The sequence below is a fragment of the Fringilla coelebs genome, assembly GCF_963513975.1.
Source record: "Fringilla coelebs genome assembly, chromosome: 16".
Classification (NCBI taxonomy): domain Eukaryota; kingdom Metazoa; phylum Chordata; class Aves; order Passeriformes; family Fringillidae; genus Fringilla; species Fringilla coelebs.
Window position 1 is genome coordinate 15,911,243 of NC_140042.1, and position 71,095 is coordinate 15,982,337.

The following is a 71,095-nucleotide window of genomic DNA, read 5'->3' on the forward strand; positions in this document are numbered from 1 at the left end:
GCAGGCAGCCCTGCCCACCTGCTTGAGTGGGCAGTGGGCAGGGTCAGAACACTCACCATTGCTGTTCCTGATCCAGCACCCAGCTCCCACACCAGAAAAGAAGAGAAACTCCAAGGCCCTGGCTTGTCACCTGTTTAATAGGCACAGCAAAAGGAATAAAGTCTATAAATCGAGTTCGCTTATCTAAATGGATTTGCATTTGGCATCCCTTCCAACAAGGGCAACAAAAACAGATTTTTAATATCATATGCTATAATTTTATTAATTTTTAAAAATCATAGTTGCCAAATACATCTGAGCATCTTAAAAGTGAATTAAAGTGACGTTACCAACTTTGAAGGACAAATTCTTAGTTTAGAAGCTAGTCTGCATCAGTTAGACACAGGACAGCAGCAGAGATGAGGGACACAGGCCAAGTACCCCAGTGTGCTCCTGCACACAGTTCTACGTGCACACAGCTGCTTGCACACATGTCTGGCCTCTGCACTGCTTCTCCAGCAGCAGCATCATCCCTGGCTGCCGAGGGTATGTGCTGGGCCCGCCCCTCAGCACACCTGCCCGGGAGAGCCGGGCTCGCAGCACAGCGGGCAGAGCTGCAGAAGCCGCAGCACATGGTCCTGCACACGGCCGGCTGCAGCTGCCATGGGGCAGCAGCCAGCACCAAAGCTGCGCTCTCCCAAACCTGCACAGCCTCCCGGGGCGATCACACCTGCGGAAAAACCTGCTAGGTGAGGTCGGAGATCAGCCGGATGCTGAGGTGAGTTCACAGCACAGAGCTGGGAGCCCTCAGGTTGAATCACAGTGTCCTGCAGTCAGGTGGGAGCCAGCAGCTCTCAGCTCCGAGCATCTCATCCCACGTGAGTGCCTGCAGTGAGACACCCGCAAAGGAAAGCAGCCCTCAAGCTGCTCCTGCCACCACCAGCTGCTCCAGAGCTGGGCCCACAGGGGTGTGGATCAGGGTATCAGGGCCCTGCTTTTGGGAAAGAATGAGGACCCAGCAGCTGGGACAGTTACAAATCCTGTCCCTGCACATTTCCATCTCTGAGTCACTGGCTGATGCTGGCTAACAATTGCAGGCAGTTATCAAAAAAGCAGTTGTCGAAAGGGATAAGTCTGATTGTTCATGTCACTGTCTGCCTCAACCTGTCTGCATACCTTCACGCCATGTCAACAACAGTCCCCAAGGCTTGGAAAGGCTCCCACTTCCCAAAAGTCAGCAGTTTGGAGGGCTGCTTTGAGGAGTCCCAGCCTCCACTCAGCATGCAGGAATATGCAGGAGACCAAGCCACCACTCCTGCTGGCCTTAGTCCTCTGGGGAGTGGGGACCTCTGTGCTGGCTAGAGATGCTGAACTCTCTGAGATCCAAGGCTCCATGTCTCAGCTCCTCACAAAGATGTCTAAAACTGGGAGAGGTGAATCACCCCCTTCTTTGCCCTTAGGGCAAAGCTGCTCAGGAATTTTCTGTCATTGCAATTTTCCTAAAGGAAAATCCACTTGTGCCCAGCCACATTTCTCAGTTCTGTGACCTTTAAGACTGACTGCTGGGAAAGCAGGAAACAAACAGATTTGTTTGGATCAGTTTGATCCAACTCGAAATATTTTTGGTTGTGGTCTTAATCCAAAGTATTTCATCTCCGATCAGTTCTACAATCATCTGTAATTCCCTGGCAGGCTCCACTGCCAGCACTGTGGCTGAGATGCTGCTCCCTCCTGAGGCCCTGCTCCTATGCCAGGGTGGATCTCTGTGGCTGTCCTGACCAGCTCTGCCCAGGTGCGCTGTGAGGGTCTCATAGAGCTCAGCAGGAACATTTTTCAGGAGATGCAGGTCCCCAGCTGTGGGTGCCAGTCTGTGACAGCCACCTCACTATGTCCTTGTGCAGTTCAGTGCCTGCATCTGTGCACTGGCTGAGGACTTGGCCTATGGAGCATCAGGCCTCAGAGCTCAGCAGAAGGCTCTTCTGAAGCAGCTCCTCACTGTCTTCTCTGTAACTTTTTTTGCTTCTCTCTGCTCTGGGACGATGCCATTTCTTCACAGTATCTGCCCTATCCCTAGATCTTTATCATTTGACACTGTGCCCCTGCCCTGCTTATAATGCTGTGTGTAAGCACAGGGGAATCTGAGCCCTGTGTGACCAGACAAAAAACCTTTGCTGTCTCTTGCTGCCTGGCTGTCTCACTGGTGTAAGGCAGTCAATGTTTCACAACACAGAGCCATAGTGGGGGAAGAAAAGTGAGGGCACCGTGTCAGGATTGACAGCAAGCAGGGGCTGCACACAACCCCTGGCTGTGTGTGCTTGTCCCTGCCAGCTCCCCTGGGCAGGCCCGGCTCCAGGCAGACGCACCCCCGGTGCCAGAGGTGTTGATGGAAGCACGGCCTGGGTGGAGCCTGCTCACAGTCAGCTGCATCTGAGACAGAGCAGAGGTGCTGTGGCCAAGGGAAACCTCTGCCTGCAGGTAGAGACTCCAGGCAGGGTCAGGTCGTGATGTAGCGTGAACGTCAGGTGCTACATGGCACAATTATGTTGTCCTTCTATTTCAATCCTGGGCGTCCGCAGCCACAAGCAGAAAGGGTTTGCAAAGCATAAGGATCCTGTCCTTACCATTGCTGGGATGCACCTTCAGGTGAATACTCAGAGAGCGAGCCTACAGCAGGCTCAGCCCCAAGGGTGCCTCTGCTGGATGGGCACACGCTGCTCTGCCCTGAAATCACAGAGGAGGCCTCCAGCATCATTCACCTCACTGCCACTTGCTGCAGAAGTTTGTTCATGTACCAAAACATCCCAGGCAGTCTCAGTGGCATCATCTGGAGGGTGGGAAGGAGCAGTCCAGTGAACCTCTATGCCACTATTACAGTCCTCCCCTACCTATTTCAGAGCACCTGCAGGGGATGTACAAGCCAGCTCACGCACATCCTCAGGGAAGGGAAGCAGAAGGCATGCTGAAGCTGAGGTCAGGTTACAACAGTGGCCTTGTGTGGAGACAAGGTGTGAAGGATCCTGATAAACATCATGAAACTCTGTGGTCCAGCACAGCATAGAATCCACAGCCAGGACAGTGCTTTCAGAGGGGGAACCTGCAACTTACCTCAGGACCTTTGTTTCCCACTCTCCTGGAAAATTATTTCATACATGGATAGTTTTTGCCATGGCAGACTGGTGTACATACCACCTCCAAAAAAGATTTTCAGGTTGGTTCTGCAGAAAAAACCTTATAATGTCTGGGTGTTTCAGCCTGCCCGATTGAAATAACAAACACACACTATCATCTCAGGTAGCCAAGGCTCCGAGGAGCAGCATTAGGAAAGCAAACATTTGGTTGCTTGAGATCATGCTCCATGGACCCTAGGCAAATCTTTGCTGTCTTGTTTCTATAGTGCTCCTGGTCTCCAGGCCAGGTCCCACAGAGGGCTACAGGACACACATCTACACACTCCAGCAATCTATCACTTGAGTACCCAGCTCCCTGAGCTCATTTCCTGGTAAAAACTCACTGCACTTCTCCTCTTTGAGTCTGAACACAAGACTACCTGCCTCAGCAGGGGAGCATCACCCCACACCTACAGACCTCAGGTGCCATGCCACCCCATACTGGACATCCTCCCCTGCAGGGGGGAATTCTTACTGCACAGAATGTTTGAGGATGGAAGGGACCTCCAGAGGTCGCCTTGTACAACCCACTCAGAGAGGAGAGGGAGCCACATGGAAAACACATGGCTCCAGGGCCAGGCTATTCTGAAGCATCCAGGGGCAACCACCACAAGACAGAGTTGACATGCTCATGTGTTGCTTCTGCTTGGCACATTGCTGCCAGCTGCCATCCATGACTGCATGGGTGCTGCAATCAGTGGGAAATGCATGGAATACTGCAGCCATGAGCTTCACAAAGAGCTCATGACCGCAATGCACAGAGCTAACACGCAGAGACTCAGCCAGGATCTGCACAAGGAGCCCACAGACAGCGCTGGGGCGGCATGAACCATCTCCATCCACCACAGGCAGCAGATCTGCTTTCATGGCATCACAGCACCAGGGAGGCTGCAGGGGGGACATGAAGGGTGGGGCAGAAGGGCAATGGATGGTTACAGAGGGGTGGAAAAATCAGAACCATAGAATATCATAAGTTGGAAAGGGAGCCACAAGGGTCATCAAGTCCAACTCTTGGCCCTGCACAGGACAGCCTCAAGAATCTCACTAGGTGTCATGTGAAGAACTGGGAAAGGGAGACTGGCAGTGTGATTGACCATGATAGAAGACAAGAAGCCAGAAAGAGTATTTTTTGTAATGTAAACATAAGTCTTTCAGCTCTTCAGCTTTGCTACCTCCAAGGGTATTATGTTAGGGAGTCAGCTGCAATGTGACATGAGGACTTCTGTAATGAAGATTGAGAAGTGAGACAGTCCAAAGAAACAGCAGCTGTACCCAAACTGCAGGACCCAGAAACATATTTCAGCACCAGTATTTTGTGGGAATCAAATCATATCACAGCTCCACAGCAGGATAACAGTCATCCCTCCCACTCAATGCCAAAGTCAGCTCAGGCAGCAGGAGCTGAGCTGTCAGGCACTGGACTGGACTTACAGTGCTACACCACTGCCTTTAGGAAGACCTCAAGGTGCTGGGCAGATGTTTGCAGAGCATCAGACATGTGGAGATGATGTGCCTGGGAGCTCTGCCAGGCTCCTCCTTCAGGTTCAGAGGAGGTCACAGCCTGCCCAGTTGTTCATGGTCTCTTTATTCTGACTCTCTTTTAAAATGTTTGCAGTTCTTTGTCTAGAAACACCTTTGTTGCTCTCAGCAATTGTTCTTCCTCACTCAACAATAACAGTAACTTTGTATTGTTCTGTTTATCTTTCCAAGGATAGTTTGCCTCGTTCTCCTTATCTCTTCTGTTCTTCTTAAAGAGCCTTGAATCACATCAGAGCAGCAACTCCACTCCTCATTTTTGTGGTTCAGAATATGTTGTCTGTGCTAAACCATCACTCACACAAGCTGCAAACTCTTTGACCTGCCCTCTCCCTTGCTGAGTTTTGTGGGAAGGAAAGCTGTACATAAAGCCTGGAAAGAAACTCTAACATGCTCTAATCCTGCTGATCAGACATAATTTGTTGACACATGGTGAAGAACCAAAGCACGAAGCTTTGTCAGAGGAGGTTTAGATCAAATATTAAGAAAAGGTTCTTCACCCACTAGATGACTGGGCACTGGAACAGGCTCTCCAGGAAGTGGTCATGTCCCCAGGCTTCTCAGAGTTCAAGAAACATTTGGACAAGGCTTTCAGGCACATGGTGAGATTCTTGAGGTTGTCCTGTGCAGCGCCAAGAGTTGGACTCAATGATCCTTGTAAGACCCTTCCAACTCAGGAGTTTCTAAGATTCTATTATTCTGCTGTGCTGCAGAGGGAGACGGGGCCCCAACTTTTACATTTGTACCACAGACAAAAGTCCCAAATTGTGAGTGAAATCAGACCAAAAACTACCCGGGTCACCTCTCCCAGCATCTTTATCCTCCTGCTTGTTGAAGTCCCGTGGGAAGGACCTTATTGGCGCAATCCCACTCTAGCAGGGCCAGCATACTCACTTTGAAAGGCCCCAGCACCTGAGAACATGGCTGGTCTTACTCCTGTGTCCCCGCTGTGTCAGTGGGTCTTGCTTTATGTTGGCAGAAGTCCAAAATCAGGCATTTCTTCACCCAGTTTTCTCCTCTGGTTGCCTGTTCCTTGAAATCCCAGTGCAGCAGGATCTGCCATTTCAGGCCAATTGTTGCATATCAAGATCTATCAGGTGGTTCCAAAGGCACAGAATGAGTTTACCCCAACAAAAGATCCCATGCAGGTACCAGGAAGTATGACCTCTGCAATGTTTTTGGTCACGAGCAGCCCCACAGGGAGTAGTGGAGCTGGCTCCTTCAGCCTGGTTTCCAATGGAAATAAAACTTAAGCAATCATGCTGTTTGTGTTTGTTCATCCATCCCCAACAGCTCCGAACCCATCAGCAAATTTCACCCAATCAGACTGAGCCATCAAGAAGCCAATGGTCTGACTCAACCTGTGACATGGGATTCCTCTCTTTACCAGTCGCATAGGAGGAGCCCATACAGAAAGCTGCTGTGAGACCTCAACTTCTATCAGACACTAGAAAAGAGTACACAGAGTTTCCCCAAACAACTACTCATGCAGACTCTTTAGGCAGGACTCACACTTTCCAGAACACTAGAAGATCCACCAGAGAAAAGAGAGTCCTGGGAGGTGAGGTTTCCTTGAATAGGCTGCCCAGGCTTTCTGCCTCTGGTTTTGCACAGAGGATGTCACCACCATAAAACAGGAAATTTAACACTGATAAACAGAATGACCGAGAACACCTGTACCTGATGGGCAGAAGCAGCCCTCCACCTTGTGAGACCAACACCCCACAATGTCAGGCAGTATCAACCATGGCTAGGCCCCAGAACAGTATAAGGGTCATGATTTTCCCACCCTTCCAGATGAGTTTCAAAGAAAATGGTGGTTTTTCTCCAAGCTTCACCAAACACTCAGAACAAAATCCAGGGGAAACAATTGATGTCAGTGACTGATGTGCCCACTACAGTCCTTAAGCTGGTCATAGGAAGAAGCACAAAAATAATACAATTTCACTGTTTATCTAACACCAGCTAAAGGCAAAATCAACAAACAGTCTTGGTTTGTCTCAGGAGACACAAAGCTGACAGCCCCAGCCTATCCTCCACAGACACAGGACACATTGACTTTGGCAGCGCTGACTGCTGCATGCTGTCATGTCAATAAACTTACCCATACAGATATCCAGGGGAGGTAAAGAGTTGTGGAACATGGAAAGGAGCAGTGTTTGCTAAAAAAAGACAAGGGAGAGAGAAAAATCAGTCTTATTAATAATAGCACCTCACTTTATGATATGCCCATGAATAAGGAAATGATGGAGGAGGCTGTCCCAGATACACTCCAGAAGACACAGTATTGCCTATACTGGTGTACAGCTGGGACCAGCTAAGGAGATAGTGATGCTGCTGCTTTCCTGTGTGCTTCCAGAAACACCTTCACCTCACCAACAGGGTGAACCACGCAGGTTGCTTCTCTCTGAGAACACAGTCCCCATGTGCCAGTTTGCATGGAGAGGGAAGAAGCTCTGTGCCAGGCTGTGGCTGAAGAACTAACGTGGAGCAGGGCTCCTTCAAGCCCACACCTCCTCTCACATCCAGGTCCTTTCCCACCTCACTGCACAGAGGCAAGCCCTTGGCAGAAGTGCATTAGGCTGATGCAGTAGCTTACATGTGACAATGCTGTGATTACATCCTGGTCCTACTGTAACTGTGGGAAAACCACAAACATAAAACTACGCTCATGGTGCAAATTTAACTCACTGGGGTGTGGCTAGTCTAAAACAGTCCCTTCAGCCGCTTACTTAGAGAAGGAATGTTTTTCCACCATCTTCAAAGAAAGAGGGCTACCTGAAATGGAAACAAGAAGCAAACAAGCAGTGCAGGCAGCAGAAAATGCCAGGCCATCAGCACTGAAATGCATATCACAGCACAGGACAGAGGACAGCTTGCAAAGTGCCCTTTGATTACCAGCTGTGCCCTCAGGGATATCAACTGGTTGTCCCTAATCTCACTGAGAGTGCACTCTAAGCCATTAAAAAGGGCATTAAACATTATGGGTACCAGTATCAAAAAGGTGTTGAATATCTGCCTTTTTCACGCCCTTTGTCTCTAGGTCCTCTGCCCCAGTGTACAGCATGCTGTACCTTTCCATAGTACTTTCCATATTTTACATCTGGCATAGTTGAAAGACGCCCCTCTTGGTGTCTTTCATGTCTGCTGGCCCCAGAACTTTGGCTTTGCTAATTTCATTCCTGAAAGTTCAGGCAATGCCTCAATGCCCACTGCAGGTAACCTGTCCCTGTGTACACTCTTGGATTACTCACCAAATATTACTCAAACATCAAAGAAGCTGGTCCTTGTACAAGATGCTGCTATTTCAGTGGATCCAGGGTGAAAAGGAAGGTAAAGTTTCAGTCCAGTCTATCCATGGGGAATCAAAAGTGAAATTCCACTCTTTCCAAAACATCTAAACTGTGCATACAGTATAGGACTATTTTAAGAGCAACAATGCCCCCTGCCTGTCTCCACTCCTGTGCTCTCCTATCTCCACTCCTGCTCCCATTCCTTTGAATTTTCTACTTACAAATCAGTTAATTTAGATCTGTCCCTTTTGTCATAACACAGCTACAACTGTGGTACAACTCCAGGTATAGGGGAAATGGATCTTTCTGGATTGAATTCTGTTTCAACATGGTGTAGAGTAAGTGTAGCTTCACACAAGTCTCTGCTCTTCAGCCTGAACCAGTGCTTGGTCAAGGATGAGACATCCTCAGGAGCACCCAGAAACTCAGCTCCTTCTATTTTCAGCTTCATATTCCACACTAGTAACTTCATCCTTCCCTCTCCTTTCAACTCCATCAACTTTTCCAAATTCTCACTGTGCCATAGAGAAGATACTGCCAAGATCTCACCACTGACCTCACTAGAGTGCTCCACATCTTCTTGCTCTCTAAGGGTAGAGCCATGTCTGGACTCTCTGCTTTCTCCAAGTGCGGAACAAAAGTAAAGATGGAGAAGAGGGAGGTCCTGGTGCCCAAGAAGGCCTGCTGGGCTGGAAAGGGTTTGTGGAGTGAGGGGAGCCATGACCTGAGGTCCCACAGGGACCTGGCTGGCTTAGTACCCTCAGAAGAGGACTAGGAGAGTCTGAACATGGAGCAAATCGTTGAGACTCCATGGAACAGAGCGGGAGAGTTGCCAAAACTACTCCCTGGACAGACACGGGGCTGTGGTAGGATCACAGACATCCCTGACGCAGAGGAAACCAGGCACTGGGAACCTGGAACAAGGGACTGAGAAGCACAGCAAGGGAAGAGTTTGGGGTGATGAGTCAGAGGCTGAGCGCAAACACAGGAACCGGCTATCACGCGGCAAGCGGTTACTGCGTGTCAGCGTCACAGTCCATGTGCATTTGCTTAGTCCGTGCAAATAAGGTCACTTCAGCCAGCTTAGTGCGGTTCTGTCGCATTGGCTAAGTTGAACTGACTTGCATGTGCCATGGATTAGGCGTGTGCACACTCAGCTGCCCCCCTCTGCCAGCTGAGGTACAGCAGTGTATTCTCTAACAACTCGTCCAGTCTGTTCACACTTCCAGCTTCAGAACAGCTTCATTGGTGGGACAGGGGAAGCTCAAGAAAAAGCACCTAGAATACAGTAAGATAGCTAAGAAGGTCACACAAACAAGGCAGCGGGTGGGGTTATGCTGAAGCACAGTGAGGACACATCCCATGCCATTTCAGCTTTCCATCTTGGGTATGCCTTCTCCAGGACCACAGCCTCCCATGTTCCTCTCCTAGGCCAGAGCCTACTGGGCTTGGATGGCTGCTTGACAGAACTGCCTTGTTAGGAGGTTTCGCAATCAGCTCCCTGTGACTGTATTAAGCAGCCTGCATCATCTGTTTTGACTTTGCTGGATTTGTCTGTGTTCAATATATTTCTCGCAAGGGTCCCAGTTCAGCCCTCATTGACGTCAATGGGAGTCGGTCCATTCCCTTCAGTGAGAGCGAGAGCTGTCCCTTGGTGCTTGTATCTCAGCTGCTCCATTTCAGTGCCCAGCTCCACATACCCTCCTACCTTTCCCATCCCTTCCACATGGCTGGCGGCTCTACCCTCTCCCTGCTGGCTGAACAGCAGGTCCTGTCCCTAACTCTCTCCTGTTCCCTGAAACGGTTTTCCACCACAAATCTTGATTTTCTGAGCACCTTCAGAATTGTATTTTCCTCAGCTGGACCCTCAGCAATGTTTCCATTTCCTAATCCTTGACAAAGCAGGTTTTGTTCGTTGGCCTCTCCACCTGGCAATGTTCTTCTACAGTAGTCATCCAGCTGGACAGTAAGGAAGGCTTTCCCTTCAGTTAGGTTTATTTCTGCATTAACTCGATGGTAAGTTCCAATCCTAACTTAGATCTCTGTGTGGGTGATTATCAAAGAGGAAAGCTAAACAGTCACAGGAGTCTGAGAATCTGGTTTCAACACCACACTCTGTTAAGGATTCCCACTGATATTTTGGATAAGCCATTTAAATTCTTCACACCCTCCTGTAAAATTGGGAATCATGCTCCCCTCTCTACAGTGTTTTTTGATGTTGAGATGTCCTCACAGTACTTTTGTAGACCACTACTAAAGCTCATGCAGAGAACTTTACATCCCTAAGCCTTTCTGAGTTAGCACCATCTAAGCACTTCAAAAATGGACAAACAAAGATACTAAATATTTGCTGATCACCCACTAGATAAACCTTTCACCACCTCCATGGACCATCAGAGAAGAGGCAAGACAGCACATGCCATACATGCATTGTTTCCAGCCTTTTCCTACAACAGTTACTCCAGTGATGTAGTCACCAGCTCCATGGCGTGACCCACTCCAGCCTTGCTTACGTTTGCATGTTCATCCTGGAGCCAAACTGTCTGTCTGATTTATGTTATCCTAAGGAAGATCTTGAGTTAATGGCAATAAATTTCTTCTTTAGAGAAGACCCATCTCATGGCAGAGGGAAAAAGACAAGGAAAGAGGGAACCACCGGAATTCTTCTCCTTTCACATCCCAGCTGGGCTTTGCTGGAGCTGGCTCCAATTATGCTGGTGGAGCCCAGCACAGCATGCACTTCTGAGGCTGCCACAAAGACTCCCAGTGCCAGAGATGTGCTCTCAGGCAAAGTGGGAAGCAGATGGGCCAAACGCAGCACCCCCAGCTTGTGCGGCAGGCACGGTTTGAGAGAAGGGGATTGTTTTTATCAATCAAGAGATTCTGCTGGAAGGGGAAGGCTTCCTGTGGGCTTCAGCAGCAAGAAGGGAATGGCAAAGCCCTCAAAGAGCAGTCAGCCACAATTCCAGGGAAACACTTTCAAGATGTGGTCTGTCACACTGATATGCAATCCCAGAGAATTCAGCCTCAGGAGCAACCCTAATTCCCACCAGATATAGAGATGAGAAGGAGGAGAGACAACTCTTCAAGGCTGATGGTGTCAGGGTACTCCTGAACATAATCTTCCTGAAGATCTGCTGAGGTCTGTCAAGTCTGTCATAGGGAAAGCCACTCAGACTGAGGTGGTCACTCCCAGCTTCCATCTCACAGGCAAATCCTGTGGAATGAACAAGGCCATCTAGCTCTGCATTCCCTCAGAACTTCACCTACACAGCATCTGTACCAGAAAACAGGCAGGGATGGGGACATCCAGAGACATTGCTGTCAGACTAGGAAGGAACCAAGGATGTGAGAAAGGTAAAGGAGGAGAGATGGAAAAGGTGAACATGAGCTGCCAGAGCCTCACTCAGGTGGGAGCTGGGCAGAAATGGCAGTGAATCCATTATTTACGAGGAGTAAAGTGCTACAGAGCACAGTTAGGCCTGGACTACCTTCACCAACACCACAGCCTGCCAAGCTCCTAATAAAACCCAACACAGGTTGACTTGGGTTCTCATGCTGCTCCAGAGCAGCAGCTTCCCCCTCCCCACCTGGGGCCCACATGCACTGTGAAGCATCTCACCACATCAGGGTCTCCAGGGCTTACTTTTACCTCTCAAGCCAAGCAGAGCAGTCCAGAAACAGTGGATCCATCCCCTCACTGCTTAACTTGCCCTCTGCAGCCCCACCTTACCACACAAGCCTCCCCACTCCAAGCAGGGATGAAGTACGCCCACAGTCTGTTGTTGTTGGTTTTGGCTCAGCAGTAGCAGGCTGCTTCCAGCAAGAATGGTATGAATAATTGCCCAATTAACTGGAGGAACTTCCAGATGTGTGTTTGCTTTCATACCCATCCAGCCCCCCTCAATCCCACGTGCCTAACGCCGTGAAAAGTGGTGGGGGTGGGAGAGCCATGGCTCTGCTAACTCATGCAGCAGTGTGGGCAGGGCTTGCCCACTGCCTGGCTCAGCTCCCCTTTCCATCCTCACCTCCCTCTCACTCTTTAAATGGGGAAATGGTCTTTTTTAATTACCCTAGGGAGAAGGAAATTTGGCCTGCCTGCCAGAGCTTGCCTACATATGCCAAAAGGGAAGAAAGCAGAGAAGAAAGCCGATCCCATGTTATGATTTTTATCAGGTGCACTACAGTGAACTCTCTTAAGACAGGTTGCCTTTTTTTGCCATTTCCCCCACCTTTTCCCATTGAATAATCTTGCACCCAGCAGAGGTTTATTGTCAGCTAAACTGCTTTCACCCTGAAGGACACTGAGAAACATTTCAAGTGTGGTTCTTCCCTGTTTTCAGCAAGATCCATCACCATCCATCTGCTTCTCACCATCTGAGAAAGGGGGGCTCTTTCTGGGCTCCAGATAGAGATTTGACCTGGGTATGGGGTGTCTGGGACTCAGTCAACAGAACAAGGCTTAAAGGTGGCTCAGACCCCACAGGAATGTGAGCTTCTCACCAGCCCTCTCTCACACAAAAAGTGAAAGTAGGGGTTTTCATCTCTGATTTTAGCACCCAGTTTGGCACCTAAATATCTAAGCTCCAGTGAGAAAAAGCAGAATCAGCTCCAAAGCAACCTGCTCCACCCAATAGGGCTTAAGACAAAATGAGCTGATTCACTCACAGAAGGCTTCAGTCTCTCCCCACTGCACAGGACAGATGGAGCTCAGAGGACAAAATTACACCAGATGGCAAACTTCTACATAGCTGCTGTTTGGGGAAATAAATGCCATCCAAAACACACATTCTGTCCAACCACAGCAGGAATGAAGCAACTCCAGCTCAAGGCATTGTCCCAGACCAAACCCTCAGCCTTGAGACCCTCTGGACAAGATATCCAGAAATAACAGCAGCTAGAGATGATGACTCTGGAAGCAGCATTAGCTTGGCATTGTGGGCTTCACACATCTCTTATGTCACCCAGCTCCCAAGGCTTTATCTTGCAAACCTTCAGACAGCAAGCAGCAGAGAGCATCCAGGACTCAAGCCCAGCCAGAACGTCTCCTTTACGTGAATGCACACATGGCACTGTTGAAGTAGAGGGCTGCAGAGACCTACTTCTCACCCAGCAGCTGGCAAAGCCTGAACCAAAGAAAGAGGACAAACTGCCATGTGATCCTTCCCCACAGTGTACAGAGAGCCTGCCTCACTGCAGGCCGAGAAAATGCTCCCTCTAACTGAGCAACTTCAGGGAAAGTGTGCTCCTGAAACTGGGAAATTGTTTGGATGATCTCTGCTCCCATCCTTTGAAACACAACAAGTGGACAGAGCAGACAGCCAAGCTCCAAATACCTCTGAAAGATGAACAATGGTGTTTTCCTGAGAGGAGCTCAACAGTCAGCATTAACTTTTCAGTTATCAGCAAACAGCCCAGTGTAAAAACCTCTTTCCCATGCCAAATTTCCATACCACTCATCTCAAGACTAGGATATAAAGTCTCATTTCTCATAAGTCTCTCTTCAGTCACTGAAAAAGTCACTGCTGCCAGGACTTTCCCTTGCCCTTTATACGGCTGTTCAATCTAGCCCACCTACAGCAATGACAATTCATTTGCCCCCTTCTCTCCATACCACAATTTCAGCTGAAATCCAGACATGGAGAACTAAACTATCAGGTTGTTTCCTTCAGACAGAGCATGAATCTGGTTGCTGGAGGGCAGCTGTCCTGATGCAATGCCTGCCTTTCACAGCTCCTGTGCTTGATCTGCTGCACATAGGGCAGCCGCTGCAGACCCTCCCATGAGAGAACAGGGACTTGTAGCCAGGGGAGGAACAAGGAGGTGACACTTGTATGAGGAACACGAGGAAGTCAGGTTCTGAGATCCTGCCTGAGGGGTAAGATTGTACAGGACTGAAAGCAATAAAGATAGAGAATTCAATAAATTTCCCAAGGGAGAAACTGTGTGTTTCCTAAGGACAGAAAAACCTTGCATCTGTTCTGGGCACTGGTGTCTCAACCCACTGACATCAGCAAAGCAGGGCGCTGAGCCTACAGCCCACAGTGCTGCTGTCAGAAGGCAGAGGAAGCCTTTGGACTGTGCTGTATTTTGCAAGGGTGGAACAACTGGCTTCCCCTCCACAGCCATTGCTCTCCCCACCACCCCGCAGGACTCAAAGAGGGCCATAAATGTTTTCAGCATGGCACTCTACCAAGCATATGTCATAAATTACAGTCCCGTGCTGATAATAAGTCAGGTAATAGCGACACTTTTTTGTCCTGCCAACTGCAGAAAAGGTGGTAAAGGGGAGGGAGGAAGGTGGGGGGAGACGCCTATTAGCACCAAGCTGGATTTTACACGCGATGGAAAGTGTTTGTTCAGCTGGAAGTGAGAAGGGTCCTTAACCAAAGAGCACACACTAATGAAAACAGAGTTGCGGAGGGGTGAGGGGCACCAGCACAGAGTAGCAATTCATGCTCCAGCACAGGTACGAAAGCTGCAAGGACCAGGCCTGGGCCAGAGCACCACCAAGCCTGCTTTTCCTCCAGCTTTATTTCACACCTTCTGGAAACACTAATTGAAGGTTCTGCTTTGCCTTACAGGAGAACACAGGCCTGAGAGCACCCAGTGCCATGGATTTTCGTGTAAAGCCCCCTTGAGAGCTAAGCCTGCCCTGGCTGTATGGCTGGGACAGACAGGATCCCTCCCCAGGCAGAGGCTGTCTGGGAACCATACTCTCTTATCCTTTACCCAAGGAGGTTCATCCTATTCTCAGGTCTCTAAAAAGCAGATCCATGGGATCACAGACTGGTTTTGAACTTACTTGTCCAGCCACCTTTGCTGTGAACTCTGCAGGTCCCTCACTGCTGCCGCTCAATCACACTATGAGGTAAACGCACCAGAGACCAGAGCCAACAGCCCAGACAGAGACATAATAACATGAGGGATGCCAATTCCAAAAGAAAGTTTCTGCTTTGCCTGATGAAAGCCAATGAGCCACCTGCGAAAAGGCAGTGCTGTGTTTGAGCTGGTGCAATGGAGTGCAGGGAAAAGAAAGGGATCAAGCCAACATCAAAGACAGTGCAGGGCAAAGCAATATTTAGTTATCTATCCATGTCTGTAGCATGTGACTGACCAACAGGCCCCGGTGCTTATAAGGTACACATGCACTTGGAATAAACCAAACTCCTTCATAATCACTTTCCCAGGAAAAGCCCTTGGATTATGAGTCATTCCCTAAGATACCACAGGTCATCAGGCAGGCACCACACGGTGGGGGGGAAACTGCAAGATCCTTCTGCAATGAACTCTCCTCCTCCAGAGTCAAGAGTTGGTAAGAGTGCTCCAAAGATGCCCAATAGCCAGAGGAATCTCTGTGGACTGGATCCTACCAGGTATGGAACACCAGAGCAGCACCTGCGTCCGAAGCTGCATCCTAACAAGCAACATCCCACTCTGGAATACCTGGTGCATTATGATGGGAATGTAGTACACATCACTGCAGTCTCCTCACAGAGGAGGGGGATTAAAGTCATCCTAAAGGGAAACTGCTAATTCCTTTCTCACAAATCCCCTCTCCACACCAAGAGGATCACCCAGTACCAGAAGACAACCCTTTCACATTCATGGTACAATATGACTAATGTGACTAATGTCACCCCTAAAAGGCAGGAGCTGCCATAGTTGGGGAAGGGACAAAGAAACAGGGAAAGCTGGATGCAACCCATCCAACCAAACAGAAAACACAGTGTCCATGGAGTACTTGTTGCAGTGACAGAGAAATGCTTGGCTGCCTTCATGACTACATTCCTTTCGTGTCATTAAAAAATCCACCAGCACTCTCCCAGTTTTGGGACCATCAGTCTCACCTTCATTGCCAGGAGTAACATCAGCAGCTCACCTAGAGGGGCAGAACCACGTCTGGCTGTTGGAAGTGGAAGAGAAGTGATCCACACCACTGAGCAAATCTCTCATTAAGATACTGCCACGAGATAGGAAAACGATTTGCTTAATTATTCCATAGTAATTCCCAGTTTTACCCACAGGAGGTCAGACTTTGCCGAGGCTTATCAGCTTCCCATACAAGCAACCCAGGGCAAATCCCATTGCTGCAGGACCAGCAAAGCCACTGTTTTACTAGCCCAGCTTAGGTTTTGGCCCAAGACCCTTCTGTGCTTCCTGGCATTCTCTGATGATTCCCTGCCCACCTTACCAGTGCAAATCTCCTCTCCGAGGCTGTTGGACACACATGAGGATCAGTCTCATGTGATGGATAATTCCATCCATTTAGCCATTCCTCACTTGCTTTTCTTTTCTGGCTTTCATGTTTCCCAATCCAGCTTTCCAGTCTCTCCACTGCCTCTGTCAAAAAGCCTTCATTACATCCAGTGCCTAGTCCATAACTCCAGCCTGGTTTAATAAGAAAATGTGAGATACACAACTGTACACAGCAGAGAAATTTCTGTTCCTGCAAGTTCTGGAAAATGTATGTTCAGGGGGAATAGCATTCCCACATAAAGGAATGGTTCAATATGAACTCACTTGTTCTTCAGAGAACAGAGAGAGAAGCCACCATCAAGGCACAAGCCCAAAGGTCACAGGCTTCACTCGACACTGCACTTGTGGAACTACTTTATTTCATGCTACGTGAAAGTGTTTCAAAACTCTGGGAACTAGTTAGATATAAACAAAGATCCTTCTTTCATCCCTCAAAAGCCTCCATAGGCTCACTGCCCTCCATGCCCAGGGGCTAACTGGGTCTTTCTCTTTATTTGAACCACTGCAGGGTTTAGGACTTAAGAGAGCCTTGGCATTCCTTGGCTTCTGTAAAGCTGCCAGCAATTAATATCTTCCTCCAGGAAGAAGAGTAGATGCATCCAAACATGTTTTCCACCAGCCATCAGCCACTCAAGCAAGGTCTTCATTCTCTCTCTCACAGCCACCGACAGTCCAACAGCCTGAACACAGGTTGGTGGAGATTACTATATAGCCACGCAGGCTACAAAGTTTTACATCCATTCCACCTATATCATCTGCCATTTTCACCACAAATCCACAGACTGCTGTCTCCTTTTATCATGCATTCACACAGGCCCCTCTTCTGAAAGATTTCCCCAGACTGATCTTATCTCTGTGCCCTTTATCTTATCTCTGCCTCCTTGAACTCTATCCCCCTACTGCACCCAGAGTACCAGAATTAGGTAAAAACACTGTGCAATGCAGAGGCTTTAGTCATCATTTTACTCCTAAATTATCTCTCAATAAGGCACCACTGAGCATCAGGACAGAAGTTTGAAGAGAACCTTCAATTATTCCTACTTTCAGAACACTGAGAACAGCTGCCTGGCTAAACAGTATGTTCAGCTCCAATAATGGTTCACGTTTCAGGAGACAAACTGTGAGTCTGGTCCCTCTCCCTGTGCCTGCTCCTGCTTTTCCAAAGCCTGTCAATCTGCAGCTTCTTTTTCCCCATGTGAACATATTGTCTCTGCTGCAGTTTCCTGGGAGGGATGTGGGAATACCAGTACTGCTTTACCTCAGAGGGACACCATGAGCCCAAGTATGCAAAATACATGCCTCATATTACAGTGAAAGGATCTATAAATGCTGAAGACAGATGAAAGCTTTCCATCCTCCTACAAAATCTTAGCAAATGCTGCCCAGACTTAGCTCTGTCCTCACACCTCTCAATCTACTTTCATCCTCTTTTAAACCTGCTTTCCTTGCTAGCTCAGCTTCATTTAGCACAAGGAACATAATGCTTTACAAGTGTGGAATGTCCTTTAGGACCCTGAAAAATTAAACACAAGTGAATATAAAATAATGTATTATTTTTCCAATTTATATTTGGATAAATAAATGATTCTCATCACAGCTTCTGGAAATGGCCCTCATGCTCCATGACACATGTTGCTGTCTGCAGATTAGCCAGTGACATGGAAGCCTTAAAGGAAGCACATTGTAAGCACTGCTTCCTGCTTCCCCCAGTTTGGAGCTTAGGCCTGCTTTGGAGCAGTGGGACTGCCCTGCCTGGCCACCAGCAGAGGTAGGGGCACAACACAGCCCAAGACCCCACTGACCATTTGTCACAGCACAGTGGCTGCTGTGTCTGTCTGCAGGACTTTACAGGGGCCTGCAGGAAAGGTGAGGACAGGCTTTCAGCAGGGCCTGTAGTGACAAGAAAGGGGAGGATGGTTTTAAACTGAAAGAGGGGAGATTTAGACCAGGTATTAGGAAAAGGTTTATTCAGTGAGGCTGATGAGGCCCTAGCATGGGTTGCCCAGAGAAGCTGTGGCTGCTCCATCCCTGGAAGTGTTCAAGACCAGGGTGGACAAGGCTTGGAGCAATCTGGTCTAATAGAAGATGTCCCTGCCCATGGCACAGGGTGGGACTGGATGGGCTTTGAGGTCCCTTCCAACCCAAACCTGGGATTTTATCTTGCCTCTCTGCTCAGAAGCTTTAAGGTAAATATAAAACACCCCCTTAAGACCCTGTTTAAAATGTAGCTGCAAATGGCTCCAAGTCCTCTGTGTATTTTATGTTTCATTATCATGTTTAGTACTTTCCTTGTGGTCCTTTGTGGTTTCCTTTTAGATTGTAAAACTTCTAGGTAAGGGATTTGTTATCTCTTTGGCAAGATCCAGCCATACCAAGCTGTGTACATATACAACACCATATAAAAGATTAGTGCTTTATTGGCCACTGAAGCATAGCTAGTTAATAATCTTTAATGTGGCAGTTATTTATCCAGTCGTAAACAGAGCACTGCTGCCAAGCCAAGTCAAATAAACACTATGGAAATCCTTCATCTTTAAAATGAACCAATTTCTGTCCTGGCCATTGTAGGCGTTGCAAAAAAAAAAAAAAAAAAACAGACATATTGTTACTGAGCACAAAAGTAGTCAGATTTTAAAGCTTTCCTAAAGCAGCAATTGTTTCTAACATCTGCGCTGAGCTTTTCCCAGGCCCCAAGGCAGAAGCACAGCCCAAGTTCTCCTCACGCAGCACTGCCTTCTGTAGGATGATGACCAAGGAGCCAGGCAAGGGCTGAGGCTTAATACCTACAGTGTATGCTGTGTACCCTCTGTGTTATCTCTGTGGATGGAGAGCTGCATAGCTGACATCAGGAAAGGCCCTGAAGGAGCAGGTGCCGTGGAGATGCAATGATCCTGCTCTCACTCTGAAGAGTGAAACACATGAGAACAAAGTTGTATGACCAGAACTTCAAAGGACACCATAACACAAACAAAACCACAAAAAAAACCCCAACAAACCCTGCACATGCTAATTGCCTTCATTAAGTACCTTAGTCTCACATATATTACTGTATTACGTTGCTCTCTGCTTAGATCATGCTATATGTGAAGAAGGAGGAGGGGGATAAGATTGGGGTGTACATAAGGAGGGTAAAAATTTCACCTAGTTAGGAAGAAGACCCAAAAGGACCTCAGAAACAATTGATGGGCTACTAGTCTCCTCTCCCTCCTCCCAAGCATTCATTGTAAGCTTCTACATAAAATGATTATTATTACCTGAGCTAACACTATACTACTGCTACTGGTAGAACTCTATCACAGCTAATGCATCCATCTAGGGCAATTCCAAATCTATTATTTTATAGAATCTTACAATAGTTTGGGTGGGAAGGAATTTTAGAGCTCATCCAGTTCCACCCCCTGCCATGGGCAGGGACACCTTCCACTGTCCCAGGTTGCTCCAAGCCCTGTCCAGCCTGGCCTTGACAATTCCAGGGATCCAGGGGCAGCCACAGCTGCTCTGGGCACCCTGTGCCAGGACTTCACCATCCTCTGAGTAAAGAATTTCTTCTGAAAATCTAATTAAAACATACTACCTTACAGTTATTCCCCCTTTCCATTCCCTCTTGCATTTCTGTCACTTCAGTAAACCACACTATTCATGAATCTGTGATGGTGAAAGTCCTTATTGAACATTACCAGACTCAGTGTTGAACATGCCCTGTTTGAGAACCTGCGCTCATGGAAGTTCCTATTGAATGCAACCACTTATAATACCAAACTAGTTATAATAAGAGATTAAGCCCAGCTACCCTCACCCCCTCTGATCTCTAATGACCAGCTGGCTAACAAGGGATTTCTTTTCCACAAAATTTCTACAGTCTTATCACAACACTGTCACAACAACCCTTTCTGCCCCACACTGCCCCTCACTGACACCCACCACTCCTCACAGTCCCTATCACCCCTCACACCCCCTAGATTATGGCCTGCACCCCCCCACAGTCCTTCACTATGACCCCTGTTCCTCCAAAGCTCCCATCAGCCCTCACAGGCACCCTCACCACTCCTCCGTCAGCTCTCACAGCCCCTCACCACCCCTCCATCACCCCTCACCACCCCTCCATCGCCCTTCACAGCCCCCACGACCCCTCACAGCCCCTCACCACCCCTCCATCACCCCTCACCACCCCTCCATCACCCCTCACAGCCCCCACGACCCCTCACGGCCCCTCCATCGCCCCTCACAGCCCCTCACCACCCCTCCATCGCCCCTCACCACCCCTCCATCGCCCCTCATAGCCCCCACGCCCCCTCACGGCCCCTCACCACCCCTCCATCGCCCCTCACGACCCCTCACCGCCCCTCCATCGGCCCTCACGGCCCCTCCCCACCCCTCCCCACAGCCCCGCTCGGCCCCAGGGCCAGGGTCGCTCCGCGCGCGCCCGCCCGGCCCGGCAGGACCGCGTGCGCGCGCCCGTCCCACCGCTGCCGCGCCTTCTGCGCAGGCGCGGGGCCGCTCGTGCCCCCGGTCCCGCCGGACGCGGCCCGGAGCGGCGGAGACCGGTGAGGCGGGGGAATTGGTGAGGGAGAGCGCGGCTCCGGGAGCCGGCCGAGGGGGATGGAACTCGGTGTCGGGCGGTGGCATCGCGGCAGCATCCTCCAGCGAGGGGCCGGGAGGGACCCGGAGGGGGCCGGCTCCGAGACCGGCCTTCGTCAGGCCCCCGTGTCCGGGCCGCGGGTCGCTAGCTGTGCTCGTGCGAGACCAAGCAGCAGCTCTGGGGGAGGCTTGGGCGCGGCCCCAGCCGCTGTGTCTGTCCGTGGGCTCCGGAACCCAAGGAGGAACCTCCGGGGGTGTCGGTGACCGGAGAGCGGGCGCTGGTCCCTGCGGCGAGCCGGCCGCGGGGGCTCTGGGCTGCGCCTGGGGGTTGGCTCGGTGTGTGGAGAGGCTGGAAGGTGTTCAGATGGCTTGTGCGAGCCTCAGGTGCCGGGCAGTGCCTCACAGGATCTTCTGGCCGCTGGTGACGCTCGCCCCGGCACGCACGGTTTACACCTATTCTGCCAGCCCACCCCCGCGGCGGGGCGGCGGATCTTGGCCGAGAGAGCTCTCTGAGCCCAGCACTTGTGTTCTGCAGCCTCTGCCTTCAATGTTTTTGAAATTTCTATCATGGAAGTAGAATTTTGTTGTGAGGTTTTTTTCGCCTTAGTCTTTCCGGCCCATTCTTCAGTGAAAATTGCTGCTGGAATATTTGGGCTGGCGCACTGTTAGCCACCAAACACCAAATTTAGAGTGCTGGCTGGAACCTGCCAAAATGCTCCCCGGCCTCTCTGGGCCTGTGAACAAGCGAGCAATAGCCGACTGGATGCAGCATGCTCAGCTGATTCTGGTCCCAGGGCAGCAGGAGGGATGACACCTCTCAGGTGCTGTGGACTTGTGAGGAGGAAAGTGGGACCTTCTTTGAACTGTATTATCTCAATACTTTTGGTTTTATGTCCAATTCCTACAAGAAGCTGGAGCATCTGAAAGCTTTTTTGGCTTAGAGGAAATCCCAGTAGGATTTTCAGAGCATCCAGGAGTACCCAGAGCATAGAAATAACATGGATCATATCTAGGGCACTGTATTACCAAAACAGGGAATTCCCTGATGTTGGAATTTCCTTCTTTCTGTAATCACTAGCTATTAGACTGTTGCAAAAGGCTTCTTCAAGGTGGTTACTCAAGAACAGCAATGATAACTCAAGTTCAAGGATTCCAGCAACATTTTATGGTAACTTTTTGTTCCTTCCAAGCAATACATGATACTTATATCCTTTGTAGTTTTCTAAACAGCTGTGGATTGTATTGCACAATAATTAGCTGTTGGGAATCCTGGTACTGAAAGTCTTTTCTGTCATTAATATTTGCAAGTTTGCAGGTGTTCCCACAGCCAGAAATTTTAAAGAAAAACAGCTTTCTCCCAAGTTTTTTTTTGGTTGGCATATTTGTTGGGTTTTTTTGTTTGTTTGTGTTGAGGGGGTTGTTGTTTTGTTTTATTTGAGGTTTTTTGGTGGGGAGGGGTGTGGTTTTAGTTTTGTTCTTTATTTCTAGGGGGTTGGTTGGTTTGTTTGTTTGGGGCTTTTGGGTTTTTTTGCTGTTAATAATTAAGTGCTTTCAAGTAAATGTTTCTAGCAGGCTGTTTCTGGATCCATCACATATTTAAGTACCTCTGCTCCTCCCAGATCACTCCTTTTTTGTGATCTTTGTTTTCTCCCTTTGGTTGTATTTGCTTATTTGTTCTGTTAATCTGAAATCTTTAAGGGCCTCCATCCTCTGATCCCCCTGTTATTTTGACTGTAAAGAAAAATGGGAAAAGAAGCTATCCCTGTACTAAAATAACCGTCTGTGTATTTAAGGCAAGCAAAGCAAAGCAGTCCACACTGCACGGGTGTCTCACTATCTCCAATACCAAGGTTATTACAACCTGATAATGCATTGTTTAGCCATTATTGTTGGCTTATGTTGTATGCATTGCCTGACGTTTGTTTAGGTCATTAGTGCCTTTGCTTTAGTGCTGAAGCCCACATACAGCCAGTGACAAGCATGTTATTGGTAACATACCATAACTTAGCTCCTTGCTATTCTTCTGGCTCTGCAGAATTCCCCCTGCCTTCCCTGTTAGGTTGGAGAGGCAGCTGGAACTGCTGCTGTTGGGCTGTGTGGCTGCATGCTCAGGCACATATGAGTGTGTGTTACCACTCAAAATTTATAAACTCTGTCAATGGTCTGAAAGAAAAGTAGCTCCTTTTATTCTGTCTGTACAGTCTTGAATCAGGACTAAAGAACTACAATTTTTCTCAAATTTATTTGGGGATGCCTTTATTTCCAGGTTTATTTGCAGTAGTCTGACACAATTGAATGGAGTGTGTTGGCGGGTGCAGTAGGTTTTGTTGCAGAAATGGTGTTCTTGAGCTATTTCCTGCTTTGGTACTTGACCAGTCACCTGATACAAAAATAGATCTTATTGCACTATCATTAATGATTGACTGGCTCAGAGTCCACATGTGTTGGTGGGAATATGTGCTGGTGAGGTCCTGTTCTGGACTCAAATGTTTTAAAATCCCTGATGTTTATATATAAAAGGGCTCGTATCTGTGGTGTCCATACTCTTAGGCTTTAACATAACTCATTTTTTCTCCTCCTGCTTAAACTTCTGCAGTTAGAGAACAATTGCAAAAGACCATGAGCTGTTGATTCCCGCTGTCTTGTGAAGGAGGCTCAGGAGAAACCTAGGTGACTGCCAATGTCTGTGTTAAGGAGTGTGCTGAATCATGCTTGGGGTGTAGGCAGCTACGTCAGCGCAGAACCACAGAGTGGTTTGGCTTGGAACAACCCTTAAGGCTCATCTTATTACACCCCCTGCCATGTCCAGGGATACCTTCCCCTGTCCCAGGTTGATCCAAGCCCCATCCAGCCTGGCCTTGGACACTTCCAGGGATCCAGGGGCAGGGATTCCAGCTTCTCTATGACTGCCAAGGCCTCACCGCCCTCACAGGAAAGAATTTCTTCCCAGCATCTAATCTAAACTTACTCGCTGTGTAAAATCCTTTCTCCCTCTCTTGATTATGTTGTCAAATGAGTGTAACTCAGGTGTAGCTGCCAAAATTCAACATTTCATTATTTTGTGATTTTTTTAATGGGGAAAACAACTTTAAGGAGAAATAAATCGTACACAAGTGCGAGTGTAGTGACTGTGTTTCAGAAAACTTGTACTGTGTTATTGCCAAATCTGCTATGTTGACTATCAACGTTTTGAAAAGAAAAATAATGTTCAGATTAGTTTGAATTTTTCTACCTAATAGGACAAGGGCCAGATACCAACTCTCAGCAAATCAGCTTTTCTAACCCCATAGTCCACTGCATATCATCAGAGTATAGTTGGGTTTGTTTCAGAACTGATGATCCAAACACTGCAGAGCTGGAATTCCAAAATCATATACCTGTGCAGCAAGTACCTAGAAGAGAGACATTTTCCAGAGATTGCCTATTTAATGCAGACTTTGTGCATCCTGTAGAGAATAGGGGGAGCTAAAAGTATTTGTGACACAGCTGCCACAAGTAGTAATCCGGCTTGTGATTTTAGAGACTGAAATGTGTTGTTGATGCTGCAAGCACTTAAATAATGTGGTTATTTAGCTGCTCTCTTTGGTGAGGGTGTTTGTCACCTTGTTTTCTATAGCACAGTTTCAGGAATGAAGGTTGGAAGCTGTGCATGCAGATACCTTTTTTTTTTTTGAGGTGTGGAGGTCAGTGATGCACGTGATGCATATCAGTGTTGGCCAGTGCACTGTTTAAAAAACAGTCCAGTTTTTACAGATTCTTTTTCACCTCACAAACAAGCCCAACAGAAGGGAGTAAGTTATAAGAAGATCTGTACAGTCACAGGTTCTAAGGTAAGGGTTAATAAAAGCACTTCAGTCCCAGTGGTGGAGGAGTTTTGGGATTCTTTTTGTTTAATAGTTTTGTTTTGTAATAACTTCATTCTATAAAGAAAATTTTTGTTTTCTAATCTGGATGTGGAGACAGGATTCCTGCTCCTGGTTTACATTTCAATATGCCTGTATCCTCCAGGTGAGACTTGGAATCCATTGGCCAGTGCAGTGCCATTGGAGGGAGGAGTAGGAGTATCAGGTGTGTTAAATCCCTTCAAGTTTGAGCAAGCACAGGGGTACAGAGCACTCTCAACAGCAAAGCTTCCTGTAAAACCTGTGCCCTGGATTCTGAACTCTATGACAGGGCCAGTCACCCAGTATCCTCTCCCTAGAAAGACTAGAAGATTAACAGTATACCCTAATAGTAAGATTATAAACTTGGCAACCACTCTGTTGTGATTTTGAAATCACAATCGAAGTAATGCAGGACTAGTGTGGGATTTCACACTCATCAGTTTTTCATTATGAGGTGCTGTTTCTGTACCTTTGCTGCTGCACAGGAGTGTTTGTTGCTACTCTTTTAATAGACCAGAAGTTTAGAAACATAACAGAAATAAGTATCAAAGTAAAGCAATGTGTTGTTCCAGTTCCCTGAAATGGAGCTGTTGGATGAGCTTAGGTTCTCCTTTGCTTGTAAAGTGTTTTTGGTGTCTGAATATCTCCCCTGTGTAGGGTAATCTACACTTGATTTCAGGAAAGGGTAGTCCATTACAGGGCATACCAGATTATTGAAGCTTTTCTTCTGAGCAAGATCAGAAGAAAGGAAAAAATCTGTAGGGTTTTGCAGGGCTGGAAGAAAATAAAATTCTGACTAAAATGACAGCTTTAACTCTATTTTTTATAGGCTTATCTTACTGTAAATTGGCTTTTGCTTTCCAGAGAGAAAACTGCTGTGCCCTTAATGTAGACAATCATGAAATAGTCTGAGATAATAAGGTTTCCCTACCCTGTTTTTAGCTGCTGGCCGAAGTTATGGGAGCACAGATCTCCCCTGGAATAAAAACCCTGTGGGGATAACTGTTGGCAGGAATGAAGTGTACATCTCCTTTTGCTTACTACACATACAAGAAGTGTGTGTAATGATTTCCATAGGCTCAGCATAGATAAGGATTTGTGTGCTCCATTACACCAGGGTTACTGCTGCATCCACACCCTTCCTAATTTAGGTACCCCTTAAGCTCTCCAGCACTGCCCCTCAAGGCTTTATATTTTCATGTGTTGCACTGAGGAGGTCTTAAACCACCATAAACATGTATTATCATGTTTATAATACATGTATAATTTTACAGAAGAATTAAACTGGCATAAGTATCCACACTGATACTTGAATTGTTTTGACTAAATTGGTTTTTTGTTTTGTTTTAAAGATGATATGGGGAATTGGGACATTGGCTGGTTTTCTTAACAGACTTTAAATGGCACCATTCATATTTTGAACCTTTTTCAAGAGAGAATGTCCAGCAGTCATCTGTGTGGGTGTATTTTTGATAAATATAAATGTTGTGGGAAAAATTATTCTGAGCATTCATTTTTTTTAATGGCATATGTATTTGTTATATTGTATATGTAAAATATATTGCCATGCACTGGGAAAGGCTTCTTGGCAAACATCTCTCCTAGGATTGCCCTTTCCTGGTACCTCAGATTGTGTCTTCTGCTTGTAAAAATTTACCTGTGTTTCCATTCATGCTGCGAGCTGCTGTTCTGGACCTGAAGAAACTCCAAATGTAAAAGAAATAACACATGGCTGCATGTACCTCTAAAGTACATGTTCCTGCACCTTCTGGTTTAGATAAGAGGAAAATGAATGAATCAGTGTTTGACAGAAACCAATGCAGACATTGTGTCTAAGAGGAGCACATATCATCAACAGATATTTAAATATGGTTTTTTGCCAGTAAATGTAGTGGAAAAGAGTCTGAAGGTGATAGATGTCAAACTGACAGCATCCAGTGCAACAGAGAGAGAAAAGGGATTGTATTATTGTGTATGGATTTGATACCATATCAAGCTTATCACTGACAGTCTTTTGTTCTGCATAGTTGGCTGTACTTCCAAACAGAGAAAGATATAAAGTGAGATGTTATGGGAAAGTTAAAATAATAAGACCAAAGATTGTATGTTCAGGGTCAGAGGTTGCTGTTGAGGGGAGACATGTTTGTAGTTGTTTCCGATTTTGCAACCAAGGGAAGACACATAATTAGCACAACGTGAAGGATTTTTTCAGCCTTATGGTTTGGAAGGACCAGAAGGAAGACTCAGACCATGTAGTCAGAAAATTGTATTGATTTTTTTGCACTACTTTGACAGATATCTTTTTTATAATGGATCATTTTTAATGCATCATGTTTTGCAGTTAAATGCAGTTTTCTTTTACTCTGGAGGGAAAAAAAGATAGGAATTAGCATCTCTTTAATTTTACTGTTCGTTCCTTAAGTGTTTTTATGGTGTAGGCAGGAGGGAAGGCTACTGACGTATGGCTTTGATAACATTTGCCTCCAGTATCCTCTTACAGTGCTCTGCTCTTTCCCCTTTTTGAACCTTTGTGGAGCCATTAACCATTTCTTTCCTCTTACATTTTTTCAACAAAAATGTCTTCTGTTTTTCCCCAGACTTTTATCTTGTTTGGTTCTCTGTGTGCCTTTTTGGTATCTTACTGCTCACAGCACCCACAGGGACTGGACATCAGAAGTGCTTTTATCATCCCAACCCAGAGATGGGAAGGAGGGGATGCTTTGTAAGTGCTTGCGGCTATGAGATGTATTTAAATTAGATATTAGGAAGAAATTCTTTCCTCAGAGGATGGTGAGGCCCCAGCACAGGGTGCCGGGAGAGGCTGTGGCTGCCCCATCGCTGGAAGTGTCCAATGCCAGGTTGGACGGGGCTTGGAGCAACCTGGGATAGTGAAAGGTGTCCTTGTCCATGGCAGGGGGTGGAATGAGATGGGCTTTAAGGTCTCTTCTGACCCAAATTGTTCCATGATTCTATGGCATACACATTCTCCTAAATATGTGCTACTATCACTTACCTGCCCAGCCAGGAGGAAGTGCTGTATCTGAATGTGCCTCTGACATTTAATAAGTTGCCCAACAAATTAATTACAGATGATTTAGACTGTTTAAGAAGGTGATACTATGTTCCTAAGAAAGAAAACATGGGATTCTAGGACAAACTCTGTTACTGTGCTTCATACACAGTGGTGATATCCCAAGAGAAATCATCTAAATGCCTAAAAGTATTTGCCCTGTAGAGTGCTCTGATAACAGGTCTTTATCAGTTACTTGGGAAATTGAGACGTTTTTAGACTTTGTCCTAAAAGCATATCAAAAACCCAGCAGGAAACATCTAATAATCTGCTATCACACTATTGCTAAACTTTTAATAGAACATTGCCAGGAATTTTATCGTGGCACCCAGCTTGTGAGTACAGAGTGCCCAGGGCACATTGTAGAATCGAACTGCATTTAACCACGTTAAAGCAATCCATCGAGCTCTGTGTACTCTGCTGGAAGGGATCATCACTGCACAATGAAGCCACGTGCTCCCAAACACTCTGCATGAGATGAGCATCACTTTCTGATGCTAAATGGAGTGTTTAATTCAAGCTCTGAAACACATCTGCACCAGAGAGGCGTAGCAAAGTCGCTGTTGAGGCTGTACAACTGTACTTCTGATCAGGAGGTATTTGGGTGCAGGGGGAACAGTCTTGTTCCCAGATCCATGTAGCAGAGATGTCAAGGTGTGCTGCTCTAAGTCCAGGATTGGGAAAGCTGCAGGATGCACTGAAATACTGGGGGGGGGAGAGGGAAGCTGCCTGCCGGTTGTCTTTTGTTCTGCAGTTACTGCTACCTTGCTGAGTTGCTTTGTGCTTCTGTCAGACTTCCCTTTATGAAGCAAACATCTCAGAGGTGATTGAGTACCCCTCAAGAATGGAATTAATCTCAGACTTTTGGGGTTAATTTCCTCTTACTGGGAAAAGGACTAGTAGCAAGCAGTCTTGAGGAAGCAGTTCTAATTATCTCTTCATGTGCCTTGTGCATGGATTAGTTTCATAAGGTTATGAAAAAGAATAAATTTGAGTCTTTTCCATGCCTACCAAATGATATGCTGCAGGTCTGGAGGATTACATCACTCTTGATTTGAAGGGCAGCAAAAAAGAAAATTTGCTTTCTATTAGAACCTAAAAAAATGCCTGCCAAAATGTTGGTTGTCAGTATCTAACTGTATCTGTACATGGCAAAGAACTGAATCCAAGGTGGTGTAACTGCTCATGCATGACATGAAAAATGTAATTTTCAAATTTGGTAGTTCCTGTTATAGAGCAACTACGCTAGATTTAAATGAAGTGTCTTAATAATCTCTTAAACTGTAGGCAGAATTTCAGAACACAAAGTTGCAAGAACACCTAAATGGAATGGGGAACCACGATCTCCTGTTTAATTGTTGCTTGGGTTTTTAGGACACTCTCTAATGTTTATTAAAAGCAATATCAAATAATGTAATCCCAGGCTTCAGCCAAAGTTGGAATTGTTTTTTAAGAAGTTTAGACTGTGAATATTTCACTACTGTAGAGTATTTAATGTGCTCTCAATTTGAAATAAATAATTGCCCTCTGAGTTAGTTGTAGTTCAGATATTTCAGTTTGCTAGTTCCTGCATTTTGTAAAGAAAAAACAAACCTCTTTAATGATAATTATTCTAAATAATAAAATCATTGAACTTGCTGTCAGCCATGTAATCTTTAGTAAAATTGTAGCTTATATTCCCCATACTGAAAGTAAGTAATTCAAATCTTTTTTTCTGATGTGTTTTTAAACACTTTCATAGAATTTTTCTTTGTAGACAGTACGGGAATTTCCCTGTCACACTTGGCTTCACTGTTGTGTGTTTTATACAGATTCAGACAGTTTTCAGCAGTCTTCTGAAAGCAGTCCAAAAGACAATGGGAAGAGCTAAGGGACTGAAATGGAAAATGTGGCTAGAATAGCAAGCTAAATATTTCCTGAAAATTCAGTCATTGACTTAAAATCATGCAGGTTGCTGTGGTCTGTGCTTGGGTTTGAATTGTAATGATTGCTTGCCTGCTTCAGAGTTTAAACTTAATCTTGAAAAAGCTTTTACCTGTGCTGCAGCCATTGTTGGCAGATCCTCAGTATGCATGTTTCTAGTTCTACTTCTCACTTGTGCACTTGCTTTTCTTTTTATATTGCACTTACCTGAAGAGCTCAGTTAAAAACTAATAAATTTAACCATCTACAGTTGCAGGGTAGGTACTAAGAAGAAAGCTCCTTCTCCTGGTTCTGTTCTTCTGTGTTAATTCCTGCTTTTTTTTAAAGTCAGTCTGATTAGAAAGGATAATGACTGCTTACTCGTAGTACAGAACTTGAAAGTTTTGTGGCTGCTCAGAGAAGCTGTAGCTGCCCCTGGGTCCCTGGAAGGGTTGGACAGGGCTTGGAGCAGCCTGGGATAGTGGATGGTGTCAGGTGTCCATGCCGATGGCAAGGGGTGGAATGAGATGAGCTTTGAAGTCCCTTCCAACCCAGAATGTTTTGTGTTTCTATGGTTGTTACAAATAATGCAATTTTTTTTTTTTTTTTGCTAGTTTATACAATGCCCTTATCATTCTATGCCAACACATACTAGACTGCATTTCAGTTCTGTGCTGTTCAGGCACTCAGCCATCCTGTTGTCCCCATCTCCAGTTAGAGGACATTTACCATAACATGATGCTGACTTCTCTAAAGCAGGAGGGAAAGCAGTTTGCCACAGTAAGGGTCTGTAAATGAGTCTCTCTGCCTGCCTATAGCAATATCTATATATATACATTTTTTTCTGAATTGTTTTTTTCTCTTCTGCCTGTCTTACCCTCCTTTATATGGAGGGGTAAGCAAGGTAGTTCAGGTGAATATGGGCCTTTGTGACACAACTGCACTCTCGCACAGCCATCCTCTAGTTTTACCCCCTAACTGAAACACCAGCCACCCTCCAAATACAAGTCTGTACTGCCTACTCGCTTCCTTGTGGTGGGAGGGATGGGCAGGAGACAGCCCTGACTCACTGGCTCCGGCTGCTGAGGGCGAGACATCTTCTGTATCCTCTTCCCAGCAGCCCAAAGTTAAACATTGCTCTTTACGCGATTGCCAGAAGAGAGAGAACTTGCCTCACAGGAGAGAGGAAGGACAATTCGGAAAAAGTTGAGGAGGAGTTGAAGGCTGGCTGGAATTTTCCTGAGATTTCTTGGGCTCTTCTGTGGCAAGTAAATCCTCCCTGTCTGAGGCCTGCTGGCTTACAGTAGCTGCTGGCAAGGTATCAGGAGCTATGCACCATTACACTGAAGCACACAAGTTCTGTTGATTTTGCAAGCAGTTAAGAGCTGGTCATGCTCTGGCAGCCCTCACGATGCCCAGTTGCTTTGTCACTTTTTATTGCAACATCTAGACCTGTGAAAAACATCAGACCTACTTGCAGACCCCACAGATTTATCCCAGCCAAAAAACGTATAAAACTGTGAGCTCAAACTAAAACTTCTGGCAGTCTGACTGCCACAGATTTCAGTGAGCTTCAAGAGCACATATTAATCAAATTCATTAGTTCCTGAAGCGGGCAATAATTGCTAGAGTGAAAAATGTCTGTTTGATGCAGCCTCTAAGTATGTCTGTGTATCTTAGGACATAAGGCAGGAGAAGAAGGTTTACAGGGAAAAAAAAGAAAAAGCCAAAATGAATCTGGGTGTCTTAGAAGTTGTCTTACATGATCAACATTTTACTTAACTCTCCCTAATATAAATCTAAGCAGCTCCCAAGGAATGGTGGCAGAAGGTGGAAGCATGCTGGAGACTCCAGCAAGCACAAGGCAGTGATAGTTTCTATGCTGAAGTGTCCGGGAACACTGGACAATGGTTCATCTGCCCATGTTTTTGCCACTTCTCCTACAAAAGGATGTTATTTTAGGATTTGAATTAAAAAGGAGTGTTTCTGTGATTCCCAGGTGGAGAATTACAGAAAAATGTTCACTTCCCTGGAGCTGACATTGGCTCTGCGATGGACTGGTATCCTGCTGTTACCGGATCTCCAGGAAACACACACTGAGCTCACACTGAGACCCTACAGCTGAACCATGTAAGATATCTCACTTTCAGAACTGGAGTCAGGACAATGTGTTGCCTCCTTTAATTACAGTCTGAGAATTGGTTTCAGATGTGGAAGAATGCAACAAAAAGAAATGGTGAGCATTTCTGTATCGCTCTTATACTGTAAGAATGATGATCTACGACCAGGCTTCTCTTTATAAAAAAGCCCTGAATTAAATATGGTAGAGAAGAGCCATCCAAAAGCATTCTCTTAAAGGCTCCTGCATGCTGCTGCCAAACTTTTAAAAGAGGAGTTAAATTTGGGACTGTTATAAATGATCAAATTGGCAGCCAAATTAAAAAAAATTAACACAGATTTATTAGATCAATAACAAAATAGAATTTTGAAAAACCCACCACAGCCAAGGCAGCGTCAATTTCGGAATTTGGCGCTGGGTGATCCTGGGTCTGACTGACAGAGTGCCAGCATCTCCCCGGTGGTTCACCCTGACTGCTTCAGGCTTATATCCCGTTTATTCTGCCTGAGGCAGAAATGACAGAAGGTCCTTTTGTGTCCCTTCACATGTAGAACTGGGACCATACAGGATACAAAAGCCAGTCCAGGTGTCCGATGACTGTCTGAGCTTCTTTCACATGTATAACTGGGACCATACGGATACAAAAGCCAGTCCAGGTGTCGGGATGGCTGTCTCAACTTCCTTCTTTCACATGTAACCAAGTGGTGCTGGTGCTCAAGATGGTAGATGCAATCTGCTCCAGGTGCAGGTTCTCATGAAAGGCTCAGACATTCCTGGAAGTCTCAAGTGTCCTGGAAGACACTCAAGCTAAGGGACTTGATATTATCTTAATGTTGTCCAGGAACTACTTGAATAGAAATAAGACTCTGCTTCCAGCCCCAGGGTGGTCAAAGACATGAGTTGGATTTTACGATATTTTATATATATATATATAATGAATTAACTCTAATATATATAATAGGACTTTCAGCATGTGATTCCAAAATACCCAGGTTAGCATTTACTCAGAATCTAGAACTATCTGGAGCGGCTGCTTTAGGCAAAATGTTTGATTTCTTTTCCAAAGGTGCAGCTGCGAGGATGAGATCTCATCTTGATGGTACATCTTCCTTAAGAGCTTCAAATCATTTTAAAGCACCTGATTTATGGAATGTAGCAGTGTGGAAAATGGATGGTGTTTGCTGCTACCTTCCCGAAAGCATCTTCTGAGAAAGCCGCTCAGGCAGGCACAATCAGTCACTCAGTCCACACTCACACCATAGACAGGTCAGTGAAGAAAGATGGAAGGGGACTCTGTGTAGAGTTCCAGCAAGGTTTATTGCAGAGTCACTCTGAAGGAGTCCAGGGACAGAAGAAAACAAAGCAATGCAGTGTCCTGGGTTAAGTATGGGGTCAGGGGCGGTACAAGGGCAGGGCAGAGGGCAATGACCTATGTGGAAAGGGCAGTGACCTATAGGGAACTGAGGTAAATTAACATAGTGCTACAGAGCACCATGGGAAAAAAAACCTTGTCATCTAACCCCAAGCAGTGAGGCATTCTCAAAGCCTGTGTCAGATTCTTCCAGGGCATTAGAAGTTCCCTTAATAGGCTCAAAGGCCTCCAGAATGGAAAACCATGCCAATAAATGTCAAGTTCCATGTGTTTTCCAGTCTGTCAGTACTGGAATGACTAAAAGTTCTTTGGAGGCCTTTCAGTGAATATTTTCATTGATTTAACCTTGCTATATAACATCTTAAATGGACAGAACAGTTTTATGGGCCTGTTGGATTTTAGAGGGATTGTCTGCCTTTGCAGAGTGTGCGGCATCCACAGCTGTGTTTGCAGCCTCAGTTGAACACTGAGGGCACATGGGCAGAGGTTCCAGCACTCGGCTGGAATAGTGCTGCAATAGTGGAGATTATTATGCATCCCCATCTGGCTTTGTACTGACTGATTAAAGCTGATTTGGATGTGGCCTTTAGTGATCACAGCCACACCCTCTGCTGGGACACAGGTGTGCTCTGAACCTGGAGCCAGCAGGTAGATCAGGTAAACCCGGCATAAGGCACTAGAGGCCAGAACCTGATGTTTCAGCTCCTGGTGCTATCACAAAGGTTTCTGTCACATCTCCAATAGGAGAGCTGTTGTGTGCCCTTGTGACAGGTCATGGCCAACATCCAGAGCAGCACTTAGAAAATCTAAGTGCTTTAATGAAGGTGTTTGAAACTGACTTGACCCTGTGCTGCAGTCTGGAAGCAGGGTTCTTGTCCTGCACAAGTCTCTCTTCTGGCACTAGCAATGATCTGACTGACTGTACAGCTGCACACCGTCATTGAACTTGGAAAAGACCTCCAAGATTGAGTCCAACCTTTGACCAATCACCACCTTGTCAACTAGATCAGAGCACTAAGTGTTACACCCTGTCATTTCTTGAATGCTTCCAGGGATATTTCTTGAATATTGTTCAGGGACAGTGATTCCACCACCTCTCTGGGAGCCTGTTCCAATGTCTGGCCGCTCTTTCCATGAAGAAATCTTATCCAACGGAACAGAAAAATTGTACCAGATTAACAAACTAATCTCTGACTATGTGGTCACATAAGTGTTATTACAAAGAAATTACTTAGAGGACATGGCTGTGGTTAGTAGGAGCACAGTGTATCTCCTCAGTGGCCATACAGTCTGAGAACAGCATACACTACCTATGAGATTGCATCCTTCTAGTGTAAGTTTCACTTATACTTCCCCAGAGAATTGGAAAGAGAGATTGCAAATTGAGCATAATTTGCAATATTTTTTTTTTTTTGCTATGGCAGTCTTCTCTTAAATGGGATGTTAATGTAAAGGTCCATGCCTCAGCTTGGACTTTCAGTTAGGGAAATTAATTTCCTGGAGAGATGTATTCAGGATCAGCCTCTTGGCTGACTTTTGATCAATTACTGCAGTAGGAGTTACTGACAGAATGGAAGAAAAGTTTGGCTTAAAAATAAAATGGCATCTTTAACTGTCTTTGCTTTAGAAAACAGTTTTGCCATTGCAGGAGTATGTATGTACACATCTGTGTTCATAAAGAAAATAAGAGATTATCTGTTACTCAAATGTCTGGGTTTTTACTTCCCTTTTGCAGAAAAATCCAAGAGTCCATCAATGACTAACTAAAGTCTTGGTTTTCATGATTTATGTGATTTGCTTCTCCTGGAGCCATGGATGAATACAGCCACTTTGTGGACTGGGACAAAATGGATGTGAGTGCCCAGAGCCAGGATACAAAAGAGCTCACCTGCTCCGACTTACATGAGCTCAAGCAGCTCGCCCGGCAGGGCTATTGGGCCAAAAACCACTCTCTGAGAGCCAAAGTGTACCACAAACTCATCAGCAATATCCCATGCCGTACAGTGACCCCAGATGCAAACGTGTACCGGGACATCGTGGTGAAGATCGTTGGAAAACGCAGCAGCAGCTCCCTTCCGCTGCCAGAGTTCGTGGACGACAGCCTGATCCCCACGTACTGCCTGAACGCGGAGGGCGTCGGGGCCGTCAGGAAGATCATCCTGTGCATCGCCAATCAGTTCCCGGACATCTCGTTCTGCCCGGCGCTGCCCTCGGTGATCGCGCTGCTCCTGCACTACAGCAAGGACGAGGCCGAGTGCTTCGAGCAGGTCTGTCGCATCCTGGCTTGCAATGACCCATCCAAGCGGCTCATCGACCAGACCTTCCTGGCCTTCGAGTCCTCCTGCATGACCTTCGGGGACCTGGTGAACAAGTACTGCCAGGCAGCGCACAAGCTGATGGTGGCAGTGTCCGAGGATGTGCTGGAGGTGTACTCAGACTGGCAGCGGTGGCTCTTCGGAGAGCTCCCCATGGCATACATTGCACGGGTCTTTGACGTCTTCCTGGTGGAGGGGTACAAAGTTCTCTATCGTGTGGCACTAGCTCTTCTGAAATTCTTTCACAAAGTCAGAGCTGGGCAGCCCATGGAGTCTGACAGCATCCAGCAGGACATTCGAGCCTTTGTAAGGGATATCGCCAAGTCGGTGTCCCCAGAGAAGCTCCTGGAAAAAGCCTTTGCTATCCGCCTTTTCTCTCGGAAGGAGATCCAGCTCCTGCAGATGGCCAATGAGAAGGCTTTGCAGCAGAAGGGCATCACAGTCAAACAGAAAAGGTAGGGCTCAGCACAGGTAACCTGAGCAATCTCCTGAATTTTTCCAGTGTGGGGAGCAGTCAGGCAGCCCTGGGTGATTGGTGGGGAAGCTCCACTGGTGCTTGCTGTATCTGCTGATGCACTTTCTCTGCAGAAAAACTCAGCAGCTCCAAAATCAACTGTTGCTGGGATTGTAACGGGAACTGTAACTGAAGTACTATGATACAAGAGGAACTGAAGTTTCTTGTAGTTTGCTCAATTATGAATTTATATGGGTATATATTAATAACAAGTATCATATTTCAAAAGTGTGTTTTGTAAGCAGTTTTCAAACTAAAAGGCATTTTAGCAAAGTTGGTGAAGTGGTTTTGGTTTGCCAATTTGAGATTTCCCAACCAACACACCAATTAGTGTAGTGGGTCTAGCGCCGGCTAAATGCTAGTGCACCCACTGTAATATACTTACTTATTTCCCACTGTGAGGTAGGATTAGGAGGAAGGCAAAGAAGGCTCAAAGCTTCAAAAGGGTGTAAAGAAAGCTTTATTAACAGTAACTAAAAGAAAGAATAATACGAATCAGAATAAAACCTTTAGAACACTTCTCCTCCCTGCTACAACCTTTTATTTCCCACTCACAACATACAGAAACAATTCAGTCATTTTATCACTTCTAGACTAGTCTTTCTTCAGTTCTCTTCGGGAGTGGAGTCCCTCTTGTCAATTTATGGAGACTTCTCCACAAGAAAACAGTTCTCTCGTGGCTTTTAATTTCCTCAAACAGCAGCTGCCCAGAAAATCTGTGATGGTGAAGTCCTTCCCATTTTTCACAACTTTTCCCACAGCTTTGTTTATGGGCCATGTCAACTTATAGGGTACTATTTTTATGATGAGTTGTTCAAGACCAAAGGTTTTCTTTATCTATCTCTGAGATCATCTTCATCTCTAGAAACAGAGGTCTTCTTTCCCTGGAGCAGAGGGTCTTCATCACTCTCTCTCTCTATTCAAGCTTCTCATAGGATCACAGCTACTTAAACATCTGCTTACTGTAGCTTGGAGGCCTTTGCTCATATCTACAATTTGAATACTTCATCTCCCCGTACTTTTTCAATGAGTCCCAGGGAAAAAGAGTCTGATGTATCAATTACATCCTTCTCCATAGCTTTACAAGAGGATTTCAGCCCAAAGATCAAGGCATCTCCTCATCCCTCCCATCTGGGACTTGACTCTTTCTTCACTGACCTTGGTGTCTTCGTGTTGTTCTTCTACATGTTCTCACTCTGTCCTTTTCTCTCACCTGAGGGAGGACTGAAGGTCTGCAAGTCTTACCTGTGCCCTGAAAGCGTTAGTATCTTGCCCGGGGCCTGCAGACTGTCCCCTGGCCCCGGCTGGAGCTGCGGCTGGGCTGTGCTGGGGGCAGCGGCCATATCTCACCAGCCAGGCCAGGACAGAGCATCAGCTTCTCCTGCCCCTGCCCGGGGCTTGCAGGGCTGCAGATTGAGTGGACCACAACGGCGGCAGAACCTTGGCCGCTCCCGAGGCCAGGCGGATGGTGGCTCGGCCCGGCTGGCAGCGGGGCAGGGCTCGGTCCCAGCAAGGTGCTGCAGCCGCAGCCCTGCCCTGGCCTCAGCCCTGCGGCCTCCGCTCCGCCTGCCCGGCAGCCCGTGGGGGCCTGACCCCCGGCAGAGCCCGCCCGGCCGAGACAGGCTGGCGCTGGGCTGGCTTTGCTACCTGCTCTCAGGCCAGAAGAGAAAAAGAGAGAATTCTCGGCGTTTTTCATTTTTGATAGAGATTCACAGAGGCGTGTTCAGCTTTCTCATGGTTTAACGAAGTGTCAGTATTCAACACCGCTCACTGATTGGCTTTATCAGGCACAGAGGAAGCTCTCAGCAGCTCCAATGATAAAACCAGCACTGATACCCAAACATACCCAAAGAAATGTGAAAATTGATTCTTAAATATGATATTATTTGTATAAAATGTCAATTTAATGCTCCCCAGTACTGTGAATTCAGCAGTTTCTTTAGTGTGAGACACTGTCACGGCTGGGAACATTGTGCCTGACTGAGGAGCTGTTTTAACAGAGCAAGGAAGAAATATGTCATATTTTCAGGTTACTTTTTAAATAAATTTGACTGCAAGCCTCCTGGAAGTCAAGAGTTGACCTGTTTTGTGACAGGTTCATGTACTATTAGAAAAAATAATTTTGAAAGAACCATGGAAGAGAAGAGTGACTATATAGATCCAAGAAACTTGCATAATCACAAGCTCTTCTCAGAAATAAGGGAAGAACTAACTCTGAAACCAGTAAATGAAATCCTGCTCTGTTGTGACAGTAAAAGTCATACTCATAAAAAGCTGAGCTGAAGGGCCTCTTGATGGATATAGAAAAGGCACCGATATATTAATCTGAGCAAAATTAGCATCTTGCCAAGTGCAAATGTACGTGCAGGTAAGTAGTGCATGTTCTCTTTTTCCAGAGGCTTCTGACAGCAGAAAACTTCTCCCAACCATTTTTGAACTCTCAAATTTAAGTGTTGACAGTTTATAAACTGCCCTCTGAAAAGAGGTGACTTCTAAAAGTCCCCTGGGTCAGTGAGTGTAGTATCTAGAATTTTTTATTCTAGACACACAGTCTCATTTTCAGTAGTAGGATCTTCCAGCCAGCTGCATTGCTGAGTTAGTTACAGTAGTTGCAAACAGTTACCATTCCATGGCATGGCAATACATGCTCAGTACATCTCAGCCTAAAAGATCACATAAATGTTAGCTGAACCTCCTTCATGTGTCTGCATACATGTAAAGCTCCCCCCAGTCTCTTCCAAGGGTTTATTTTTTAGACTCACAGCTTGGTTTCCAATCAGCTTCAGTATTTTCCTGTCAGTCTCAAATATTTCAAGGTCTTTAGCCACTGGATTGTCAAACTACAGGCAGTTCAGACCTTTGTATTTGAAACTTGTAACAAAATATTGACTCCTTCATTGTGTCTTCCTGCTGGGAAGTTCAGGAGAGTTGTAATATCCTTGAGTATATTATTTAAATTGGAATGAAAGCTTTAAATTAAAAATAAATAAATAATTTAAATAAACCAGAGAAAAAGAAAACATGCATCAACCAACCACAGATGCTCGAAAAGCTCCAGCTACGTTAAATGTTGCAGGGAAATTCTCACAACAGTGATGCTTTCAAGGCAAAATGCAGTCAAATACAAAAATAAAGCCAGTAGTTACTGCTATGCCACGCAGAGTTGCCAGTGAAAAATTTTCATCCTCTCTTGGCTACCTTTGTAAAGCCACTGAAATTTCCCAGTGTCCCCAGGCACAGGGCTGCTGGGAGTTTGACTTGGCTCAGTTTGGATCCCAGTGTGGGCAGATGGAAGTGCAGGAGACATGAGCTGTTCTCCAGGGCTCCACGGGGTGCCAGTGAGTTCTCTTCTCCACCTGTGTTTGGCCTCTGCAAGGAGAAGATGCTTTATTTTCCCATCACATAACAAAATAGGGAGAAAGTAGAAATATAAATGTTTTAACCTGTCTGATTATTTTTTAGTGCTTGATGACTCAAATCAAACGTTGCTTTGTTTCCCTCCAGGCTCCTTTCACTCTCTTTGTCATGGATGTAGGAAGTCACTGATCTTTTCTATCTTTTTTTGTCTTTCTCTTTGTATGTTCTCCTTCTGTCCATTCCATCTCCACTGTGCCACTCCTGTATGCAGTCTTGCCCATCCCAAAAGGTAGGTTAAAACACTGGAGTCTGTACTTTGCTCATTCCTGCTGTCTTTTGCTTGTTGTTTTTTCCAGGGTGGTCAATATTGCTAACACTGGAGCATGAGAAGCAGGCCAGCAATCAGAGCACCTGATTGCTGTGCCACATCTCCAGAATACCCTCCTGCAAAGTTAGTTCATTGCACCTGCAAAGTTGTGAGAGAAGGGGTAGTGGGCCCAAGGGCACAGCACTTCAGACAGCAATTCTCCTGTGTTTTCCATAGTGGGAAAGAGTACTGTACATGGAGAAAGTACATGCTGGGATTATGGTTATGGCTGTAAAAGGCCTTTATAATAATGGTCCTTTCTACTCTGGAAGAAAAGGTGTAATTTTTTTAAACATCTCAGCAGCTCAGAAGAGCCGTTAGGTATCATCCCAACTCCAAACCTGGCATATGTTTTTGCATTAGATGTGAAACAGAGTCAACTTTTTATCTTCTTTGGAAGCTTTCTGCAGTTAATTGGAAAATTTTTTTGGACTGATCCCAACTTGGCACACTCCTAAAAGTGACCTGTCTCTATTCATAGTAGTTTATATTTGCTTTTTAAGTAGGTAGGGATTTTTTAGAGCCAAGCAGACAAGACTCTGTGTCAAGGAGGTCAGAGTTACTCAGCCGTAGAGCATTAATGGTTAATGAAGTAATTTATCAAGTCTTGGCCTGAAAAGTAAATCTTAAAGAACAAAACCCAGTGAGTGGATTGTGATATCTGATAAGCAGAGAACTTGGAAAGAGAAAGGCTGCCCTGTGAGTATTAAATAACAGAGATGTTTGGGTTTAAATTCATGCCTTTGAGAATCCTCTGGCATTGCTGAAGGTGCCCTGAGATAACTTTAGTGAGTGATGCACACTAAGATTTGTACTAATTTATAAAATCAAAGCTGGAGTTAACTTCCTCATGTTTTCATGTTTGAACGAACACCTTAAGAGACTTAGCAAAGCATGTTTCATACCATAACTTCTGTGTTGAGGATTTTACCTCTGATAAATCAAAAAGCTGTTAATTCCAGTCAAGCAAATCTTCAGCATCTGTGTATTATTTTTGCAGTTAGGTTGTTCTGAAAGCAGCAGAAAGCCTTGATTTATGCTAGGAAGCAGTTTGGGTTTGAGGGGACTTAGAGAGAACAGTGGGTCTGTTGACACTGATCTGGACACAGAATTAGGTTTCAGGTTTATATATCACAAATTACTTATATTGCTATTTATGACTGAAAAAGAAATCTCCTTTTACCAAACAATTATGCCCTCACTGAAGTTATAATGAATTTTAAAGATAATGCATCTCCTCTAAGATTTGACCCAAGCCGGAGTAGAGAAGGAAGATGCAATTCACTGAGTAGTCTTTGGAGTTGGGTATTTGTTGTTTTTTGAATAATACAGGGCACATCCACTTTGACAGGTGCTGCTGCATGTCCTCAACCTTGGCTTTGCCTTTGGGAGCTTTGAGGTCTCTGAAACACATAGTATTGATGATATAGCTGGAAAAGCAACATTCCTATGAAATTAGCAAATGCTGCTTTATTAAACAGTAATTGTGCTGGTTTTCAAATCTAATTCCTTGGAATAATAGCAGTTGAACAAGTCTAACATCAGTAATCAAGAGAAGGTTGTCATGCAAATCCCAGTAACTGAGGAAAACACTAATGCAGGGTAAAACCTTCTGAATTTGTTCAGTTCTAGTGGTAGACTTTAATGCTGTCCAAATTTACTGTTCTCTCAAGCTACAATGTTTTCACAGATGGCCCAGAAAAGAGTGGAGTGGTGAAGGCTAAACTGAATTTTCCTCAGTGAATAAAAACCAAAACATTTGGGTTTTTTCTTAGCCCACTTGTGTTCGGTTCATTTTCACTCATTTACTACTTTGAAAAGCAACTGCCAAAGTGAAGGAGATGATTTTCAATGTCATTAGATAAATACTGTTAAAAATAAGGGAATTAATACAGATTGGATACTTCTAACTAGTTGCAATCTGGACCCCCCCCCTCCCCCCTCCCCCCGCAGAAAAGTTGTATTTTTGCTAAGCAGCATGCAGTTTGATTTGATAAGTGCAAGCTGTATGTGGACACTTCTCAGCACAGGGTCAGGTTTCAGTCTCAACCATCCGCAGCTGTGATTTGTTACTGGGAAATAACACATCATTTTGTTTCACATTCTATGGCCATGTTCTTTGCTTTAACTAGATGGTGCCATTAAATATAAAATTATTTACCATGATATTCAAAAGGCAGGAACAGTTTTAAATGGCCAATACAGTGGTAAATTCTTTCTAGTAAATCAGAAAGATCTGTTTGAAAAGATGATACTCTAGCTACATGAAAGAGTTGTGGGAAAGCACAGGGTACTGAAAGAGATGTGTTCAGAATGCTGCTGAACAGGCTTTGAGAATGGTTTGGGTAGGAAAGTCTTTAAATCAGCAGTTCATAGTAGCCAGGGGAAGGAAAAATGCAAAAGCAAAGATACCCTGAGTGTGAGAGCCTTTTAGAAAAAAGAACTGAAGTTTAGTTGCCCAAACAGCTCACAGAAACGTGAAAAATGTACAGACCAGGTACACAAATAATTCTGAGGCTTGCTTGAGGTGTAAATTTAAACCTGTTTTGATATTTGTTATTAAGTCTTAGCCTATTTATCACCATTGCTTTTCTGCTGGAAATTCATTCTAATAAACAGTTGACTGCCCTGATTATTTTTTAATTCTTTAAATGTGGAGGGAGGAAAAAAATCTTAATTTCTGCTGAGCTGAAACCAAGTCTTTGTCTCCCAGCTCTGTTCCATAGTGACATCAGTTTTAGCTGCAGACCTGCCAGAACACAGCGGGTAAGACCTAAAGTAAGATTCTGAACTTGGGGGTTCAAGGCTTGGCTCCTACTTTGTTTCAGTGGATCTCTCCTTTGCCTCAGATTGCTGTGTTTAAAACTACAAATAATGTCCCTAGTCATTGATACTGTAAGTTTTAAAACCCATAAATAGTGACAGCTTAATAGCTGCCCACAGAAGTTCCTTGCATTAAATAATGCAGGATAGCAATGCAAAGATTGATTTCATTCATTTGGCTAAAATAAGCAGTAATTTTAGTAATTTTTTTAAGTGACCTGAATAGTCACTTCATTCAAAATGCTGACACCAAGGTGCCTACTGTGAATTCCAGAAAGCAGTTCCTAGTGTCTCCAAGCTCTGCATTGCAAATGCTGCTGATTTTTTGGTACTACGAGCATGAAAAATAAAGAGTTTATATATTTTGTGTGTTTTAGGGAGTCAGCTAAGGTATCGAGATCCATGCAGATGTACAGTACTGAGGGCCTCTTCATGATAATGAAACTGAGAGAAAAGAAATGTGTAATTGTCAAAAAAACCCCATCAGAAATAGGCAAATACTTGCACCTGAACCCTTGCATGCAGAGCAAACTAATAAAGCTTTATTTAACACCTGGCTGCCTAGTAATTCAGTGACTTGTGTAAATTCTGTGTCCTTGGCTGTCTCCATTGCGTTTCAAGCATTTAACGTAGACGATGGAAGCAAATAACATTTAGTCCCCAGGCTCTGGGTTTGCATGCTTGTTTAATCTGAGAAATGAAGGCTGGTTAAGATGGGGATGATTGTTACCTTCAAGTGTTTAAAAGCCATGAATCAGTCCTAACTGTATCAGACCCTTCTGGGGTGTACAGGGACTTCCTTCCCGGTGTCAGTGTCTAGCATTCCTTAGTGTTCTCAGGCTCCAGTTGTAACCATGATCCCAGGAACATTTTTGTTTCATAATGAAGTGGAAGTCATTGGTAATTACACGTTTCCAAGAGGTGGAACTTTTCAAAAGCTTCAAATATTTGCCTTGGATTAAAATTGCTTACCCTGGTAATACTGATTCCTCTAAAGTTTCTGAGGGGTTTAGGAATTCTCTAATCACACGAAATGGGCAGAGGTAGAAAAAACAGTACTCCTTCCTCTCAGATCCTGTCTGTTTGTTTGGGTATTCTGTTCTCTGTGCTTAAACACAAGTGCCAGTGAGACTGTTACAAACAACAAATATAAGGCCATGGGGATTTTTAGTGGCTCAGTGTTGTATCCTCTGTGTAAAGGTGCAGGCCATGGCTGCCATACAGAGGAATACAAAATACAGTCAAACCAGATCTCTGCCTCTGAGGATTTTGATAAATTGCAGTAGTTTATTACCTTCACCAGATCACGGCCACCTAATCCCGTGGACTGGAACTTTGACCAATAATTTATATGCTGGAGTCTGTTAGCTGTCTTCTCATGTTTCAGTTCAGTAATCCGAAACTTGTTAAATTATTGCTTCTCAGTGTTTTGTGTTGTATTTCTCAGGCAGAATGTGCACTTGGCAGTTCATGCTGAGAACTTCAGATCAGAAATTGTCAGTGTGAAGGAGATGCGGGATATCTGGTCATGGATCCCAGAGCGATTTGCACTGTGCCAGCCCCTCCTGCTTTTCACCACCTTGGAACATGGCTGTAGTCTGAGCAGGTAAGGAAAACCTTCCTCTCTCTTCTCTACTGTAGAGCAGAAAGGAGCAACTGCTGAAGTATTTGCTGGATTGACAAAAAGCCCCTGCTTAATCAGGATTTGATCTGAAGAATATAATTAACGATGGAATATAAATGTGATAATTCCTGTTGCATACAGCATTTGACTGGAATATTTCCCATGCCAGAATATTTTAAACTGTTCAAGATCAGTTGGAAAAGTCAAACTTGGATCAGTTCACAGATTCTGCAGGTCTGAGTCTGATTCCTTAAGGGTTTGAATGGTTTAATTCAGTGGCTGCTCTGCAGGCACTTTTGATGGATAACCACATTCATACTGATCAAAGGAAGAAGAGAACTGGAAACTGGAGATTACCTGTGAATCTGATTGGAGTTTTTTTTAAGTGAGATAAACTGGACATGAGTTGTCCTTGCGCCTGGTACGGATCAATATAACCCTATAGCCCCTAGTAATGCCTTTGACATCAGCAGGTACTGAGGCAGGGAGTGACCTGCTCTCCCAGCCTTATGTGCCTATGAGGAAGAGCAAAAGCAAGCAAAGAGAAGGTATCTCAATTAATTTCCCTGAGGACCTAAAGCCCTTCAAACATGGTCATCAATCCTAGGCTGTTTTACAATCCTTTCAGTTGTTTGATTCAAAATGTTGTAAAAGGCTGCAGTTCATCTGGGTAAGCTTCTAGTTATTCTTCAGAGACATAAACTGTACAGCGGACTGAGTAGAGAGCAACTGCTTGATAGTATTCGTTTACACTCAGCTGTATTATTTACATGGACTTTATAAAGTATTTGCAGGAATATTCTTAGTCTTCAGGTGGTTTTTTGCCATGGCACCAGCTGGAGAAGGGGGTGGTGCCTGATGTTGGGGAGGAAAGGAGCTGCAGTTGTGCTCACTTGTTGTGCTCTGCACTTCAGGTTCTATTCCCACAGCGAGGGACATGAGCCAACTCTGCTCCTCATCAAGACAACAGCGAAAGAGGTGAGGCAAAAGACAAGTGATTAAATTGGAGTTTGAGCAGTATGTAATGCTGTGGCACAGCTGTTTATACTAAAATAAATAAGTGAGGTTTGGCTTTGTTTTTTTAAGAATCCATGCTTTAAATTATTCTGTTTGTTGGTTATAGGACTATGCATTCTTGGGCAGACCTAGCAAACCAAGTCTTTGTTAACTGCTTTTTCTATTGCAAGTAGTGTGGGGTGATGGACTAGAGTAGCTCATTTTACTCTTGGACAGACTCTGAAATGCAGAATCAGAGGGACAGAGTGGGAATTGTGCTAAAGTTATGATCATTTTCATTTTCTCAATGATATGAGGAAAGAAAGTAGCAGAATTTAAAAGGTATGAATAATGTTGGACTACATGCTGTGAAAACAAAAGCCTTAGTTCACCTCGTTCTTGATTGGGAAAAGAATAAGCCTAGAAAGCTCTGAGAACCTGAGGAGGAGTGCACATGTCCCTTTTTTTCTGCTCCTGTGTGTGACAATATTGGACAGCATAATGTGAAAACAACAACATGCTTGTTTAAAAAATTAATACATAAAACAAGAAGTCTTCCCAGAACCTTCACAGGAGGGCATACATGAACTTCCTGTAATGGTGGTTTTGTGTGTGCCACTGTACATGACTTTTCAATATTCTTTATCTAACATTAAGCTGTTACTGCAGCCTGTGGGCTTTATTCCTGCCTATACAGAATCACAGAATTACTGGGTTGGAAGAGACCTTTAAGATCATCAAGTCCGACCCAACCCCAACACCTCAGCTAAACTCTGGCACCCAGTGCCACATCCAGGCTTTTTTTAAACACATCCAGGGATGGTGACTCCACCACCTCCCCGGGCAGGCCATTCCAGAACTTTATCATTCTTTCGGTAAAATTTTTCTTAATATCCAAGCTGTATTTCCCTTGATGCCGCTTGAGACTGTGTCCTCTGTCAGGCTGCCTGGTGAAGGAGACCAACCCCCACCTCACCAAAGCCACCTTGCAGGAAGCTGTAGAGAGTGATAAGGTCACCTCTGAGTTTCCTTTTCTCCAGGCTGAGCACCTCCAGCTCCCTCAGTGGTTCCTCACAGGGTTTGTGTTCCCAGCCCCTCTCCAGCCTCGTTGCCCCCTCTGGACATGCTCGAGTGTCCCAACGTCCTTCCCAAACTGAGGGGCCAGAACTGGACACAGTGCTCAAGGTGTGGCCTCACCAGTGCTGAGTACAGGGGCAGAGTGACCTCCCTGCTCCTTCTGGCCACATTATTCCTGACACAGGCTATTGCTACAGGGTGATACGTTCCTGACACAGGATGCCATTGGCCTTTTTGGCCACCTGAGCACTGTCCAGCCACCTTGTCCCCAGACTAAAACATTGCAGGGGGTTGTTGTGGCCAAAATGCAGGACTTGGCACTTGGGCTGATTCAACTTCATCCTATTGGACTCTGCCCATCCCTCTGGACTCTGTTCCAGGTCTCCCTGCAGAGCCATCCTACCTTCTGACAGATGGACACACGCTCCCAGCTCAGTGTCGTCTGCAGATTTACCAGCTAAAATCTCAATCCCCTCATCCATGTTCTCAGTAAAGATATTGAACAGGGCTGGCCCCAGCACAGAGCCCTGAGGGACACCCCTGCTGCCTGGCTGCCAGCTGGATGCAGCACCGTTCACCAGCACTCTGGGCCGGCCATCCAGCCAGTTGTGAACCCAGCACAGAGTGCTCCTGTCCCAGCCCTGGGCTGCAGCTTTGCCAGGAGTGTGCTGTGGGAGACGGTGCCAAAGGCCTTGCTGGAGTCCCGGTACACAGCATTCACAGCCTTTCCTGCATCCACCGGGCAGGTCACCTGGTCATAAAAGGAGACCAGGTTGGTCAGACATGACCTACCCCTCCTGAACCCCTGCTGGCTGGCTCTGATAGCCTGGCCATCCTGTAAGTGCTGGGTGATGACACTCAGGATAAACTGTTCCATTACTTTACCAGGTACTGAGGTCACACTGACTGGCCCATAATTACCAGGATCCTCCTTCCCACCCTTGTTGTCAATGGGCCTCACATTGAGCAGCTTCCAGTCATATGGAACCTCACCAGTGAGCCAGGACTGCTGGTAAATGATGAGAGTGGCTTGTCAAGCTCATCTGCCAGCTCCCTCATCACTCTGGGGTGTATCCCATCTGGTCCCATAGATTTATGAACATCCAAGCAGCTCAGCAGTTCCCTGACTGCCTCCTCCTGGATAACGGGGGACCCATTCTGCCAACCCAGGAGGACAGCTGTCCTGGGGACAAGCCATCTCCCCACTAAAGACTGAGACAAAGAAGGTGTTAAGCCTCTCTGCCTTCTCTTCTTCTGCAGTTCCTATATCTCTGCAGGATAGCTGTCCATGAGCCAGCCCATTTCTACTCTTATTTACATCTGCATAATACTCACCCTCCAGGCCATTTCATAGTTCTGCATGTGGTTTATGTCCATTCAGGCCTGTGTTGAGATGCCAGTGGCTTATGGAATACCCCTGGTGTCTGAAGGTAGAGGGGGGAACAATTATTTTACTTCTTGCTTTGGAACCTGTCAAAAGTCTGGCTTTGTAAGGGATTCTGGTTTTTATAGGATGGTTTGTTTCTTACCCCTCAAAAAAACATGTATTAGCCAAAACAAACAAACAAAAACTAGAAGAAAAATATGGGGGTTTTTCATGCTTATAGTTTTGGGGGATTTTTGCAAAGGGTTGTTCATCCGTTATTCATATGTCTATGGTTAACTTTTAGATTAAGGAAAATTTGCCTTCTGATCTTCTGCCTCTCATACCCATCAGGTTTCTCACATCAAATGGACTTTGGGGTCATTTAGATTTAATTCTAAATCTGAATTTACATTTAAATCGAAATACAGATTTATCTATGTAAAACAAATCTGATCTTCAGAAATTTTGCCCTAGGAGCTCTGCTTGTAATGCTTCTGGAGGCCAAACAGCAAATGTACCTTAGAACAATAATGTATATCATAATTGTTTTTCTGATTTCTGGGGGGAAAAAGTACAGATGCTTTCATCCCACTTTTGGAGCTTCATTGTTTCCTCTGTGTGTACAAGGCAGTGATGTGTATTCCTGATAGCAAAAAATTCTAATGCAAGCACAAGAATCCAGAGTCCAGCTCAGCCCTCAAAGGGTGCTTCTCTTTATTGGAGGATAATGGTCCCCATGTGGTTTCAGTGGATACTCTAAATATCTGAGCTAGCTCAGCATTTGCTTAGCTAAGCTGGCTTTAACCTATACTTTGAAATGTAAGAAAGCCACCAAGGCCACTGTTTGACCAAAAAGTATTCAGGCAGAGGTGCTCATACTGTAACTTGGGACAGCACTGCTGCTTTGGTTGCCAAAGTGAGTGAGTAGGAGTCAGGCTGTACAGGCCTGGAGTGATCTACATTTTGGTACCTGAGGTTATGTTAGTAAATTGTGTTTAGAAAATTTCTCTTTTAAGGCATCAGAGGTATGAAATAATTTATGACACTCTTAGGATTTAGAGATAGCCAACCACTGGTGGATTAAAGCAGCTTAAATCTGTCTTTAGATATAAGTACTTGTGCTGCTTTAATCCACTGGTGTAGAAACTCTGAAACTCAAACTGAAGTAAAGCCTGCAGTTTTGGTCTCTGAAATGTCAGTATCAGTGGGTTTAACACACTTCTTCAGTGGGAAGCCTGACTGTGCTCTCTGTGCCAGGTCTGTGGGGCTTACCTGTCCACTGACTGGAGCGAGCGCCGGCGAGGAGGGAACAAGCTGAGTTTCTTTGGAACAGGGGAGTGCTTTGTGTTTAGGGTGAGTAAAATTTTGTTGTTGCTGCCCAGTACCAAGACAGAACAACTGTACCGGTTAGCTATCACCTCCCTTCCACATGAAGAGGCTGGATTATGTGGAGGAAAAATTTTACTTCTAAGTTTTGTGGTGACTCTTTTTCTCCCCTTGCACGGAACATGTTCTTAAAAGATCATAAGGTTGAAAAGGACCTTTAGGATCATGAAGTCCAGTCACCAACCCAGAAGTACTATCATGTTCACTAGTAAACTATGTCCCCAAGTGCCACATCCACACATTTTTTGAATACTTCTAAGGATGGTGTTGTGGTTTAACACTGGCCAAATGCCAGGCGCCCACGAAAGCTGCTCACTCACCCTCTCCTGCTACAGCTGGGCAGAGGAGAGAAAATTTAACAAAGGGTTCATGAGTTAAGGACTGGGAAAAAAACACTCCAAAGGCAAAACAGGCTCAACTTAGAGATACGGAGTGAATTTATTACGAACAAGATCAGAGCAGCCCGTAAAGAAACCTTTTTCCCCCAGCCTCTCCCTCCTTCCCACTGACAGTGCAGGGATATAGGGCCTGGGAGGTTTGGTCAGTTCTTCACCCTAGGTTTTCTTCCACTCCTCAGGGAGAGGGGTCCTTCCTCTACAATGCCGTGGGGTCCCTCCCTCCGTGAACTTCTCCAGCGTGGTTCCAAGCAGCAGCTCCCTGTGACCTGGTGCAACGTGAGCCCCTCCCACAGGCAAACAGTCCTCCCCAAACTGCTGCAGCATGGGGCACTCTTCCATGGGATGCAGCCCTCCAAGGATAGGCTGCTCCAGGCTGGAAGCAAGGGCCCCCTCTCTCCACCAGGTCTCCAGCGGGCTCACAGCCTCCACCAGCACCCCCTGCTCTGGCCTGGGCACCTCCCGGACACGCTGCAGGTGGATCTCTGCATCCCCAGGGACCCCCACGGGCTGCAGGTGGATCTCTGCATCCCCAGGGACCCCCATGGGCTGCAGGTGGATCCCCGCATCCTCTGTGGATCCCCATGGGTTGTGGGTAGATCTCTGCATGCCCCATGGATCCCCATGGGCTGCAGGAGGACAGCCTATTTCATCATGGTCATCACGACAGCCTGCAGAGGAATCTTGGCTCTGGTGCCTGGAGCACCTCCTCCCCCCTCCTTGGTTATCACAGACGTTTAATCAGACATTACCCCCATTTCTAACTGGCCCAGCCTTGGACAGCAGCATGTCCATCTTCAGAGCCATCAGGGATTGGCTCTGCCAGGCATGGTGGAAACTTCCAGCAGCTTCTCACAAAAGCCACCTCTGTGGCCTCCCCACTATCAAGAACCAGGGCGTGCAAAACTGACAGATAGTCACTCTGCCCCTTCCCTGGGGCCTGACAACCATTTCAGTGCAGAAATTTTCACAATATCCTATCTAAACCTTCCCAGGCACAACTTGTGGCCATTTCCTCTTGTTTATCTCTTGTTAACTGGGAGCAGAGCCTTACCCCAACTGACTCCACTCTCCTTTTATGCAGTTGTAGAGAAAGATGATCTAGAGATGAGAGCTGCAATAAGGTAACTCAGGAATTACTGATTCATTTTTTCAACCACCTAAAAAGCAAAGGAGCAAAGGATAACATCTGGCCTAAAAGAAAGATTGAGCCAAGCTTTGCTGACTATGCAGGTGGAGACTGAGGTGCTGGAATGTTCTTTTGTGAGCAGAACTCTGTGTAGTGTGCGTACACTAATGTCAACTCTGCCCTTTTCTGCTTCTGCAGCTGCAGCCAGAAGTGGAACGCTACGAGTGGGTGATCATAAAACACCCAGAACTAGCCTCAACTGGATCAGAGACAGAAAACCATGCCCAACCAGCTTCTAGCACCCTCTCCTCCAGCAGCATCCCCTCAGATCCTTCAGATCGCCTTTCTCCCTTCTTAGCAGCTAGGCACTTCAACTTGCCTTCCAAAACAGCCTCCATGTTCATGGCCGGCAGCAGTGAGTGCATCATTGTAGGTGAGTCCGTGTGAGAATTCGAACACAGATCCTACCCCATCTCTTCCTGTCCACCTTAGATACATGTAAACATGGTACTGACCCCTTTATCCATTTCAGTATCACCAAGGTAGAGATAAAATTGCCCAGAACCTGACATCATTTCTCAACCAAAATTTTCTGTGGGAAAACCTGCATACAAGCATTTTAGAGAAGAGAGTAACTCATGGCTTTAAGTATAGCCATTCCTTCATACTGCCTAATTCACAATAAGAAGTAGTTCTCAAAAAGGAGCTTATTTTGCATCAAGGCTTTTGAAACACGGAGTAAGCTATAAAACATGTTAATTCTCCAGGAACTTTATTGGATCTGTGGTGCTGCTGACATTGGCAAAGATCTGCTTAGTAAGGTTGTCACTTAAATGGGATTTATAAGGAGCAGATCTAAAATCATAGTTGTCATTTTCCCAAAAGTCTTTACTTGACACTTGTTAGGATAGTAACTGGCCTATAATTTCCTCTGTAATGTCAAGTGTTGGCTGATTTCCCACTTGGCAGCATGTGCTCTAATCATAAAATCATGGAATTGTTTAGCTTGGAAAAGCCCTCTAAGACCATTGAGTCCAGCCATTTCCCTAGCACTGCCAAGGCCACCACTAACCAGTGTCCCTGGTTCCATATCTACATGGTTTTTGAACACTTCCAGGGATGGTGACTCCACCACTGCCCTGGGCAGCCTGTTTAAGTGCCTGACCACCCTTTCCATGCAGAAATTTTCCCAATATCCACCCTAAATCTTCCCTGGTGTTTGAGGCATTTTCCTCTTGTCCTGTCACTTGGTCCTTGGGAGCAGAGCCTGACCCCTATCAGGTTCCACCCTCCTTTCAGGGAGGTGTAGAGTGTGATGTATCCCACCAGCTCTTTCTACCAGCTTTAGGTAAGGGAGTCACTTATACTTACTGTATACTACACTATGCTATACAGGCTTGGGTGGTAGCTACATGGAAGTGAGTGTTGTACACAGCTCCAGCTGTGGACCAGAATCCCCACCCTTTTGATTCTTCAGATGGCTTTAGTAACTGATCTTTGATGCCCAATAAGCCATAGGGAATCTTCCTTTTTGTTCTCCTGACATATTTCTGTCTAATTTTATGTCAGTTCTCTGCGTTTTCTGACTGAAAGTTCTGTGAACCTTGACATAGACCCACAGATAACCAAAATGCTTTGAACTCTCACATCGTTTATAATGATTTTGAAGACCAAACCAGTGCTGTTACTTACTGATCTTGTTCTTCTCCCAGCTTTGATTTTTGACTACTAACAGAATTATTTGGTTTTCCTTTATTGGAGAAAAATTTGAGGTTGTAGCTTCCAATATCCTCCAGCACTGAAATACAAATCTCAAATGCAGGTAGTTTTTGTTCTTGCTGAGTTGCATTACTTTTCTTTATTACCATTGAAAGATATCATCCAGTTCTGATATTATAATTTAAAACCTATACATCTGATCCTATACTGTTACATCTGGAGACAGCAAGCAGACATTGCTGAAGGCTTCCAGTTGTTCCCCATGGGAAAAGCACTAAGGTATTTGTACAGCTGTTTCCCATGCCAAGAAATGCAGAGATATCCTTACCCTGTCTTTGTCTCTTCCCAGGAGGTGGTGATGGCCAGGCTCTGTACCTTGATGCAGATCTGAACCATGGGAGAACCAGCCACTGCAACACTTTCAATAACCAGCCACTGTGTTCTGAAAGCTTCCAGATCTCCATCCTGGAGGTGTGGGGCTTCAGGGACACCATGAATGGTTGATGTGACTATCATTAATCAGCTAGTTTTTCAGTTGTCCAAGGTAAATTCTGATACAGCAGCTAAGTTAGAACATCCTTTCTGCTGGGCTCAGTGCTGTGAGTCGTTCCTAAGTGGTGCATTTGGATGCAGGCCTAGTTGTTTACTCTTATTTTATTTAAGACAGGTGAAGTAATGTATCTGGTTAACTGTTTGTCCCTTTACCTCTAGAGATCTGTATTCAGGGACTGTTGGTAAAAATGAAAATGTGATGAATTCAGAGCCATACTAGATGGATACAGGCCCTAATAACAGAATAGGTTTGAGTCCACAGTTCCTCAGAGGCACAGCCCTGGCTGAGCTGTGCTGCAGAGCTCTGAGCCACTGGCACCAGTACCTGGCCTGAGCCAGGAATATCAAATGTCTCCTCACAGGGAGCCTGGTGATCTCAGATCTGACATAGAAGAGTAGTTCATTAAATCACTGCCCTCCTATGAGCAGATGTTGTACAGACAAATCAGTACCATTAAGTTATGAAGCTCTTCATTCACACCAGAACCATGATTGCTGATTTTCTTGTACCAAAACCTTTGACATGTTCCACTTGCATATGTTAGAGTAGTCTGCCTCTGAGAAAGGCATCCAGGCTGGACAGTGATATCTCCAAGTCGTGATTTTGTTTACATTCCTATTCCATATCAGTATGATGACTTCAGAGTGACTCCCTGTGTCAGGCAGCTGAAAGCCAGAGAGTATCTGCAGTGCTCAGAAATGTTTGTTTCCTCATCTTTCCTGGGAGCTGAAATGAAGCTTTAAATCTGAAAATAACTGTGCTGATATCCCTGTGTGTTTGGGGAATTAGACCTGGTGATAGTGGGAGCTTAATCCTCTCCCCTCAAGTAAAGGAAGGAAAGCAGGAGGCAAATCTGGGAGTGAACGGATTTCTCAGGTGAACTAGAGGCAACATTGTTTATCCAAATATCTTCCCAATGATGAGATCCCTTCTGAGAAGCTAACAGTTTTCTTCCTGTATATTCTGGTAGGCTTTGGGTGATGAAAAGAGGATTTGCTCATTCTTGAGCATTCCTGCATTCTCTGCAGGCATGCCTTGTGGCATGTGATGTCTAGAGGCAATTCCCCAGAGTCTTTATCCAAAAATTGCACTATCTGTTGTGGAAATTCTCCCACATGAAGCACAAATACATGAACATCAGTGAGTAGTCCACAGCATACAACAGGATGCTCAGAGCTTCAGTGAGTAACTCACTAGTAAGACTTATCACAACAGGGAAAATGAAGGGAAAGAGAAATTGCTGATTTTCTAAACAATTCAATCTAAAAAATTGCTTTAGAGTGGGATTTTTACTTAATGTTATTGCTACTTAAGCTTGAAGTTCATTAAAAGAAAAGATTTAAATGAATAATGTTAAAAGCTGGGCTGGACAGGGTCACATTCATATTCAGAGGTCTGAGGTGAGCTTTTGGTCATGCTGGCTTGTCCAGCTTGCCAGCCATGACAGTACCTCATGGCTTGGGAAAGAGTCACCTTTTGCAGAGTATGTGAATAAACTTGGCAAAAATAAGATTTGCTTTTTAAGGTGCCATTTTGAATTTTTTCAAAATAACTCTTTGAAAAATTAGCCTATGTACAGAACAGTTTAAAATGTCTTTTGCACCATTTGTATTTGCAATTGGATTCTCTCACCCTGAGAGTCAGCATTGGGCCTGTCTTTCTCCTTCCCACACTGAGTTCTGCCCAGTTGTTGTTTCACAGGTTTACCATAAGCTTGATTGAACTGCAAGAAGTAATTCAGTTATACTGATATATTTTGATGTGAAAGAACTCAGTCATATCTGGCTTTTTACAAACACTGGCTGATGCTGCCTTCTATTTTTCCAAGCCACCCATGTCTCTTTGCCCTTGCAGGTATCCCACAAGCTTCCTCAGACAGAAGAAATCACTCAGAAAGTATAGGTTCTACTTAGTGTAGGTGGGAGTTCAGTTTGGTTTGCATCTCCTCTTTTGAGCTTGTCTGAGGAGGTGCCCTTGGGAACCAAAAGCAACTCAAAAACACGATAGTAATAATTTCCAGTTTGTTGTCAGAAATTCCCGGAGCTGTGTTTGGGTAGAATTTGTAGGAGTGTAATGCTCTACTCCAAATGAATGTTTTATCTGCAAAACCTTGGCTGCATCTGGCAGTGTGATGGGATTTCCTCGCTCCCATCCCTGCCGGGTGCAGCTATGTCAATACCTTGTCTTAAGCCATATCTAAGGAACATTTCTCAGAAACATGTTCCTTTCCCTGCTCTGTTCTTGGTGCACAGAGCACCAAGATTTGGGTGGTTAGAATCTGAAATAACTCCTGGTTCCTCAGAAACTCATCATAGAATATCAGTGTGAGAATCCAAGGAGCAGTACTGGACGCTGGGCACAGGACTGGTTTGGCTTGATGAAGTACTGCCCTGCCACAGCCACCATGTGGGACTGATCTGTGTGGTTCAAACTGGAATAGCCTGGATGACCAAGAAGCAGCAAGAATCCAGAGAGAGCAGTTTTCAGTGCTGCAGCAACTTCACACAATCCTTGTGTTCAGTAAAAATGGATATTCCTTGTCATGTGTAAGTCCTCATCCGTCATTCCTGCTGTGGTTGTGAGACACCTTAGAAGAACAGCGTTTTGACTTGGTTATCTTTCCAGTAGCAGAGAGGCATTTTTCCTGTGTTGTTAATGGTTGTTGCTGACCAACTGTATATCTAAGTTCAAACCCTTTGTTTCATGCAAAACTCTTGAGATAGACACCACAGGCTGCTTTTGAAGACAATGGCTACAATGGGCACCTTATCAGAAAGTGGAGTTATCTCAAATACTCCAGCCATGAAGTGCTTTAGTCAGTTGTTACTTGCAGCTCTGCACATCTGTTGAAGTAGGCTGTAATCCCTGTTTGTGATCCTGCTGGCAGCAGCAAGAGTGCCAGAGTTACAGGATGGGCTTGGGCTGGGAGCTGCAGGCTAGGCATTGGTTACCACAGTTCTGTGAGAGCATCTGTGCTTTCCTGAAAAGCTGCTTTTTGCTTTGTCATTTTCCTTGAAGGCAGAAAATATTAGAAACTCCTGACATCAGAAACCTGACTTCACTGTAAATGACAACCAAACTGTTTGCAGGCCATGGGAACTGTATCCAGCTGCAGCCAGGCTGGACAGACTTCACTGCACCTGAGCTTGTCTTTCCTGCAGCTCCTGCACTGATGCAGCATGTTAATCAACCTCCTGTTGATAGAGACAAATCAGCCAAGGGAAGGGAAAAATTCTCATTTCCTCTCTGATGACATATCTGAAGTCAAAATAGAGTGGGGGCCAGTACTGTTCTTTGAAGAGTTAAATCATGCCAATAGAGATCTGTGGTGAGCCACAGAGAGGTAACATATACAGATCCATGAACTGCTCTTCATGTGTGTGTATTGAAAGTGTGTACCTTTGTCCTTGGAAAATCATTCTCTTTTTTGGTGGAGCAGACTCTCCTCTGCCCATGGGAACACTGATGCCACAGTCAGGAGCTGATCCACAGCCGTGGCACTGCGAGAGCTTGGCTCCTGCCAGTGGCACTGAGTCGGGCTGTTGGGTACAGCCAAGGCGTGGGCACCTGGCTGTTCTGCAGCATTCTGTCATGGATTTCAGACTATTCATAGTCAGAATGAATGTGTCTGTACTATTTGGGGTGATGTTTTCTTCAGATGAGTGGTGATGTGCTGCCAAGCTGGTTTTCTACCCTATCTTGGAATCACTGCCCTACGTCAATGGTATTTTTGTCACTGTGCAGAATCTTGGATATTAAAGGTATTTGACTGTGGAGGCTGCTGGCTTTGTCCTTTATTCTTGTCTTTTCCTTCTTGAAGGGCTCGTAGCAAAAGGCACCCTGAAATACAGAGAAACCCTGGAGCATGTGTTCTCTGACAGAGCTCTCATTGTGGTGAGGTGGTGACATGGTTCCTGATCATTTCAGATCTCAAAAGACTTCCGCTGAGATCAGGTGTCAAACTGACTCTGAAGTCTCTAGATAGCCAATTCTGACATGAGCCTTCTTCCCACTGCAGGGCCAGAGAGCATGGTTTGCCCCAGCCTAGGTTTAGAATGGAGGTTAGGGGTGTCCTCTGGCCACCAGCAGCACCTGTAAGTCGCAGTCCGACCATACAGTGACCAAGGACGTAAATTTAAAAAGTGGAATTCCACAAAATTTGGGGGTTTAAACAAACTGCTGTCAGGCCAAAGGGATTTGGGTATTTCCCCTCAAAATAGTCCCACCCCCCTATATCCACCTCACACACAAATCTGGCTGCCTCGTGGTGCTGTACACTTCCAAGAGGTGAGCTGGAGAGGTGGTTTAAGGCAATGCAGAGTGGAAAAGGGATTGCTGAGCTGGCAAAAGCAATTCCCAGATGATTAATTTTCCAGCCAGCTCTGCACTGCCAGGAGGTTTGCTGCACAGGAAGCCCGTGGCCACTAGAGGTTCCTCTCAGCCTGGTCCTGTGCCTCCATCACCAGTAAATCTATCCTTGCAATCTAAAAGAGCTTTCTTTGCATGGTTTCCAAAGGCAACCTGAGCATTAAATACCATAAATAAGAATTTTACAACTCCCTTGAAATCTGTAAACTTAATCATGAAGGTGCTTAGTAGCAGGAAGGTGTAAGTGAGGGGGAGTAAGGAGCTGAGCAGTGCAGGCAGCTGTTTTGGGACCTTGCAGCTGCTGTAAACCCAGTGACTGAGACCTGAGAGGGGAATGTGCTTGATTGCATCAGGCAGCAGAACTTGGTGTCCTGCCTAGAAATCACAGTGGAAGGAAGGTCCTGGATGATGTCTCAGGGCTGGTAGCAGCTACAGGAGCCTGAACTGGAAAAGGAAGGCTGTGCTGTGTCTGCTGTGTTGCTACAGTGTGAGAAGAGCCTGATGTTTGCCAGTTGTGCTTTTTTTTTCTGGATTTTCTGTACAGGCTTTTATGTAAATGTCTCAGAGACATCTGCTTCCTTGAGAGATGTTTTATAACCAGCTGTGGCACGATATTGGCTCTGACAGCAAATTAAAGGGTTTTCTGCCTTTTCAAGCCCCTCACTGGGTGTTTTCAGCTCTGCCCTGCTATTGCCCTTCCTAAGCACTGCTTTGGGCTGCAGAGCCTTTGCCTGAGCCTCTTGGAGGGTCGTGGCTCCACTCCTTGTCTGTACTCTGGTGACATAGGCTGCTGCTGACTGATTTCAGACTACACAAACAGCTCTTGGGTGGAGCTGGGTACAGACTTCAGCTGGGGAAAAGTGGACCATGTTTGTTCCTGCTTTGCAAACCTGCAGCTGGCTGCTGCTGGGCAAGGGTAGATAAGGTACCAGGACTGTTGGCGCTGTCCTGAACCCAGGGATGCACCTCCCAGTGCTGACACAGCTTCAGTCCAAGGCCTCATGTTGAGTCACCTCCCTTTCCGTGGTTAAATGTCCTCCAGAGTTATGGCTGTGCCCTCCACATGTCATTGACTGAAGGGTTTCTGACTGGGCTCGTACTCCTGGTCCCTCAGCCATGAGATGAAGTAGGCAGGTCTGGAATCCTGTGGAGAAAAGTGCAAGCCCAGCAAGCCAGTGATCAGTACCTCATCCTCCCAGCCTGTGTGATGCTGGATCCTGTGTCCCATAAATGACTGAGTACACATTTTTGATCCGTGAGCATTCCAGAGCAGCATTGGCTGCACCAGCTCAGCAGCCCAGCTGGCTGCAGCCAGAACTCTCCCACTGGCAGTGGCTGGGGCACAGTCTGTTCCTCTTCCTTAGACATCCTCCTCATGCTGAAATCCTCCTCCTTAAACTTCTCTGGGTTTATGTGCAGACCCACTTTTGCTTCCTTGCTCTCTGAAACTCTTGGCTGTGCCGCAGGGAGCCAATCCCTCTCCTAGAACATTTTTTTTTCCTTTTGCGTCCTTACCTGCTGCAGGGGTCTTGGCACTCACAGCTTGACGATGCTCTGAATTCAAGCCCAAGAAAGACCGCAACTCAAACAAGGTTGGCTGCTCACTGTGAATCCTGCAGAGCAACAACTTGTCCAGTTTTGTTCAAGGGAGGTTTAGGGCTGAAACTCTACAAACTATCACTGGTGAGCCGGGTCTAGGTGTACATCCAGGCCAGTGTCTTATCCATGGACTTCCTGCATGGCAAATCACACCTGCCTGAGGATGGCCCTGCCAGTTCCAGCAGCACAAAGCCAGTGGCTGTGCGGCTCCTGCTGAGCTGTGATGCCCTGCAGTCCGGGTTCTGGCAGCCAGCTGGTACAAGGGGTACATCTGCATCAGTCCTTGGCACCCCTAGAGCTTTGCCACAAGCAGCTGTGTCTCTGTACTGCAGCACACTGCAGCCACCCACGCCCCTCAGCTGGACAAGGGGATAACCCTTGGGCACAGTGCAGCAGTGGAACTCAGCCAGAATGCTGCAGGACTTCCCCATGGCCCCGCTCAGCCCAAGTTATTGGGGAAAGAGGCAGCAATGTCTCAGGGATCTGAATTTCCCCAGGTTTGGCTGCATGTCCCACAGAACCAGGCAGTGAACTCCAGCCCTGCTTCCCACAGGGAAGGGCTGTGGTGGAGCTGGAGCAGAATCCTCCCCCCGGCCCATTACCCACCCTTCAGAGAAAGCCAGAGGAGAATGGATTTCAGCAGTTCCACAGCTCACAGAAATACTTGTGGATGCTCCTATAAGGATCTGCCTAGCGAACAGCCATAATCTCTCTCTCAGGTGCATTAGTCTTTTCTTGCACTCCAGAACACCAGCCACAGCTCCTGCAGGATACTGTGCTCTTGTGGGGTGAAGTATTTCCCAGAGTCATGGCTTTCCTTGCAGCCCACCATGGCTTGTGCCCCAGGGTTGACTCCAGCTCAGACACTGAACTCAGCAGTTCAGCTGAGTCCAACCCAAGGACTGCAGAGCCGTAGCTCCCAGAATTCCTCAGGGTGTGGGTCTCCTCAGGATGGCTTTCTTCCCTAATGAGCAATAACAGACTCATGAACAGATTTTTGAAATTGCAGAAGTAGAAACCACAGGAGGAATAACTGACTCACTGAGGAAATCTTACTAATGTGTTCAAGAGAGCCTTGGGGTAAAGGCAGGGGCAAGTTAGGGCTTTCAAAGGAAGTATAGGAGCACCTCTCCAGACCAGCTGCCTTGCCTTGTGCTCAACCCTCTGGCAATGTTGGAGACACCTCCAGCTCAAACCAGTCTCTTGGGGAGCATTTCTAGCCCATATTTAGGAGGGAAATGTGCTACACCTCTGGTTGGTGGGAGCAGATGTTTGCTTCCTATTCCCTGGGCTCAGAGCAGCTGGGCCAGATCCAGTCCCAGCTCCTGGGCTGTCCTGTGAGATGTTTGCAAAGAGGGTCCAGAGCTGCCCAGAGGAGGAAGGGCAGGCTCTTGTCCCATGAACCAGCACAAACACACACACGGCAGAAGCTTTTGGCCTGATTTGCTCACGACCTTTGCCGTGGTCCGTCCCTCAGGCAGCTGGAGCCTGCTTGCCGGCGCTGGATCTGTGTTTCCTTGTACACAGAACAAGGGTACACTCCAGTCAGCTCCAGCCCTGCCTTTACGCTGGTTTTCCCAGGCAGGGGATGTTTTTAGGGGTTTAATATTTAATCTGCACCCTACTGAAGAGGAGAACTTCTAGAGGTTATGAGGGCTGGGAGATGGCTGCTCAAGTCCTCATCCTTCCCAGTGTCTGTGTGCCTCCAGCCTGGGAGGTTTTCAGAAGGGCAGTGATGGGAAATCTAGGGATGTGAATCCATGTGAAAAGCCATTTGCCAGGGATGATGAAAGGCACATGATGAACACACTGCTCTGGGCAGGAGCAGCCATGTCCAACAGAGAGCTCTTGTGGCCCCAGGCACTGCCACAACAATGCCAGTTCCCCTGGTCACGCCAAGGCTGTGGGACCAGCTCTGTTCCTCCTTGTGCATGGGAATCAGGGTCTCCCTTTTCCCAAGGCTGCAGAAATGGGGATTATCCAACAGGTCTCCCTTGATGCCTGGAGCCAGCCACTGTCCCCTGGCCCCAAACAGCCCTGGTGTTCTCCAAAGGACCTTGTCCTGAGCCCATCCTCCCTACTGCTGGTCCCTCACCATCACCAAAGCAACCATGGATGGATCTGTCGTGAACGCCCTTGGGGGCCAAGAATCCCTGTATCCCAATCCCAGATGTTCCCTACTGCCCTTCCTGCAGGCTGTGTCATCCCCAGGGCTGTCTGGTGAGATCCAGCACATCGAGCTGCTGCCTCCCACCCAGCCGGGAGCTCCGAGCCTGCAGCTCCCAGTGAGATGCAGAGATCTCCATCCAAGGGCTGCTGCAGCACTTGGAAGTTTTCCTGCAGGCACAGAAATGAGGAGGGAGGGCTGGACCACAAGGATGAGAAGTGCCCAGGGAACAAGCAGTGGCTGTTCCAGTGAGCCAGTACCTCAGCAGATATTACTAATACACATGAACAGGCATTCTGAAATAACCTGCTATTCCTGAGCTCAGCTTCCCCATGTGATCTTGACTTGTGTCAGCTGATGGGAAAAAATCTCTGTGTGGAAGAAACAGCTGTTCCTTGAAAAGGCCTAAGACTGTGCAGGCCATCCCTTGCCTCTGGGCTCAGCCAGCCTGGAGCCAGCTGGGTGTGAGGACAGAGCCCTGTGTATCCTGGAGGGAAGATGGAGGAGGGACCAAACTGAGATTTGGTTGAGATGTTTGGCTGGGTGGGGGCTCCCTGTCCTGATCTTAGATATGGGGCTGCAATCTAAACACAGTCCCCCTATGTTGAAGGGAGGTGTCCTCCCTTTCCCAGCACACACCAAGAGTGTCCAGCTGCTTTCTCACTCCAGGGAGAGAACAGAGTTTGGAAGGGGAGTGTCCAGTGCAGGACCAGGCTGTGAGGACATCGTGTGGCTGCACTCATCCCTGCTGTCTCCAGTTTCCATCAGGGACTAAAGGTGCTGGTGTTTCCCCCTTTCCCAAAAGGAGTCACAAAACTGGTTTTATGCTCAATGTAAAACCTCTTGTTTTTTTAAACCCTTGAAGCCGTGCTGGAAAACACAGTGCTTGACTGGCACTTTTATTGTTCCCTGGGCTTTGTGCCATGTCTGTCCTTACCTCTGCCTTTCTGAAGAATGCATGAACTTTCTGAACTAAGAAATAAAATATATAAAATCAGCTTATTTTAATCTGTTCAACCTATGCTGCCCTTTAATTTCTGTGCTGTACTTAGAGGATATGGTAGAAAGAGGAACAATTGTTTTCATATCTCCCCCACATCTTTCCACTGAGTCTCCTCTTCCCCCTTCCTCTTTTCTGAGCCAACATCCCTGTATGATCTTTTGTCATCTGCAAATGCTCTTGCCCTTTTCATCTGCAGCCACTGAACTTTGCCATCTTGGCTGTGTCTTCTGCAAAACTTGGTGATTAGTGCAGCCGTGGCTCTGCCCCAGCAAGGAGCCCAGACTGAAACTGTCTCTGCAGTAGGCAATGCCTGCAGAGCCTGTGACAGCTGCCTGTGGTCAAGAGCAGCCAGTGACACCTGGCCTGTACCAGCCCAGGGCAGCAGGCCCAGGGCAGTGACCATTCCCTGTGCTGGGCACTGCTGAGGCACCTCCAGTGCTGGGGTCAGTTCTGAGATCCTCACAACAGGACTGACACCGAGGGGCTGGGGCATGTCCAGGGAAGGGAACGGAGCTGGGAAGGAGCTGGAGCCCCAGGAGAGGCTGAGGGAGCTGGGAAGGGGCTCAGCCTGGAGAAAAGGAGGCTCAGGGGGGCCCTTGTGGCTCTGCACAACTCCTGACAGGAGGGGACAGCCGGGGGGGTCGGGCTCTGCTCCCAGGGAACAGGGGCAGGATGAGAGGGAACAGCCTCAAGTTGTACCAGGGGACGTTCAGATTGAGTATTAGGGAAAATTTCTCCATGGAAAGGGTGGTTTGGCACTTGCACAGGCTGCCCAGGTAGTGATGGAATCACTATTCCTGAAAGTGTTCAGGAAATAAGTAGGCTTAGAGTATTTGGGGACAAGGTTTAGTGGTGGCCTTGGCCAAGCTAGAGTAATGCTTGAATTCAAGGATCTTGGCTGTCTTTTCCAACCTAAACAATTTCATGACATATGGGCAGCCTTAAAAGCTCTAGAAAACAGAGAACTGGGCTTTGGAAACCCTGGGGTCATTATCCAGATCTTCTGCTTTGGTGCCATCGATGTGAGCAGGTCCATGGCACACAGTAATTTCTCCTATCAAATATCATCTTTCTTGGGTATTTCAGCCCCAAGGGCAGCACATCTCCTGCCAGCAGTGGTGGTCATGGGCTGAGGCCTGGGCTGCACCTATGACACAAGTGTAAGTGGCCAGCAGGAACCTGCAGGTAACCAGCTGCCCCCTGCTCTACTGAAAACTTGAACTGGAGCCTTTGGGGGTCTCTGAATTTCCCTGTGGTGTGTTCTCTTTGCTACAACAGGTCTGAATAATGCCATCTTTAGGCATGATGGAGCTTCCTTCAAAAGATGCCACACCCATGGTTGATGATGAGCCTGGGTAGAAGAAATCCCAGTCAGCCTCTGGCACACAGGAGAGAGGTGAAACAGCCCCAGACTGGGGTCCCACAATGCGTCCAGCCCCCACTTTTCCTGTCTGCAGCAGCCAGAGACATTCAGGGCTCATTCCCCTTTGCAGTGTAACAAATCCCAGCCCCCGGGGCTGGGCTGGTGGTGAAATCTATGTTCTTTTCTTCTCCATCCTGCCGAGGCAGCTCTAAAATACCATCTCCATCTCCTGAGGCTGGATATGTCCCTGGCTGCAGGCACCAGTGCTTTGGTCTCCAGGGGCTTAGGGGAGAAGGCAGCGCGTGCAGCCAGAGACAGAGCACACCCTGAGAGCTCAGACCAGTGTACCGGTCTCAGGATATGAATTTTGGGTTTGGGTGAGCATTTCTTCCAACCCAAGAGGAACAGAAACTCCCTCTCACTGCTGCAGCTTTTTCTGCTTTCTGGTAGTCTTGATCCTTTCCAACTTGGTTGTTCCAGAGGAGGTGCCCATGCCTTTGGAAAGCAGGCTGGTCCCCGCAGCCGCCAGTGGGTACGGCGGGCTGCCCGCCCGGGCGGGGCTCATACAAGCAGATGTCACCTCGTCCCCATGATTAGCCAACTGTCCTCTGCCACAGGACGTGTCACAGAGGGGGTGGAGGAGAGGAACTGCCCGCTAAACCCAGGAAAATTACGCTTAAAATAAAAAGGTCTCGTGCCTTCTTGCTCGGTGCTCGGCAGCAGCTCCAGGGGCAGCCAGGGCTCCATTTTCCCCAGCAAACCAAGCAAGGAAACAACACCCTGAGAGGGGAATAACCATAACAAAGGAAACACATCCCGTCTGCCTTTCAGTTTGTCTTTTCTCAAACAAAGTAATAACTGAGTGCTGGTTAAGTTGGCTCACCCACAACATTTTTGGTTGAGTGGTCCTGGGCAGCAGGGAGACAGCCAGGAAAGGCACTGGCTGCCATATCCCTTGTCCAATAGCGGGGCAGGGAGGTTTCCTGCCCCACTGTGAACTAATGGGGGCTGCCAGGGGTCAGAGCACAGCTCCCGTGGTCCCCCTGACCAGCAGAGTGAGACTGGGGCACTGCCAGCACCCACACCCAGAAATACATCTGCAGAAAAACTGGTCACCCCAACCCATGAACAGAACAATTCCTCTGGACAATCTGACCCTGTTTTGGCAAATTTCTTTACCCAGTCAAAAATATCCTTCTCTAAGTGTATTAGTCAAGCCCAACAGAGAATGTGTGCAGGAGGAGAGTGGGAGGTGGGGCTAACACTGCATCCGTGAACTGCAGAGGATGGGACCTTCAGGGGCTCCCAGACAGCTGCCACTGAGCTGCCACAGGCACCAACACCATCTCAGTTTCATCTCTAGCTCTTGAGGGGTCATAGGCATGGGAACCTGGAGGAGAGGCTGGCAGGCACGGCATGACAGCATGCCAGAGGTGATGCTCTGTAGGAGTGCAGGAGCCAAGGCAGGAGGAGCACAAGCACAGCAGCTGTGTAGGAATACTTGGGAAGTGTCAGAGGTATCGATGCAGGACAACCCCTAGCCAGGGAATAATGTGCAATGACTCCATGATTCAGAAGGCTGAACAACTGCTTTATTACAGCTATACTATATTATACTACACTCTGCTAATACTAAATCATACTACTAAAGTACTAAAGAAAAACCCGTGACCCCTTACACACAGTCATGACACAGTTTTGACCTAATTGGTCAATCAATCAAAAAAACAATGATCACCAGAGTCCAATTCACAAATCCCTTTTGGTAAACAATCTCCATAATACATTCCACATGTGCCAAAAAACAGGCACACCAAGTAGAGATAAGAATTGTTTTCTCTTCTCTCTCTGAGCTTTCTCACTGCCTTCCCCAGGAAAAATCCTGGGAGAGAGAGTTATGTCTCTCTCTGTTCAAAGAAGATGTGAATACCACACAGAGGGATTGGATTTAATTTGCTTTTTGGTAGTGAGGACTCTGATGTGTGCTGAGCCAGGCAGGGAGGGGAGAAGAGACTCCTGCCCCGCTGCATCTCCCAGCAGCGGTTCTTCAGCACCTTGTGCTCAGCAGCTCTGCAGGAAGGTGCTGTTCCGCCAGCCAACCAAGGTTTATCTCCCTCCCTACCTGCCAGGGCCACAGGCCAAGGGAGAGCTGGCAGCACAAAGAAGCAGGTTGTGGGGGCAGAGCCATGGCACTGTCCCAGCTCAGTGACAAAGGACACATTGGGAGCAGTGCAGCACATGGTTCTGAAGCAGTTCCCACCCAGGCAGCAGAAAGTTTCTGCCCTCACTAACCTGGATTTTCTCCCCAAAACTGAGTGCAATGACCCAAAATCATCCTTCCCTTCCTTGGTGTCCTGTGGCTGCCTATTCTCAGCATCTGCGAGCAGCTGCCAGCAGCTCAAAAAGATTGTGGCACCCTAGGCCTGGATTTATCCTGTCCCCAACATGCTCCTCTCCCTGTGTCCCCAGGGCAGCTCCCAGTGTTGGAAAACATACCAATTTAAAAAATATTTTATATGACTTTAGCCAGGTTTGTTCACCTTTGCCCTGGGGAAGGGAACTGAAGCTTTCTTTCCAGGACATTGTTTCTCCAGATGAGGCCTGATGGACTTGGAGTGGCCCATAGATACCCAGAAAGATAAAAGGCCATCAAGGGAACATCAGTGGCCATCTACCAACACCTACCCCAGACTGCCTCTGGCACAGTTAGAGACATCTCCTCCTGAGAGGACTTATAAAAAATCGAAGAATGAAGATGTAATTAACATCAGAGGTGAGGAGATTCGGATCCAATGGGAAACTGAATACTGGGGGTTACTCAGCTCTGGACCAATGAACTTTGAAACAGTGCATCTCTATGGGTTTTGACTGCATAAAGTTTGGGGAAAATCTTGTAAAAGTGTGTGTCATGGAATGATTCTCTCTCACACCCAGGCTATTCTCTCTCACACCCAGACTATGTGTGGATGAGATAATTTCTGTGGTACATCCTGTTCAGATAATAAAATAATGCCTTGACTCTCTAACATTAAAATGTTGTTGGAGGGTTTTTGTTTTTCCCACAGTTTCAGTCACACCAAGGCAGCAGGAGAAGATGCACAGACAGAGAGTCCTAGTGGCATCCCAGGCTCTTTCTGTGGGGTGATGTCTGCCATGGCTGTGGGAAGATAACAAATACTGCCTGCACTCACAAGCCTCTGGCAGGAAAAAAACATGGCTGGAAGGCTCCAGTGCAGGCTAACCCGAGCCCTGGGTTTGTACTTCTCTGTGTCTCTGCAGGGAGCCCTGGAGCACAGCCCACACGTGGCTCCCAGCCACCAAGCATCCCTCCCACGCTGCATGCCCATCTCACCAAGCATCATGCCTCCAAAATTGCCTCTCCAGGATATGTCAGCTGTTCCAGGCCCCCATTTGCAAACCAGCTTCCCAAAAACCAGGGGTGGGATATGGTGGGAGGTTGGTGTGCTGGGTCTCAGTGTCTGCTTCCAAGAGCTCTCAGATGCAGTGTAGGGACAGGCTCTGTGCTGGGAAAACCACATGGGCTCCTCATAGAAATACAAACCCTGTGACTGGGGACTGAAAATCCCCAACAGCACTACAGGTGCAGCTAGTGGGTTGCCGAAGGGTGCCAAGGGGGAAGGGGGTATGCCATGCAGAGGCCACCCAATGCCCAAGAAATTCCTGCCTTTTCCATGCATGAAGGTGGAACCAGACAGTGATGCCACAATGGAGAGAATCTCCCAACCCAACAGCAGGAGCCATGTGACTTCCACCAGTAACTATGGTAACCCAGAGCAAATAAATGCTATTTTCAAACCATGGGCAGAATCTCCTTGTGAGAATCCCTGGCTGATCCCCGCTGCCAGCTGAGTGCTGGGAGCCAGCATGGATCCCCTGTGGAAGGAAGGATGAAGAGCAGCCCCACACAGTCTGCAGTCCTTGATAGGGCCTTTCAGGAAAAGGATGGCAGAAAAAACCCAGCTTCTCTCCATACCATTCCCAGGAGCTGAAAAAACTGTAGGAACAGGCATGTTTTCCCAGCTGCATTCACACAGAGGCATGGTGTGGAAAAGAGGAAGATCAGAGGGTTTACACAGGGTAGGGAAGCCCGGGACAGAAAGATGAGAAGGAAAAGAGATTAGATCAGGGCAGATGGGGATAGGATAGGATAGGATAGGATAGGATAGGATAGGATAGGATAGGATAGGATAGGATAGGATAGGATAGGATAGGATGGATAGGATAGGATCAGAGGCCCCTGATTGCCTCATCGGGAAGTCCAGCACTGGGGAAATCCCAGGAAAGGTGGGATTTCAGTGGTGGTCATCAGTTAATTAATACCCAAATAGAGCAAGAGAAACCCCTTTTGCAAAAGGCCAAATTCCTGACTCGGGGAGGGAGGAGGAGGCGGGGATGGGCCCCAAGGCCATGACTCCTGCCCTGAGATTTCGGTGAGACACTGCAGGAGACACTGAATGAGGAAATGCTCCACAGGGAGCTCTGTGGCTGGCCAGCGCTTGCTGCCGAGGCCGTGAGCAATGCATCCACTGCCAGACCTGCATTTCTCATTCCCAATCCCAGGACCAGCTCAGCTCCACTGTGTCTATGAGACCTCCAGACTGAAAGCCCACCTGGGCTTGTCCTGAGCTGAGCTGCATTTTTAACACCTTAGCACAAATTCTCTCATGGTACCCAGGGGGCCAGAGCATTTCCTGCCTGTCCTGCAACAATGCAATTCCATGTTGGCATCTCTGTACCCAGACCTGTCCTGCAGGGGCAGGGTGCTCCCAGCTGGCTTCACAGATGCCTTCCACCTTGCTTCGTGACATGGGCAAAACCACCACCATTGCCGTGGCTTTTAGAAATAGATCCCCTGGCAAACAACACTCCAACTTGCCAAAAACCAAATGGGTCAGGGCAGGTCAGCATCTCTGGAGTCCCACATGTAGCATGGAGCAGACAGTGTCCAGCTCCCGCTCACTGGAAGCAGCTGACAGAAGCTGGAGCCCTCTGAAATTGCTCTCCAGGATGTTTGGCACAGACAAGGCCCAGGGCAGCAGGAGAGTCATCTGCCATGAGGCCACTCAGAAAATACCCCCCAAAAGGTGATGGCACCTCTCCCCTGCACCTGCTGGAAAGCTCACTTCATCCCTCTGCTCCTTCCTTGGCATGGGAACAGGCAGCCCAAAATCCTCTTAGGCTGGGTTTTGTTTGGTGTGATGCCATGCCATGCCCTGTGGTGACCCCAGCTCAAAAGGAAAAGGCAGCACTGGAGGTGCCACCCTCACATCCCCCCGACGAACGTGGGCGCATTGGTGCCAGCCTGGCGAGCACCTGGCGCCGGGGCGAGGGGTGAGCGCTGGTTGCTGTGGGAACAGGAATTCATCTGGGTTTTTCTGCATACAGGCTCTGGCCCTTTGCCTTTGATGTTGTGTTCGCCTCCCAGTTTGCATTGAATTTTGTTCCTCCTCCCATTGCCCTTTCCCTGAGGAAGAAATACCCCTGCTGCTCCCCAAGGCAGAAGCAAACCTGGCATGACAGCCTCGGTGTCCCTGCTGAGGGGTGGCAGCGACATCCTGGGGAGGGCTGGCTGTGTGCAGCACGCATGGGGCCAGGACAGAGCCAGCTGTGACCGAGAGCCCCCAGCCAAGGGTGCCCTGCCGGGCCTGCAGGCGCAGCTGCAGCAGCAGTGCTGCTGGGCTGGGAATGCCACGGTGCTTTCCAACAGCCTAGCTGTGGGAAGGACTTCAGCTCCTCTCGGGTACCTGCTGCAACCCACCAGGCAGGACAGGGAGCCTGGAGAGGTCACACGCACTGTTGTCACTCGTATCCAACGAGCCCTTCCCCTCCTCTGCCCACAGGGGCTTTGTGCATCCCTGTGTTCCCCCACGCCACCGATCCCAGCCACACCCAGGCCAACGGTGCGGCTTCATGGGCATCTCAGGGGCTCGTCTGGCACACGGTCCCTCCATCGGTCTGGTCAGTCCAGGGCGGTGTGGAGAGAGTGAGGAGGGCTGGGCAGTCCCAGGTGGGTGAAAGGAGGTGGATGCTCTCATTTCCAGCACCCAGACCTTCCCTCTGTGCAAACCCTTAAGAGTGTTGGCACCAGGATGTGCAGGGGGAACCACACAGACTCCACATAGGTAGGAGGAGACTGAATAAATAAATACATTGTGCCACAGGCACAATGTAAAATGCAATGTTTTGAAAAGAAATTTTGTTGCTGTGAATCAGCAATTTCAGGTGAAACCCAAACAATTTATTGGACCTTTAGTGCTGGAGAACTGAGACCCAGAGACATTGAGTGAGTCCCAAATGAAGAGCATGGGAGGCAGAGAAGGAAGAAGAGGGCTTGGCTCAAGGTGCTGGACCACAACGCAGGGGCAGGGGGACTCCCAGCAGCTCCCAAGGGTGGAAGGAGGGGAGCTCGGCCCCCGGGGCCCCGCTGCTCAGGCTCTCCGGAGACACGGCATCCCCAAAGCGGCACCACGGCCACACCTCGTGAGCTCACAGCCACAGGAGGCTCTTTGTCGGCCGGGATGGCCGCCGGCCCGCAGATGGAGCGACGAGCGGGGATGGGGCCGGATGATCCGCGGGCCGGGAGGGGCAGCAGGGCCGGGGCTGCCGCGGGAGGAGGCGGCGGCACCGCGGGGTGCTCGGCCACGGAGCCAGGGGTGAAAAATTCACTCAGTGACCAATTGCTCTGGAGCCTAGAGGCAGGCATTGTCCTGTGATAGTGAAAGGTTAATTTGAGCTGCTGGAAACACTACTAGCAGTGACAGCCACCACAACACTGAAAAAGAACGTGTCCCAGTGTGGAAAAGCAGCAATGGGGGGAGTGGTGCTGGTGGCGGCAGTGATAGTGATTGTGGTGCTGGTGGCAGTGGGGATGATGGTGGCAGTGGTGGCACTGCTGGTGACAGTGCAGGTGGCAGTGACAGTGGCAGTGTGCTCCCCAGATGGGACACACAGCCCCTGCACCTGCCTCTGCCAGGGCTCAGGGTCCACCTCTGCGGCTCTGACCCCCAGTCCACTGCTCCTCTCTGTGCCTCCAGCCAACCTCTGCCATGGGCTATGTGCTAGATGTCCCCATAAAGACCTGGTGACAGTGTGCCACAAGACAGTCTCCCTGTCAGAACCAGCGTGCCCAGCACATGCCAGCCACCTCTGCCCACCGAAGTGCCAGGGCCCTTTGTGCTCAAGCAGCAGCAAGGAATTTGTCAAAGTAAATCCTGTCCTCAGCTTCCCTGTGGGCTCTAACAAGGCTGAGGGGGCCAGAAAAGTGGCAACACAGGGGAAAAGGCAGGTGGCCCTTGAGTAATTAACAGACCTGGTGTTTTGGGACATGGAAAGCTCAGCCAGATTTGTGGCAGCAGGAACTGTTAATGACCCCCCAAATCCAGGGTTACAGAATGGCATGAGTCACCCTTCCAGGATGGGCTGTAGGAACATCCCCCTGGGATGTTTTGGGATGGGTTTGGCTCAGGGCAGTGCCTGCAGGAGAGCAGGTGACAGAGCCTATGGAGGGATGATACCACGGTTCAGACCCAGCCCACCCGCTCGCTTCAGGCCCAGGGAAAAGGATGGGCCGGGGCTGGTTGGCACATCCAAGGGAGCAGGATCAGTGGGTGGGATGGGAGTAGAGCTCCATCAGATGCTGCTGGTACCGGACCCTCGGAGGATGTGGAGTGCGGGGGCTGGAAGGCCTGAGGGGCAAGGCCCCACGCAGCAAGGCCCCACGGGCACGGCTGAGGCCTTGTGGGAAGCTCGCAACAGCGACCCCAGCTGAGGCGACAGGGCCTGACAGCAAAGGGG

General features: G+C 47.2%; 1 protein-coding gene across 3 annotated transcripts; it reads left to right on the top strand.

Annotated features, from left to right (window-relative positions):
* Positions 1-20,731: 20,731 nt before the first annotated feature.
* On the top strand, positions 20,732-56,544 carry TBC1D24 (TBC1 domain family member 24). 3 transcript variants are annotated; one of them, XM_084216422.1, is made up of 9 exons: positions 20,732-20,778; positions 31,668-31,798; positions 34,895-35,929; positions 39,617-39,634; positions 43,983-44,141; positions 45,074-45,137; positions 48,856-48,951; positions 50,707-50,941; positions 52,577-56,544. In XM_084216422.1, exons 3-9 carry the CDS (start codon positions 34,971-34,973, stop codon positions 52,729-52,731), a joined length of 1,686 nt encoding a protein of 561 aa, XP_084072548.1. In that variant the 5' UTR covers positions 20,732-20,778; positions 31,668-31,798; positions 34,895-34,970; the 3' UTR covers positions 52,732-56,544. The 3 variants fall into 3 exon arrangements, with proteins under 3 accessions (XP_084072548.1, XP_084072550.1, XP_084072549.1); XM_084216424.1 differs by lacking the exon at positions 39,617-39,634; XM_084216423.1 differs by lacking the exons at positions 20,732-20,778; positions 31,668-31,798 and adding an exon at positions 31,862-31,904.
* Positions 56,545-71,095: the final 14,551 nt, after the last annotated feature.

Coding starts and splice junctions, on each gene's coding strand:
- TBC1D24 (XM_084216422.1), top strand. CDS start 34,971: ATGGATGAATACAGCCACTTTGTGGACTGGGACAAAATGGATGTGAGT. Junction 44,142..45,073: donor CATGGCTGTAGTCTGAGCAG/GTAAGGAAAACC, acceptor TCTGCACTTCAG/GTTCTATTCCCACAGCGAGG. Junction 50,942..52,576: donor CAGTGAGTGCATCATTGTAG/GTGAGTCCGTGT, acceptor GTCTCTTCCCAG/GAGGTGGTGATGGCCAGGCT.